The sequence below is a fragment of the Chenopodium album genome, chromosome 13 (assembly GCF_948465745.1).
Source record: "Chenopodium album chromosome 13, dcCheAlbu1.1, whole genome shotgun sequence".
In the NCBI taxonomy this organism is placed as follows: domain Eukaryota; kingdom Viridiplantae; phylum Streptophyta; class Magnoliopsida; order Caryophyllales; family Amaranthaceae; genus Chenopodium; species Chenopodium album.
The window spans coordinates 51,371,071-51,436,415 of NC_137846.1; the positions used below are offsets into that span (position 1 = coordinate 51,371,071).

The 65,345-nt window shown below is 35.0% G+C and overlaps 5 protein-coding genes and 1 pseudogene across 8 annotated transcripts; 1 reads left to right on the top strand and 5 right to left on the bottom strand.

Moving 5' to 3' along the window:
- Nucleotides 1–5,221: 5,221 nt before the first annotated feature.
- Nucleotides 5,222–6,593, bottom strand: LOC145575695 (B3 domain-containing protein Os04g0386900-like). The gene is made up of 4 exons (XM_081633518.1): nucleotides 6,574–6,593; nucleotides 6,331–6,445; nucleotides 5,983–6,214; nucleotides 5,222–5,307 (listed from the first exon to the last, which is right to left on the bottom strand). The coding sequence occupies exons 1-4, from the start codon at nucleotides 6,591–6,593 to the stop codon at nucleotides 5,222–5,224; spliced, it is 453 nt and encodes a 150-aa protein (XP_081489644.1).
- An 11,150-nt stretch (nucleotides 6,594–17,743) lies between these two features.
- LOC145575696 (B3 domain-containing protein Os04g0386900-like) lies at nucleotides 17,744–18,300 on the bottom strand. Its single transcript, XM_081633519.1, has 2 exons — nucleotides 18,190–18,300; nucleotides 17,744–18,085 (listed from the first exon to the last, which is right to left on the bottom strand). The coding sequence occupies exons 1-2, from the start codon at nucleotides 18,298–18,300 to the stop codon at nucleotides 17,744–17,746; spliced, it is 453 nt and encodes a 150-aa protein (XP_081489645.1).
- A 1,068-nt stretch (nucleotides 18,301–19,368) lies between these two features.
- LOC145575697 (F-box protein At5g03970-like) lies at nucleotides 19,369–20,568 on the bottom strand. The gene has a single exon (XM_081633520.1). The coding sequence runs from the start codon at nucleotides 20,566–20,568 to the stop codon at nucleotides 19,369–19,371; it is 1,200 nt and encodes a 399-aa protein (XP_081489646.1).
- A 10,521-nt stretch (nucleotides 20,569–31,089) lies between these two features.
- LOC145574920 (glutamyl-tRNA(Gln) amidotransferase subunit B, chloroplastic/mitochondrial-like) lies at nucleotides 31,090–46,573 on the bottom strand. 2 transcript variants are annotated; one of them, XM_081632807.1, is made up of 10 exons: nucleotides 46,310–46,573; nucleotides 43,047–43,726; nucleotides 36,581–36,790; nucleotides 34,987–35,127; nucleotides 34,678–34,881; nucleotides 33,779–33,976; nucleotides 32,906–32,974; nucleotides 31,921–32,037; nucleotides 31,695–31,790; nucleotides 31,090–31,560 (listed from the first exon to the last, which is right to left on the bottom strand). In XM_081632807.1, exons 2-9 carry the CDS (start codon nucleotides 43,674–43,676, stop codon nucleotides 31,710–31,712), a joined length of 1,650 nt encoding a protein of 549 aa, XP_081488933.1. In that variant the 5' UTR covers nucleotides 43,677–43,726; nucleotides 46,310–46,573; the 3' UTR covers nucleotides 31,090–31,560; nucleotides 31,695–31,709. The 2 variants fall into 2 exon arrangements, with proteins under 2 accessions (XP_081488933.1, XP_081488932.1); XM_081632806.1 differs by having other exon boundaries at nucleotides 31,094–31,566.
- A 1,287-nt stretch (nucleotides 46,574–47,860) lies between these two features.
- LOC145574921 (uncharacterized) lies at nucleotides 47,861–51,886 on the bottom strand (annotated as a pseudogene). Of its 2 annotated transcripts, none has more exons than XR_014098219.1 (2): nucleotides 51,694–51,886; nucleotides 47,861–49,161 (listed from the first exon to the last, which is right to left on the bottom strand). The product of XR_014098219.1 is annotated as an uncharacterized LOC145574921, transcript variant X2 (transcript). The 2 variants fall into 2 exon arrangements; XR_014098218.1 differs by having other exon boundaries at nucleotides 47,861–49,166.
- A 6,179-nt stretch (nucleotides 51,887–58,065) lies between these two features.
- LOC145576857 (F-box/LRR-repeat protein At4g14103-like) lies at nucleotides 58,066–59,734 on the top strand. Its single transcript, XM_081634562.1, has 3 exons — nucleotides 58,066–59,107; nucleotides 59,185–59,332; nucleotides 59,463–59,734. The coding sequence occupies exons 1-3, from the start codon at nucleotides 58,085–58,087 to the stop codon at nucleotides 59,732–59,734; spliced, it is 1,443 nt and encodes a 480-aa protein (XP_081490688.1). The 5' UTR covers nucleotides 58,066–58,084.
- Nucleotides 59,735–65,345: the final 5,611 nt, after the last annotated feature.

Genomic DNA, 65,345 nt, shown 5'->3' on the forward strand with positions numbered 1-65,345 from the left:
ATGTTCTAAAACCCATTGACAAGCTTGTGATTGATTCTTCATTAAGTTGGATTCTTTTTCTACCACAATTATGATACTTGGTTCTGCATTCATACCTTCCTGAGGTTGTTCTGTGTTGTTTTGCTTGCTTCCAAATACGACCGATTGTCTTCCTATTCAGATTGAATTCAGTTTCAGCAGCCTTGATTGATCCATGGGGTAGTATACCCCTAACTTTTTTGTCCAATAGCCAAGCAACAATACCTAGCTTGTCTTCAACGCTGAGCCTCCTTGCCTTATGATGGGTCACGTTTTGATCTACTTGTTGTGTGCCTTGTTGATGACCATTAGTTGACTCTTGGTGATGTTCCTCACTTATGGGTTCTGAAGTTTGTTGATATTCCAAATTCAAATCTGGAATTTCTGGTTCTTCTTCATCCTCATGCTGAGTGTCCCCTTCAAATTCAGCATTTTCAAGTGGATCTTCATCAAAGACTTCAACAATAATGCAGTCATCATCATCTTCTTTGTATGGAATATTCAAATCGAAATCTGAAGGCATTATATTTTGGATGCAATGATGCTGGCTTTTTTTTTTTTTCCTTTTTTTCCTTTTTTAAAGAAATGTTCTTGTTTTATTGTAAATTTCTAAGTATGATTTGCTTTCATTTTAAATAGGCATAGGGTACTGTTGTTTGGCGCTTAATTTTTCAGCTTCTGTAAAAAAACTGTAAAAAAACTCAAGTTTGGAGGGAAACAAAAATTCATTTAAATACTGTAATGAAAAAATTCGATCTAATAATGTCTAATCCCATTAGTGGATTGATGACATGGCGGTAATTAAACATTCTGATTGGTCATCAATCCTAGTAGTGGATTGATGACATGGCCTTTGATTGATATTCCTCACTTAAAACAAGCATTGTAATGGATGCTTTTCAAAGAAAAAAAAAATCAGAATATTTAATATGATAGCACTAATTAAAGCAGTTTTTGTACTAAAATGTAAGATTCCAAATATTATCCATTCTCTTATTTTTTGTGACTGATTCTATATGGGACTAACAAAGTGAAACGGAGGGAGTATCAAATATTATAAGATTAAAAAAAAAGGTAAAACTTAAATATATTACAAAATATATTAGAATATTGACAAGGGCCCCACACTTTTTGTCAAATGGGACTCAAAGTTTAGTACTCCCCCTGTCCTCTTTTGATAGTCCCTTATGGACAAATTTTAGTCCCAAAATGTTCACCCCATTTGCTTTTTCCAACAACCATTATATTAATTTTTTACCAAAATTCCCTCCAATTTGTAACAATATTTGTGCAAATTTAACTTTTTCATGTAAATTTTGTTTTCCCAGGTACTTTTATTACTTTCTCTTTCTACTTTTTTGCATACCCAATGTCAATTTACCTTTTCAATGTACTTTAACTATTCTTATTTGTGTTTATTAATTCCCGTGAAAAATGTCCATAAGGGACTATCAAAAGGGGACGGAGGGAGTATTAAACTTAGCAACTTTCTTTTAGAGTTGCTAAGTTTAATTACCAACTTATTGGTGTACATTGCAAAAAATACTCTCTTTCTCCTAAAAATACCCACTTAAGTCTCACCATTAAAGAGGGTCTAACAAAAGTAATACTCTACTATTTAAAGAATGAAAAAAAAACACTAAAAATAAATCCGTAAAATAAAAAAATAAAAAACTTAGAACGAAGGGAGTAGTATCAACTTTGCAATTCAAGTAATTGCAATATTAGTGTATACACACAGTTTTAGAATAGTACAATACTCCGTATACGAAGTATATTTTATAATACTTCATATAAATTTAATTGTCAAATTGGTAGGGTGTAAATGAGTCGAGCCAAGTCGAGTACTACCTTGTTCATGGTCAGTTCATTTAACTTAGGCGAGTCCGAGCATGATCCCGAGCTTTCAAGCGAGCTCAAAATCTGTTCAAGCTCGGCTTATTTAGTACAATATATGTTCATGAACGGTTCATGAACAGCTCGTTTATTAAACGAGTTGATAAATGAGTGATTCATGAACGAGCTTAATAATAAACAAGCTTTTATAATAAACGACCTTTGTACTTTTGACATTTGAAAATCTCAAAAGTAGCATAATAATTAAATCTTAATCACACCGTATAAACTTAAGAATTAAATTAACAAATTATGAATAAATCAATAATTCATGAACATAAATAAACGAGTAGTTCGTGAAAATAAATAAACGATTTGTTCATGAACATATCAGAACGAGCATATTTATGTTCGTGTCCAAGCTCATTCATTAAACGAGCTTCAAAATTTGTTCACACTCAGCTCATTTATTAAATAAACGAATATGAACGAGCTTCAACCGAGCTCGAACCCGAGTAGTTTATTCATCGGTTTGGTTCATTTACACGCCTACAGATTGGGTTGATGAGAGAGTAATAATAGAATAATAATATTTCCTTACCAAATAAAAAGTATTGCATTTATTATGAAAAAATAAATAAAATAAAAGCTTTGTGATTATTATAAAATGGAGGAAAAGCTTGAAAAATATATCAAAGCTAATCCGATAACAATATAACAGATATACGAAGTAATTTCAATAACATAGACAACCACCCAATAAGCTGTCACTTGAACTAGTGCGAGTAATTACATACAAAGTATCAAAGACGGGGTTACAAATGCTAACACAGTAAATGGCCCGGTATAATTTTGTTAATTGAGCCTAAAATCATTTTTTTAATGAAATATTTTATGAAATCATAAATTTTGTGATAAAATAAAATAATAGATGACTGATTAACAAGTTTTCAATTTACTTTGTATAAATAAATTTCAAAAACAAAGCCCTTCTATAGTAGTTTATTGGGCCTATTCTCTTTAGCTTAATTTCAGTTCAACTCCAATTAGTTCAGTTCAACTCCAATCAATTCAGTTCAGTAAATGAAAACAGGCTGTTAGAGACACTGTGCAACCGACCACCCTACACATGATTGAAACCACCTCTATGAAGTATGTTCCATCAATGGTCAATCTTGGACCAACATATAGAGGCCTAGAGGGGGTCAAGCTTATAACATTTGATTTAAAATAAAAAAAAAATGGAACACTTAGGTGAATTAGCTATACATTTTTTAGTATACATACTACGTAATTAATGTTAAATTTAAGCTCACTAGTCTTATTTAAAGATGGCACCAAGTTGACATTGTTAGCATATATGAAGTATAAATTAACATGACTTTGACAGTACATGAAATTTGACTTAGGCATACGACATACAGGGTATCGTAAGCAAATTATCCTATATTATTGGTATCAAGCTAAGTTTAGTTTAGTGGGAAAGATTACACCTTTTAACCTTGAGGTTGGGGGTTCAATCTCTTTTAATTAGAGGCACTTTATGGGTGGGATCCCTTACCCTTCCCTTAATCTCAAAGTGTCTGACTCGCAAATATCAGACCAAAAAACCTGTAATGGTTGAGGTTCGGCTAGGGTCCTTACCCTAACCATAAAAAAAAAAAAAATAAATAAATAAAAATAAACATTATCCTGCATTGTGCATGTTGGCATTCGAACCCCAAACTACTTACAATAAAATTGACTATTTAACCATCTAAGCTAATTATCAAACATGTTATAAATATGAAAAAGAAATATATATAAGTATAAAACACGTGGTTTAATTATTTTTTAAAAAAACACATATTCATTCAAAGAAAATTAAATCATAAATTACAATGCATATTAATGATCAGTGAGTTTCATGTAATAATTCGGGGCATTGTCCGGCCCAAAAACTAGTTAAAAATGTAAAGATTGATAAAATAAATACTTCCTCTATTTTTTTTTTTTTTATAGTTGTAACACTTTTCTTTTTTACGCTTGCTGATGCATGTTTTGAATCGGTAATATCTTTGATATCAATATGTAAAAATTATAAATTTTAGATATTAAAATTGTACAAATCGAGACGAATCTAACAAGATTCCACATGACTATATTTTTATTTATGTATAAATCGTCAAAGCTAATTAAAGTAAAACACATGAATATTGTAAAAGTCAAACTGTTGCAACTATAAAAAAAACGGAGGAAGTAGGAGATAGGTAAAGACCATATAAGAGTAAAGAAATGGACACACAATATTTAACGTGGAAAAAATCTTCAATAGAAAAAAAAAAAAAAAAAAAAAAAAAAAAAAAAAGACGACGAGCACCAAAAATAATCTGCTATATGAAAAATAAAATACTATAAGAACCTTTAAAAGGGTGATTATTACAAGAGAACTCTCAAAATTGAAACTCACAAAGGAAACTCTAAAAATAAGGAATAGTAGATTCGTAGAGAAGGTAAATGGGTAGAGAATTATAAGGAGGTGAGATAGGTAGAAAAGCTTGTGTATAGACTTGGCTTCTTGTGTGTATGTGTGATGATTGAATGCCCATGTCCTATATTTATAGTTGTAGATGGAGTTTGGAAAAAATAGTCGGAACATTCCAAAAATTCCTCCATCATTATTGTATCCATGATATTGTAGAAATTCCCGAACCATGTATTATATTCTAATTGCTTTCAATGTCAATAATGCTTTAGAACGTTCAAATAGGTTATTATTCTAGAGAAATCATGAACAAGTATGGACCTTAATTAACCATTCCAAAAGCTTTTTGAATATCCACAATACTCCACTAAATTAAAATGATGGGCCTAAAATTTGGGCCACAACAAGAAATTATGTTTTGGTTGTCATAAACCCAGTTACCGGTGAGTGGGTCCCACTTCCAAAACCCTGGAGCTCGATATACAGGCTGAGTTCTTTAGAGTTTATATCTAGGCTTGATAGTTCTTGTAATGGGGTTGCGGAGAAGTTTATAGTTGTGGCGTATCAGCCTATTGTTGGGAGTAATTCTGCTTGTTTGTTGTGTTTTTCTTCGGATACCGGCATATTGTCTATATATCCATTTTTGAGATTGGCTAGATGCATTGGACTTGTCAACTATTCCTAAACACAAACTTTGTGTAGCATTTGATGATGTGCTTTGAATAATTCATTGCAATGGGTTTCATTAATTACCTCAACTCAAGTGCTCTATAAGCTTTGTTACAGAGTATTTGTTTTGTCAAACTTGTGCACATTTTGTATCTTCTCCTGTCAAATATGAAGCTAAACCAGCTCTGATATTCTTCCACTTCCCTCCTTGCAGTTTGCTTTTATGACTTTCTTTCATTCCAATGTAATCACTTCTTCCCACCAAGACTTGTCATACTGGAGCTTCGCAGCCCCTAAGTTCATTCTATGACCTTTTTCCCCTTGAAGTTGTAGTTTCATAAATCAGAATTTTTGCATAATTCTAATCGCAATTCAAAACCTCCAACCTTTATTTTAAGTAGAAATCTATGATTGATAATATTTAAGTTTGACTCTGATAGAGTATAAAACATATTCTTGGACCTCAACCATTAACCGGGAGCTTCTCTCTTTTACGTGCATAGCTACTTTGAAGCAAGGTAATAGAGATCTAATTTCTAATGCTTCCTGATTAAATACTAAAACTGCTCTGTTATTAAAACTTGGAAAATGCAGTTTATTTGTTCTTATAAATGCATACTAACAAGGATTAATTGATATAATTACTTTATCTAATAATAATGTTACTACTATTTATAATAATCAACTAGCTCTAATAATAATAATAATAATAATAATAACATTGACCTGTTTTGAATGCAATAATCTCATCTTAATTCGAAATACATAGTACATACTTCAGTGCTCCCTAAAAACATCGAAATTATTCTACTAACTAAATTTAAAAGTAAACCTTATAAATTAATACTAGTTGAACCTATAATAGTTTTCTTACTCAACAACTATAGGATTATAGCTTGTATCTCCTTCTTCTTCTTCTTCTTCTTCTTCTTCTTCTTCTTCTTCTTCTTCTTCTTCTTCTTCGCCGCTTTTGAGTAGAGCAGCCGGAAAGTCACCTCGAAGAACTTGAACCTTCAACATCATTGGATCTTTCGACATGAGCTCGAAAGTACAAACATCTCCAACCTTAAGTTTGTTGTCAACAGCAAACTGTTTCCATCTCTTATCTAACCTTTTATGTACTACATTTTTACCAACGTAATTCATCGTCCAACTCTCAGTGCCACGAGTCAGGATCACCGGGGCTTCGATGTTAGGCAGGATTCGAGCACCTTCAGCCGGTATTGTCTAATATAGATGTAATCAAACAAACTTTTCAATAACGTAATAAAATGTATGTATCATATTTTTTTTTTATCTACCTATATTCTTATAAATTGAAAGAGATGAAAGAAAAAACATACCAAAAGATAGAGAGGAAAAACATTCGTCTTAGTAAGATTGACATGGAAGAATGGTGCTCCTGTCTTCAGTTCGATATCAATATCCTCACAACTATTCTCTCTTGGTTTCATCTCTCTAAGACATAATAACAATCCATCCAATATTATGATAAACATAAATTATAAGACTAATTAATTATTTAAAAACTCCGTATGTAATTATTAAAATTTAATACGGTGTAAAGTTGTAAACTTAAGACTTACAACATAGCTTGGTTCGACATAGTCACGGGTCACGAATGGAACAAGCCCGTAATATGTCTCACTACTCAAGGACTTGTATGAACTCGCATATGTTTGAGATAAAATGCACTATTTTATGTACTCGTGTTTATTTTGCCTACTACTAGTAACCTCTTTTATATAGGAGAGTGAGAGAGATTGCAAGTTTTGCTACAAAGTACTATTTGCCAGATATTTGGGAGCATAGGTTTCGAGTTATGATTGGTCACAAACTCACAATGAGGAGTGTACAAGATGCGCATGAAGTAAGAAACTAAGAAATGGAGTATTTATTATCATGTAACGTAAGAAAATGCATTAATACTTGACACATTAATGCAAAAGTAGTGGATCAATTACAACCTATAAGTCTATAACATGACATCTAGAATTGGAAAATGTTCAGGTCAGTTTTTGGATGCAATTGGCAATGGGGAATTGAAAAATACAAGAAAGGTTTGAGGGATGACAGAATGAGGGAACATTTGTTGTCTTGAACAAATTGTTCCATCTATTATCGAGCCTTTTATGCACTACACTATAACAACACATTATGTAGTGAGCTAGGGCTCAATAACAACATATTTTTCCTAAAAAAAATATAATTTTAGGACTTAATTTAACAAAATTGCACCGGGCCACTTTCGGTATTAGCAATTATAGCCCTGTCTCTAATTGATGTCATGGATAAAGCACAACACAAGCATGGGTAGGCCGTATACATGATACAACACATTATGTAGTGAGTAAAAAAACATTACCAACGCGACAGAGTAATGTAAAAGTAATTGAAATTTGACTTGGGTCCTGTTTACCTCACCTTAAAAAAAAAAATATTTAATAAAAATAATTTTAATTCTGTAAAAATAATTTTAATTCAGCAAAAATAATTTCACTTCAAAAAAAAAATAAGTTCAGTTCACTAAAAATAATTTCAGTTCAATAAAAATTAATAACTTTAAAGAAGAAATATAATAGGGAATCAGTAAAAATAATTTCAGTTAATATAATTAATTTCAATTCAGCAAAAATAATTTAAGTTCAGCAAAAATAATTTTAATTCGGCAAAAATAAGATGAAGTCAACCGAGCATTAGACCGCAAATTCTATGCTACTCCTGGAGTACCATGCAAGTACCGTGTGCATGGTACTCCAGGTTTATAAAATTTATGTTATTTTAATATGAACTTCTTGTTATTTTAATTTATATACATGTTATTTTTTAAATAATTAAGTATATGTTATTTTATATTTGCATGTTGTTTTTTTTTTTTCAACATTGATCCTTTCGCTGTACCATGGATTTATAAAATTCATGTTACTTTGATGTGAACCTCTTATTATTTTAATTTAAATATATGTTATTTTTTAAATAAGTACATGTTATTTTTATATACGCATGTCTTTTTTTTATTTTTATTTTTATTTTTATTTTTATTTTTTTATGCATGATGTTAAAGTAAATAAGTGAATAACATATTATTTTAGCAAAAAACACACAAGGTTTTAAACAAAATAACCTAAGACTTAGACCAAATAACTCAAGTATATTGGGTAGGGAGTACCATGATCCAAGAGTATATAATACTAATTGGCATTAGACACTCAAGCAAACTTAATGGCAATGTAAACTTAGGATGTGCCCTTTTAGATTAATTCCTAATGTCTACAACCCCCTCTAGCCAATGCTGCCTACTCCCCTTTCCCAAAATTACTAGACTAGCCCTAAACCCCACTAACTGCATCAGTTAGAACAGTTACCACAGTAACTTGCAACCACTACTAAAAATTGGCCAAATTGCGACCGGCGCAAACGGTCGCAAAAAATAGTGAAAATGGTCGCAAAACATAATTGCGACCGTCAACGGTCGCAACATGGCGGTCGTTATTATCATGGTCGCAAAAATAAAAAATTACGACTGTTTGACGGTCGCAAATTTTTAACGACCGTTTTAACTATTTTCAACGACCGTCATAAAAACGGTCGCAAATATTTAAAATTGCTACCGCCTTATGAATCGGTCGCAAATATCGAATTTAGCGACCGTCATAAGCCGTCGCTAAAAGTATTAAAAAAACAAAAAAAAAAGAAAAAGACCCACCCACCCTTAGCCCAGATCCATCCAAACCAGATCCCACCCAAACCACCACCACTGCTCACCCTAAACAACCACTAGCTGCCTCTGCCGCCCTCTACCCACCATCACCGTCGCCCACCGTCGCCCAGCACCACCCACCCATCCTTAACCCAGAAAAACAGTTAAAAAAATACCAAAAAAAGCAAACAAAAACGAAATAAAACATTATCAAACAATCAAACAATTTCGAACAAAAATCCAAAAAAGACATAATTCGAACAAATTTATCAAAACAATTTAACCCACAAATAAAATGCTCAAAAATTAAACCAAAAAAATCGCCCAAAAATTCAACCCATAATTATACCCAAAAAAATAAAACCACAACAATTAAACCCACAATTTCGAACAAAAAAATCGACAAAAAAATCAAACAAAAACGAAATAAAACCCTCATAAATCGAACCTAAATTCGAGAAGTTCAAGCTCAAAATCAAACCAAAAATCTATGAAATTTGAACAAACAAAGAACAAATTCGAACAGAATTAACAAAAACTCGAAATAAAACCAAAATCTAAGGAATTCGAACAGAAACGCAAACAAAAATCGATAACAAAATCGATCAAACAAACATGGAAATTCGAACGGAAAACGAATTCAACCACAAAATTCAAAAATAAACAAAATTTTCAGAAAATTAAACATACCTTTCATTATATATCTTCCTCTTTAGGTGAATATGGTCGAATTCGACCAAGAAAACTCCAGATCTGAAATTTTTGAGGTCGAATTTGACCATAAACACCAAAGTTCGTGTGTTGTTTTTAACGGTGGGCTTTGCTTGTAACGGTGGCTGCTCTATTTCGGGTTGGTGAAGAGAGGAGATGCGAGAGAAAGAGAAAAAGATGAGGAGAAGAGGATGAGTGAGAAGAGGGCCGTTCACTGGGAGGTGGAAAGAGGAAAGAGAAGAGAGAGACAGAAGAAGGGTGTGAGAAAAAGAGAGGAGAAGAGGATGTGTGAGGAGAGAGAAAGGATAGAGGATGCGTTAGGACTTAGGAGAAGAGGACGGCTGCTTCTAATATTAGGGTTTGGGTGATCTTGTTTTATACCCTTTTTTTTTTAATTTGAAAAAGCACTTTTGCGACCGTTATGGCGGTCATAATGTTGCGACCGTTTCTCAAACGGCCGTAATAAAAGCATTTTGCGACCGCTACTAACGGTCGTAACAGAATTAATTTAATTTTGAATAAATTTTCACATGAATTTTATTTTTAAAATATATTTAAGTACCTTTGCGACCGTTTTAAAGCCCAAAAACGGTCGCAAATTTGCGACCGCTATAAAAACGGTCTCAAATTTGCGACCGCTTTAAAAACGGTCGCAAATATCAATTTTTGCGACCGTTTTGATGACGGTCGTAGAAAAACGGTCGCAATTCGCCCGAATTTTAGTAGTGAACTAACCACGGTTAATTCCCCTACCCCACATATATATACAAAAAAAATGAAACAAAAAATAAAAAAGTCATCACTTTCTAGTTTCTACATTGTTCTTCACTGTCATTTTCTCTCTCCCTTTTTTCTCTCATCAAACCTTTTCAAATTGCACAATTCTGGAAAAAAATCTGCAAATTTATTACAATTTTAACAACAACGAGTGATATACAAGAAGAAATTGCACTAGCAAAAGAAAAATCTCCAAAACAAAATCAAAATTGTAAGTTAATTGTGCATTTTTTATGATTAAACCCTATTTTTTTTTAAAAAAATAAATAATCACGATTTTTGCTCATCATAACTAATTAAGTGCAAAATATTGTTCAAAATCTAGTAAACAAAGTAGTAATTACAATACATTGTTCAAAAACAAGTAAAGAAAGTAGTAATTTGTTTAATTTCTTTTATAGACCATAGAAGGAAGTTCTAGAAAGCAACAAAGAAGATCTGCAGTTTTGTAAGCATTATTTACTTAATGTGAAGTTGTTTATTTATCAATTTAGTTTAATTTTCAAAAATGAAAAAAAAAATTAAAATATGTAAAACGAGATGACGATATTCCTATTCAAAAACGACTAGATACATTACAAAAAAAAAAAAAAAAGCGCCAACCTAAATCTCCTGTGATTATTGATCCTCAACTTCTAAAAGATATAATAATGTTGAGTGGTCCTGTTGAACATGAAATGTCTCGAATTCCAAGGTATAATAATCATTTATAACTTACTAAATGTTCGTATGTACCTGTTTGTAGTTGTACATTTTTGTAGTGGTCTTGCTTATTTTTATTTTCAAAATATACATGTTTGTAGCTGTACATTTATCATAAGGACTTATAAAATTGTTTTCCATTAAAAATTGGGTATGGAGTATAATTGTGCTAATTTTTCTTAATTATTAGTTGAGTTTCGTACAATTACTCATATTTAAATTATTAGTTTATATTGAAAATGACTTTTCGGTAAATGTTCATTTTCATTTTGATAGATGTTCATTATGATATTAGTATATGATCATTTACATTCCTACCTTAGTTCTACTAGAGTTCAGTCTTGAGAAAATATTACCTTAGTTTTGTTTATGATCATTTACATATTAATGAATGTATACTGGTATTTAAACAAATGTTCATTTGGATTTAAATATCTATATGTTCATTCTCATATTGAAAATATCCACGTATATTATAATAATACATGTTTCACTTCATATTAAGTTAATATATGCTTATGAGTGTCATTTGAATATTATACTACATACATTTTAATTCTAATATTGATAGATGTTTATTCAAATTTGATATATAGATATTCATTTGAATATGTGTATATTCACACATATATATTAATGTATGTTCATTTATATGTTAAAAAATGTTCAAAAATAAATCACATATTGTTCATTCATCATTGACCTTTGATGATTCTTATTTAAAATGTAATATAATCTTATGGTATTTCATCCACATATTATATTAATACATATCAAGTTGTATTTTGACATATTGAATTATTATTAATGGTCATTTACATATTAATGGTCATTTATTTGGATTTTGATATATGTTTTTTTTCATATTAATAAATGTTCATTTAGAATTTAATACATGTTCATTTAGATTTTTTACGTTTTCATTCACATATTGAAAGACTTTTATATCTTTATAGTGTGTTCATACATGAATTCGTTATTGTTATTCATGTGTAAATGTTCAATTTTGAATTTTTAGATTTCACGTACTTTTGTTAATTAAGAATGTGTTGTTATTATTATTATTTTTGAAAAACTTTATCGATCTCTTATTGTACATGATAATCAAGTAAGAAAGCTGAAGGCGGCATATACATTGTGCTCGGATTATATTTTTCATGGAAAACACACAATTATATAATTAGAGGTGCAACAAGGAGGATATATATACACACACTTTATTATACTAAATGTAACAAAGAATGTTCATTTAACCAGACACATATGTACATTGGTTCACTTTCATGTTTATAAAACAATTACATGTAATAGAATAGTTGTATGGAAATGCGTTATTATTGTAATTAAATTGAATTATTTTATATTGGAAATTATTTTTTAACAACGTTTTAGTTATATTACAATTCTAAGACCTATGCATTTGCATTGTAAAACTTACACATTTGCATTTGAATGAACATCCAACGATACAAAAATGAACATCTGTTGAAACATGAATAAACAAAAAATGAACGTTAGATGATGCAATACTTCTTACAATTATAATAAAATGATTTGAACGCAAATCCTTATAAATAAATTTTCTCTCATTTTTAATTATAAAAAATTCTTAAAATTTAATTCACAAAATATATTAATTTGATGAACAAAAAGTCCGTGTTATAAAAATGAACATCTAATGATACATAAATTAACATTTACCAATACAGAAATGAACATCTTATAAAAATTTACAGGAAATTCATAAATAAAAAGGGACGGGGGCGGGACACGCGCCGAGGATGGAGAGGTGCAGGCAGTGTTCCCTGCCGTGGGGTGTAGGTAAAAATTTGTAATTTTAGATAATCATAATAATAACTAGTGAGCCTAGTTAGACAAAAGGGCCCAACCGCCTAGTGAACAATTGGACATCCCATATCAGTTATCAACCCAAGACAATTATTTTGGCGGGAAAAAATGTTCCAGAAAGAAGACACGTTTACATACATGACATCAGCAGTTTTTTTTTTTAAAATATTTACAGAAGACTCCATTAATATTCAAGCTTATCTCTTCTCATTCTGTGTTGTAAAAATACAGAAAAATCTGAAATTTAACCCGAAAAATAAAAAAAATGTCGGATCAAAAATTTCCCAATGAAATAATCAAATAATCACAGAAATCTTAACTCGATTACCCGCAAAATCCGTTTGTCGATTCAAATGTGTTTCCAAAACTTGGAATTCCTTAATCTGTAAACCCCATTTCGTCACTTCCTACATTGCTCACAACTCATCTTCATGGATTATCGTTGATCGATTTGTCACCGAGTCAAAAGAGAAGGTAACTCAGTTCAACCCAGCTCAAAACCCTAACATTTCATCACTTTCTGCAAATCATCATCGTTTAATTTACGAACCAGTTACCAGTGAGTGGAAACCTACCCAAAACCTACCTGTAATTTTAGCTTCTAGCAATGGGTTGCTTCTGTTTTCGTTTGATATCGAAAGAGATCCCTTTAAAGAGCATGAGAAAAACCCTAATCAATTTTCTCATCGCAAAACGGATTATGTTTTGGTTGTCATAAACCCAGTAACCGGTGAGTGGATCCCACTTCCGAAACCCAAGAACTCGATGAATAAGCTGAATTCTGTAGGGTTTATGTCTAGGCTTGATTGTTCTTGTTATGGGGTTGTGGAGAAGTTTATTGTTGTCGAGTATCAGCCTCTTATTGGGAGTGATTCTGGTTCTTTGTTGTGCTTTTCGTCGGATACCAGCAAATGGGTTTATAAACCTGCTACTTATATGCTTGGGATGCATTTTTGGAGGGCTGAAGGGGTGTTTGTGTTTGCTGGACGTTTCTTTTGGGTTGATTTAAGTTGTGGGGTGATTACTTGGGATGATGATGACCCTTTTCGCGGTGTTGAGGAGGAGGAGATGGCTCGATGTCGGTTTATTCCACTTCCTAAGGGGTGTAGGAAGCCCTTTAATACTCTGAAATTGGAGGATGAACGGGACATTTTCGGGGCTGGAGGGTATATTCACTATATGGAGGTGTTTAGAAAAGGAGATTATGTGTTGAAGTTGTGGAGGTTGAAAGATTTTGAATCTGGTGTGAATGAATGGAATTTGGTGTACAATTTGTCTCGTGTGGATGTTGAGAGTGTGCTGTGTTGTGGTGTGGGGAAGTCACTGCCCCGGCCTTGTTTCACCCATCCTTTTGATGTTGATATAGTCTTCTTTAGCACGAAAGACCGAATCTTTTCCTTTAATCTTCGAACTCAAAAGGTGGAGGCTAATGCTAGCTTCACCGGACATAAGTGTGTTATCCCATTTGTGCTCCCGTGTTGGCCAACTTCGCTTCCTCCCCGGTTGTGTAAGTGGCTCTTTCATTGTTTCATTATGCTCTAGCCAGTTCATAGAATAGTGTTGTGATATCTCTGTATTATACTTGCCGTATGTCTTTCCATTTTCAAGGTTTATTAGATGCTATATTGAACTTGTAAACTATTCTCTTATCACAAACTTTATGTTGCATTCAATGTTGTGCTTGAAGTAATTCATTGCGATAAGTACCTTGTATTCAGTTGGTGTTGTGTGGGAGCTTTCTTACAAATAACTAGTCTTGGGCAGAATTTAGGTCTTGTGATGACATTGATGTGTTATAATATGGCTGGACACTATGCTTCTAGGCTTGCCCTGTCATTACCCTAACTCAAGTGCTCGCTAATGCTCTAGTCCTCTAGCCAGTTTATAGAATAGTGTGATGATATATTGATATCTCTGTATTATACGTGCCATATGGTCTATCCATTTTTGAGGTTAGTTAGAGTCTACATTAAACTTGTCAACTATATGTTGCATTCGAATATTCGATGCTGTGCTTTGAGTAATCCATTACAATAAGTACTTAGTAATTAGTATTCAAGTGGTATTGTGTGGGAGCTTTCTATACAAAGTGACTAGTCTTGGGCCGGATGTTTTTGAATTGCAAGTTGCAACTGATGGTATAGCACCACGATGCACTATATGAGCTTGAATTTAGGTGTTGTGATGACATCATTGTTATATATTAATATATGGTTGAACACTATGCTTCTAGGCTTGCTTTATCATTACCTCAGCTCAAGTGTTTTTAAAATAATGGTTATTTGTTTTGTTGAACTTGTGCACCTTGTGTTTCTTCCAGAGCAATTTCTAGGAATTATCATTTGTTCTGTCTTACTTGCGCATTTTGTATCTTCTCCTGTCAAATGTGAAGCTAAGCCATCTCTGATATTGTTCCACTTCCCTCCTTGCGACTTACTTTTATATTTTTCAATTAGTAATCGCTTAATCCCACCAAGACTTAGCTTGTCTTACTGGATCTTCTGCAGTACCTAAGTTCCTTCTTTGACCTTTTGTTTACCTTGAAGTTGTAGTTTCATAAATCAAAATTCTGCATTATTCTCTTTAATCGCGACTCAAAACCTCCAATCTTTTTCTTAAGAGGAAATTTATGATTGATAATATCTAAGTTTGTCTTAGAAAGTTGAATGGGAACTCCTCTCTTTTATGTGCAATTGCTACTTTGCTTCAGTGATTGAGCAACCCTATCAGGAATTGGCACAAAGAAACTTTTGCCCCTTTGTTTTGTGCTTCTCTTAGTGCTGATTCTTTGTTGGTTATCTTGTAGCTATTTTCTTGCCTCATGAACATATTCTGTTGATTATCTATTTCTGTGTTGTGTTTTCTTTAGTTCCCTATCCGAGGATAGATTTTGGGAGTGGCATATTCAGAATGCTCTTGTTAGTTTACATGAACTTTTTATTTTTTTAATCCCGGGGAAGCATATTGTGCACTTAATGACAACCCTATGTGAAGCGATTGTGGTTTGTATGAATTCTTGTTTTGCCAGACCTAGGTATTTCACAAATGTTATGTCATTATAAGATTTGCTTTCCTCTACTCGACCTTCCCTCCTTATCTTGCCTAGTTATCTTACTGATATCCTTATGATTTGAAAACCTTGGTGGCTTTTTGCAGATGCTGCCTATGCGAAAGAGGAGGGCAATGCACTCTTCAAGAACAAGAAATTTGATGAAGCTATAAATTGCTATTCCAGAAGCATTGCACTGTCACCTACTGCATTCGCTTATGCAAACAGAGCATTGGCATACCTCAAGGTTTGCAGATTCCGGGAGGCCGAGGATGACTGTACTGAGTCCTTGAAATTGCACAGCGAGTATTTTAAAGTGTATGCACGCAGAGCAATTGCTAGGAAAGAACTTGGTAATCTTGAAGGATCTATGGAGGATATTGATTATGCCTTGAAGTTGGAGCCACATAACAAAGCAATGAAGGAGCAACATGCTGAAATCAAGATCTTGCTTGATGAGAAGGTATGGACTTTTCTAGACTCATCTGATCCCAAAGGGAATGATTATATATTGGCTTTGAGCAATCTGCTTATCTTCTGTAAATCATTAAATTAAATTTGTATTGAAAACCTTTTTGTCCGGCTTGATTTAGGAACAGGGGGAGGGGAAGAGTAGATTGTTGGTTGTCTCACCAAATGTTGAACCATATCTGATTAATCTTTTTGTGATGAAGTTTTGCAAGTCATGTATTATATATATGGATGGTGGCAAATATGGGGAAGAACTATTTCTTATGTGTTTAGTACTTACAATTTTGTTTACAGCGTTTCTCTTTATGTATTATGAATTATGCATCCAGTAACTGGCATTAAGCAAAGGCCTAATCTTACCCTCTTTCAACATCTTGTTGACTTATTTTCTTCATTGGTCATTACATATATATATATAATTCGAACTAAATATTTACTTTGTTTTTGTCTTTGTATCTTGGCCAGGCTTCCTATATGGGATCTGCTGCTCATTTGGAGGATTAACTGTGCACTTGTTGATTAGTGTGGTGAAAGAACTGCATATGTTGCGGCATTATATCAGAAGTACGCTGCTTCCATTCCACTAATGAGTAGAAACCTTGTCCAGCTTAATTCCTTAGCTTATCTAGTTGTCCCTCTACTTAATTAATTAAGAAGCTTTTTTAGCTGATATCAGACCTGTTAATATGTCTATCGTTGCAACTTAGATTAATGTAGAGATGACTTGTATCTATTGAGACTGCGAGTCTGCAGCACCTTTTCAGTTGAGATGGTTGTAGAACTTCGGCTGTATCTGTTGTTATCATTGGAACTCAATGAATCGTCGTACAAGTTGTCATACCATGGTTGGTATCTTGTTCTTACCCTCCATTACCACCCTTTGTTTCAGATATTGACTCAGTGACTTGATTGGTGTCATGGTGTGAAGCTAATTTTCATTACTAATTTTTATTCTGTTAGCCGGTAGTTGCTGATGTCTGCAGGCTGTAGCTGCCAAATTTGTTACCCAAGTGTTAGTTATATATACTCACAAAAGTTCGTAGATAATTATAACTTTGGTGTTACAAAGATCATTTGAAGGATGATTTTTCCAGAAAATTGTGATCAGTCTCGAAGGTGATAGAGATCTAATTGCATATGCTTCCTGATTAAGTACTCGAGCTCTTATCATCTAATTTAGCCACATCCAGAAACTGCATGCTCTGTTATTAAAACTTGGAGAATGGCAGTATATTATAATTGCATACTAACAATGATTCGTTAATTCGAGATAATCATCAGTATATTATTAATATCAGCACAATATAATTACTTTAGCTAATAATTATGTTACTAGTATTAATAATCAACTAGCCTATTAAGAACATTGCCTTATTTTAGGACTCAACAATTCGAAATACATACTTCAGGGCTCCCTAAAAACATTGAAATTATTCTACAAACTATATCTAAAATTAAACCTTATAAATTAATACTGGTTGAACCTATAATAGTTTTCTTACTCAACAACTATAGGATTATAGCTTGTTTCTCCTTTGTCTTCTTCTTCTTCTTTGACTTGTTTTTCTTCTTCTTCATCGTTATTGAGTAGAGCAGCTGGAAAGTCACCTCGAAGGACTTGAACCTTTAACCTCATTGGATCTTTCGACATGAGCTCGAAAGTACAAACATCTCCTTCCTTAAGTTTGTTGTCAACAGCAAATTGTTTCCATCTACCATCCAACCTTTTATGTACTATATTATTACCGATGTAGTTCATCTCCCAACTCTCAGTGCCACGAGTGAGGATCACTGGGACTTCGATGTTAGGAAGGATTCGAGCACCTTCAGCCGGTATTGTCTAATATAGATGTAATCAAAGAAACTTATCAATGACATAATAAAATGTATCATATTTTTTATCCATCTATTCTTATAATGAAAGAGATGAAAGAAAAAACATACCAATTGATATTGAGGAGAAACCTGCGTCTTAGTAAGCTTGATATGGAAGAATGGTGCTCCTGTCTTCGGTTCGATTTCAATATCCTCACAAGTATACACTCTTGGTTTCATTTCTCTAAAACACAATAACAATCCGTACAATATTATGATAAACATAAACTATAAGACTAACTAGTTAATTAAAATTTCCGTATTTAAATTATATATGGTGTAAAGTTGTAAACTTGACTTATATAGATAGATGGAAACATACGACATAGCTAGGTTCTCCAAGATCAAGGTGGAATGAGTCACGTCTCACGAATGTGCTGCCTTGGCCGCCTTAGATACCTCACTTGGCCGAGGAGCCAATCTCTGGAACCCGGCCCCTAATATGCCTCGCCGCTCAAGACAGCTAATAGCTTATTAGCTTGTATGTAGTATATGTTTGAGATAAAATGCACTATTTTTATGTACTCGTGTTTGTTTTGCCTACTAGTAACCCTTTTATAGAGGAGAGTGAGAGAGATTGCAAGTTGCAACCCCAAGTGCAAGCTAATTAAGCTTCTAGTAGAGCTACAAAGTACTTTTTTGCATAGGTTTCGAGTTATGATTGGTCACACTGAGGAATGTACAAGATGCATGAAGTAAGGAATGGAGTATTTATATCATGTAACGTAAGAAAATGCATTAATACTTGACACATTAATGCAAAAGTAGTGGATCAATTACAACCTATAAGTCTATAATATGACATCTAGAATTGGAAAATGTTCAAGTCAATCTTTTGATGCAATTGGCAATAATGAATTTGGGGAATTGAAAGATACAAGAGGATCATAGAATGAGACAAGAAAATAAGACAAGGGGAGATCGTAATTAATTAAGCTAGTGAGTGGTAATTAAAGTTGTTCTTTCTGTCTCTAAATGTTGTTCATAAATCATAGTAAGAACATCATATCATATAGAGATAGAGAGAATAATAATGAAACATAATATAATATGGATATTCTAGTATAAGCTTGGAATTAATCAAACAGCAAATGGATGAATATGTCTAGAAATTAATAAAATGAATACTACATTATTCTTTATTCAAGTGGAAACAATTCAGATCAAATGGAAACAAATGAACCTATAATATAGGCATACATTAAAACAATTAATCAAAAACTCCTTAAAAGTGAAGGCCGGGCTAACCTAAATCGGAGTTGGCCATGGGAGTTGGGAATAAGGAAATAAGTTCATGATCAAAGGAAATGGACTACTTAAACTTAAATCGACGATAGTATGTGCTGTTAAAGCTTTCATGTCTATTGCAAGAAATTGGCCCGATGTTAAAGCGTGTGCATAGACAATATCTCCGTTGAAAGGATCAAAACCTTTAACTTTCATACTATATTTCCTATAACAAGAGGAAACGGCGGCCATACTACCAAGATCAACACTACTAAGATTGAACTTTTTTACGTTCCAAGCATGATTATTATAATCCCAAAAGGTAAGTATTGCAATTGAATCTCTATCATAAACGCGTTTATTGTATATTCGTATGCACCCTTGTACATTGCTTAGGCGAAAGTTGTCACAGAAGAGTATAAAATCATCCTCATCATCAAATTCCTCTGGAAATTTGATGAAGTCGCATTGGTCAGGCTTGTCGAAAGGATCGTATACAACTACACTAAGCGTGCTGTAAGCCCAATGCAACTTTCCGTTACATATCACAGCAGGTTGATTTTTACGAGTAAAAGTTACTCGATTATAGTTTGAGGGGACCGGAACCACAAAGGTACTCCAACAGCCACTATCAGATGAGAAGATATCGAATTTGATTTGAATGTTTTCGACATCATCAAATCGACCAATAACCACTTTGTATATCGCTGGATCATCCTCGCTACAAAGGATGCCAATAAAAGAAGCTATTTCATCAAATTTCCATCGACGAGGAAGTTCCAATGATAACTGCTTTGTCGAGGGATTACATACCAAAAGATTAAGTTTCGTGTCATGGATTAAATACAAGTCTTTCGACACATTTAACAAATTAAATACCCCGACTTTCTTGCGTAAGAAATCGAATGAAATTGGAATCAAGTCTTTAAGAGTAGATTTCGAACTAGGAAAAACTTTTTGTATTTTAGTGATGAATTTTTCACCATACATGTCTTTCCTAGTTCCTGTAACAAGTACAAGCAAGTTATTATTAACCTTACCATTATTATTATGATGGCGAAAACGGTCCACAAAGTATGGATTCGATATCAATGACATCCAACGCTTAGAGACGCACATAAATCGACGGGTTGATTGCCATGGTAGTCGAATAAGGATTTCAATTAACATCTCATCGGTTAGATTTTCCAATAGTAATTCTATACCACTCTCGTTTGCCATGGCTAAAGCTAAATCTAAAATTTCAAGGGTTAAAGGCAATTGAAAATTTTATGTAAAATTTCAAGGATTTCTTTACATTCCTAGACTAGATAATATAAATCTAGAGGAAAAAAAGTCTAAAGATTAGAATTATGTGAGATCCCAATATTCGTCATATACTTATGTATGTATATAAATATTCATGATATTCTAATTTATGTTGTAGTAGGAGTTTGTGTTTATTACGGAGTAGAATTGGTTGTTAGAGTACATTTAAGATAACTTTGCAATTTCCCTTCTTATTGTAGCTTATTTAGTCTTTTTTAGTCTTTATTGGGCTTCAAATTAAGGGTTTTTTTATTTTATTTTGTACGCATACCATGGGCATACATTAAAAAATTCATAGCTTCCTATTAAATATTTTTTTTGGACCATAATAATTTTATTTTTAAAAAAACCATAGTAAATACTTGTTTATTTGATAGTGAGTAATATTTACAATTTTTTTGTTTCAAAAAAAAAAAGGTAATATTTAACATTAAAAGAAAAGTATTGTATAGAACGGACTCACGTGAGTCCAATCATACAAACCGGAAAAAAAATATAAAAATTTAATTGTCAGATTTTATATAATAATGGTCAGATATTAGATTACAAGTGTTAGAAATTAGATAATAATGGTCAGATATTAGATTTCTTTTATTTGATAAAGGTTATATTGGTCAGGTATATATTAGATTTCTTTTATTTTATAATAAATTATATTGGTCAGACATTAGATTTCTTTTGTTTGATAATATGTTAGTATGGTCAGGTATTAGATTTATTTTGTTTAATAATAGATTATATTGATCAGGTATTAGCTTTTTTTTGTTTGATAATAGACAATATTGGTCGGGTATTAGCCAAAATATCACAAATTTGAAAGATGTTAATGTAAATACATTTGTGTTAAGCATGTCATGGTATCTGATTGGAAATATCTAAGCTGTTAATCCATGAAAATCTTATGTTGTTTCTAGGGCTGTTTGTTAACAATGATCTATGTGTTTATATTGTGTTGGCCATGAAAGCTGCAGGTGGAAGTTGTAATGAATTGATTTTCAGGGGTTTATATTTCTTGATGGGTCCTTCTTCCACGGCGGCAAAAAGTGGTCATGGTTGAGAATTGGGGCGAAGATTGGAGGAGAGAGAGGATTGAAGTGGGTTTGTGGAGGAATGTGAGGGGGAGGGTCGTCGATCGCTGACAGGGGACAAGGCAGTGGCAGTGGGTGGGGAATGAATGTGTACATTATAAACTGGACTCACGTGAGTCCGTTCTACTCAAAACCTTCTTTAAAATCTTTATTTATTTTCTCTTTTACAAGATTTACCATATTTTTTTTTTCCTAATTTCTCTCAATTTATTTTTTTCCCTCTCTAAAATAGAGATTTAGAGAGGGGAAAAATATATGACATCTGACTTTATTTTAGTCATAGTGAATTCTTTGCTTATTATGGATATAGCTTAGTTGGTTAAAATTGGACTCAAGATTCTAGATCATTACCGTCTACATCATTTTGCCCTTTTTGCCCCTTGTGGCTTTCACTATTTCGGGCTTAATAAAAGCAGATGACATCCATTGATCCTTATTCAAACAATAACCAGCTTGTTTATGCGGACCTCCATTCTACTTGTATACAATACATAGCACTATAGCAGCTAATACAAAAACCACATTAATGGAGAGGTCATACGCTCATACCAAGCTAAGTCAAATAGCACAACTATTTCGTAAATAAGCTAGCAAAAGACCACTTACTAATAAATTAAACAACCTAGCTAATTAATCATACTAGAGAAAGAAGAATGACTAATTTTATTCAACAATTATGGGATTGTTGATGGTACCATCTTCCTTGTTTAGTAACATTGATGGAAAGTCACCTCGAAGGACCTGAACCTTGAACTGGAGCAAAGTATCACTTTGTTCCATGAGCTCGAAAACACAAACATCTCCAATCTTTAGATTATTGTCCTCAGCAAATGCTCTCCACCTAGAGTCGAACCTTTTATTAGATGGTGTTTTGTCACCTAAATAAGCTGTCTCCCAACTGTTTCCACCACGAGTTAAGATGACCGGGATTGTTTTGTTTGGAAGGGTTTGAGAAAATTTTATAGGTAATATCTGGTACCATCAATGAATTGAAAGTCATTAGTCATTCTTTTAAAGCACCTATAATATGTCATATGTATTATGTACTAGGAGTTGTGCTGTGGTAGTGTGGTGTAGTGTACAATATATGTATCATGTTATTTCGACACAAAGTTTCATGACATAATATGAGTGTAAATTAAAGCTTTCTGTTCCTACAAGTTTAACAGATGATCCATGAAAAGTTAATAAGAAAGCATACCACTTGATATTTATAAGCAACAAGGCCGATATGTGATTTCACAATGACTAGAGGAAAGTAAGGCTTTCCTGAAAGTGGCTCGATATCAATATCCTCGCAGGAATCTGTAGCCACAGGTTCAACTTCAGGTTCTGGTACAGGATCAACTTTGGGTTCATGGTCAGGTTCAAGTTCAACTCCATGATCAGACTCTGGTTCAGCTACTAATTGCTCATTATTTTGTAGTGGTTCTAATTCATCACTCATTTCTGTAACAGCAAACTTAAAGGCTCATTATATCAACAATCAAAAAACCATTGTTTGAAAATTTCAATGTAAAGATAAAGATTATACATGAACAGAAAGTAATGAACTAGCTAGCTGGCTTCAAATTTGTTCAGCAATAATATAGTTAATCGCGAGCTAAACATAGAACAATATTAATCAAGCAGGGCAATTATTTTTACTTAGGCTAGAATAAACTAGAAGGTTTAAGAATTTACTCCCCTATACACACCAAATGTGTCATTTAGGCCGATTAAGAATGAAAACATGTCACATTTCCTAAGGTCTATAGCTGATCCGCCCCAATTAGGAATCTAACTTCTTTTGCTCAAATAATATTCATATCAAACTTTATTTATATTGGAGGTAGAATTTGATGTGATTTGTTTTCTTGAAACAAACTCATGTCTCATGGTTATGTAACATCAATTTGGAATGCGTAGAGTAGTAGATTAATTTTTATTTCGGGCAAAATTAACTTTATACCCCCACTTTTTACGTTCCCTCACACTAAAATCTCTTAAATACCCTTCAAAGTTGGTGTCCATATTTAATAATTGCACAAACCAACAAAGTGCATTTTTATTCTTATATGACTCCACTAGAAAACAAAATTGTGGTACATTTTGTGACTATTCCCAACGTACTTCACATATAAGTTTACACTCTTCATCTATTTTCTTAATTTCCGTGCAAAATAAGAAACGACCACAACAAGTTGAGACCAAGGGACTAAAATAGAGGCCTAGAGGGAGTACAAAGCCCATTGCACAAGACATCCATTAAAATCAAAACAAGATGTAAAAAAAAAATGACAACAAATTCAAAAGAAAAGTTAGAAACAGACAGCAAAAGGCCCGTCAAAAAAAAATATTGGATCAAGGAGGATTATCAAACATTGCAACACATAATACATACAGTAAGTAAATAATCTGAAAAATGTCAGATCAAAAACAAAAATACAAGTATGAAGAAAACAGAAGATACCCCCATCAAAGAAAAGCTGAAATTAAAAACCCCAAATAAAGAAGTTGCTTAGAAGTAAGCTAATAAAGATACAATCTTGCAAAAAAATGGTAAGATGTAAAAAAATTGAACCAAAAAAAGTACCTGAAAGCAAGCTATAGATTGCAAAAATGGAAAGATTTTGATGACTTTCTCTTTCACCTCTATTGCTCAAAGTCAGAGCAAAAGATTGCCTCAGCTAGCCTGCTACTAGCTTTCAATTTAGTTTCTGACTTGCTTCAACTATTTTTCAGAGAGGTATTTATTTCTTGCATTTTATTTATTTATTTATTTTTATTACCTGCCTTGCCCCTAGGAAATTGATCCGGACCTAAAGTTATAATTGGCTCCTAATTCAATAGTGTAATTAAATATGGTTCAGGGAAAATGGGCGAATGGGGTTTATAGATCATACACTACCTCTATTTTTTCAATATTTTTTCGGCAAATATAAGTTTATCTATCAAATAAACGAATTTTTGTTAATTTGATGACATATCTGTAAATAGATTGAAAAAAACGTGGTTATTTATTTAGTACTTTGGTGAGATGTTCAATTACTGTTTGATAAGGAAATTACACATGTACCCCTGAACTAGTACATGAAAAAACGCATATACCCCTCCACTAGTACTTGAAAAGACTATCATATCCCTAGGTAAACAAAAAAAATTTATTTGGAGAATTAACTAGGTAGACCTCTTTTTTTTTTTTTTTTTTTTTTTATATGTACTCAACTACTCATTTACAAACGAGAGTTGTAAGAAAATTGAGTTATATTGTACGGGGTAGTGAATAAATTAAATACTCTCTCCGTTTAAAGCTATACTTGCTATTTTTGTGGACAACCGATTTTTTGACGTCGCTCCATATATCCAGTTACGGCGTTAGGTACTGCGTGGGTTACTTGATGGTAAAGCTAGATATGAACTCTCTGAATTTATTGTAGGTAGTTGGTGGTTTAAAGACCATCCAAAAGTAATTAAGTTGTTCAAAATTTCTTAGCTTAGGTACTTACGCACTGCCCGCTGCTACATATTTTTACACAATTTCATTTACAATACTAGTAGTTCTTTCAAGGCCAATTATCTCTTTAAAAATATAGCAAAATATAATTTCACAAAAATTTGAGCAACTTGAGTTTAAAAACTCTATCAATTAAATCTATAGACAAGATTTGGCAATTGTACCAGTGAATTTGAGAAATAGAAAATTAGGTGTAATTTTGTGTAAGAAATTAAGTAAAATAAAGATTAGTCAATAGAAAGAGAGTGAAGCAAAGACATGTTAAAAAAAAAAAAAAAAAAAAAAAAAAACATGCATACAAAGCAAGTTCTTTTATATTTAAGGGTCTTGATGACATGATTGATATCTATGTAACACGGTTCCAAAAATTAGACTTACCATTACGTAAATGGTGCTCTCACAACTCTTGCTGAACAAGATATATTGATCCCTATCTCGCTCCCCTTTGATCTATTACCTATGGCAAGGTCACTATAAAGCCATGACATTCAAACACAGGCTCTGTAAAACTCACACCACGATTTCATAGTTCACAATACCAGGTCTTAATTGTTACATTGAAATGGAAGTACGATATTAAGTTGTATGATAAAAAGTGCATAAATACTTCTACATGTTAACCAAAGTGTTTCATTATAAATCAACTGGTTGCTGAATTTTCCAACACACCAACAGCGTTGGTGGATTCTTCATTGGATAGGGGGGTGGTAGTATCCTCATATACTTGCTTCGTACCCCATCGTAAAGCAAATAAGTCCGTACGTCTACGCCTACCTCTAGTTCCACCGACAAGAAACTCAGAAACATCCTACATAGCACATACATAGCATTTCAATTAGTATAAACATATTGATAGTGATGAAGCTCATCAATAATTCTAGTCATAACAATACTCACATTATACATTGGAGATTCCAGGGGTCCAAATGTGTCCCTAGCTACCTTAGGGTGTCTTTCGCCATATGCAACATCTATCAACTTCAAAATTATTATGAAAATAGGTATCAGGATAACACAATATTGGCAAACTGAGATATTAAAAACATGGTAATTTACTATATTTACCCCGATTTTTCCCTAGTCACCAGATATAGTTCGGTCTAACTTCCCTGCATACCCAATTCGCTCCATTCTCCATGCCTAAACTGGAGGATATATATCCCATTCATTAGGACTCCAATCAAGGCGGTCCAAAGAGAATATCTGCAACGAAGGGCAATAATGTTGTTATGTATAGGAAAGATAAAAAAAAGTGTATTCACAACAATTTTGAAGATATCATATTCACCACCTAAGACACTAAATGCATAAATTAGATACTCATTACAGAAAATATTGCACATCCACCGCATCCACCGGCAAACCCATTTGCATAAAAACGTCGTGCAAAACTTGACACATTCTCTATGAATTTTGACAAAACTAGTTCACACCAATCATAGTTTGTGCAATCCATAGAGCAACTCAATGCCGGTAACAAGTCAGATGCTAATCTAGTTGACTGTGTTGGGCTTAATATCATTTGAAGAGCAATGATTAGGAATAACGTTTTGAATTCTTCCTCATGCGCCTCAAAATGTCCCTCCAATCTATCCATCAATTGTACTGTAACAGGAATGCCAACTGAAGTGTATGACCGACCACATTGTTGGTTTGGTGTCGTCTCCCATGCCCTTCCATATTTTAATAATATTGTTTGCACCTTCGAACGAACTTCCCCGGACAATTGCTTGTTTGTAGGTACTTTTTTTTCCCCCAATGGGAATTCCTAAAATCCAATGCACTTGGTTCTTAGAAAACTGAAACGACCGATCATTTGTACCAATTAAGCGCCTATTAATTGGATCAATACGCGTCATTATCCAGTAAGCTAACTGTCAGGGAAGGTGCATATGGGAAGCCAAATGTAGTAGTCCACCAAATCCCATCTCACACACCCATCTCATCCTCTTTTCATCAAATTTCTGGCATATTCTTCCAAATGACTCAACTCGACAATTCATATTTGGGGGCTGCCATTGATTAAAGACATAAAAAGTGGATACATTAGGGTACATTTACATGCACAAACAAAAAAAAAAATAAACTCTATCTAAATATTTACACTCAATGCATGAAACTTACTCTGCGCATTGCAACAGAATATTGATTAATCACTTGCCCTCTTGCTTTCACATAACCACCCACACTTAGCGAGTTATCCTACAATTCATCAACTACGTCGGCTTGTTTTGTAACACAACTATCCAAAATACAGTGCATTCGAATACCAAAAACATATAGCATTATCGTAAATAGTCCAGGATGTAAATCAATTGTGTTGTGAACAGTTCTATTTCCACTTGGTCCAATCTGCAATTACATATAGCCGTAATTTGAACTATCACAATTTTTTTTTATACATATTCAAACAAATACCATTCGAAATTACATTTCACAATTATAACTTCCAATTTCTCATTCAACATTTAATTTTTGGTACCTTTAATGTAATTTAAAATTCTTGATAAATTTTTAATTAAACTTTTACAACTTACAATTTCTTGTTCCACGTCACCTTCGCTCTGTTCATGCATGGGACGCTTCCTTTTACCCAACTCTATTTGTTCCATTCTGAATTCCAAAGTGCTGACAATAATGTGTACAAAATTTAGTAACAGTTCACAATGAATATCAAAACATCAGTAAATTTTACCAAATTGAGTAAATATGAAGAAAACAGAAGATACCCCATCAAAGAAAAAGGTGCAATTAAACAACCCCAGATAAAGAAGTTGCTTGGAATTGAAGTAAGCTATAAAGATATAAATCATATAATCTTTGCAAAAAAATTGGTAAGATTTAAATAAAATTGGACCAAAAAAAGTACCTGAAAGTAAGCTATAGATTGCAAAAATGGTAAGATTTTGATGAATTTCTCTTTCAACTCTATTGGTCAAAGTCAGAGCAAAAGAAAGCCTCAGCTGGGCTGCTTTTAAAGAAAAATTGGTGTAGTACTCCGTAGAGCTGTCAAAAGCTATCCGATCCGAAATATCGACCCGAACCCGATTATTAACCGATCCATCTAAACCCGAAAAACTGGTGACCCGAACTTGGCCTAACTCGACCTGAAACCAACCCTAGACCCGAGTATTTGAGACCCGAACCCGAACATGAACTGACCCGATCCGAATGTAATCCGTAAATTATTGACTTGAACCGAACCCGACCCGAACCGAAATTGACCCAAACTCGTTTTAACCCGTCAAAACCCGAATTTAACCCGTCCTGTTACTAACTCGACCCGTTCCTAAACCGACCCTAATTTAACCTGACTTGTTACAAACCCGACCCGAAATCAACCCGACTTGTTATTGACCCGACCCAAATTCAACCCGACTTGTTATTGATCGGACCCGAATTTTACCCAACCTGTTACTAACCCGACCCGAAATCAACACAACTTTTTATTGACCCAACCTAAGTTCAACTCAAATTGTTCCTGACCCGATTTCAAATCATCTTAATTTCAACTTAGACCACCTTATTATTGTTGATCAAAGCATTTTGTCTAGGGAGACCAAGTCGGTCCAGGCCAGCAAAAAAAAGAAGCATCATCCCCAAATTTAAGAGTTAAATATAGTATATATTTGTTGTATGGTCAAAAGAGATAATTATCTTCCTAAAAAAACGTGAACTCGGATAAGAACTCATAAAAAATAAACAAGTTTAGATAATTTAAATAAAATAAGTTTAGAAAAAAAAAAAAAAAAGTTATTGTATTTTAAACTTATCTAAACCAAACCTATTTTAACCGAATTTATATCTAAACTTATTTGAACATGTCATCTCAAATATAAACTTAACTGAAATAATGAGTGGAATCAAAGTGAATAGATTAGAATAGGGTTGAACTTAATTATCTTTTAAAATTCTAAACTAAACCCATCTTCCTAGAATTAATATGCATTTATTATGTAGATCTTATCTAAACTTATTAGAACTTATTAGCTCGAATTTAAACTTATCTGAAATTATTTCTCTTACAATAGATGAAGTAATGGATAATGATTAACCCGCAAATTATTGACTTGAAGTAATTGCCCGAACCCGAACATGACCCGACTTCGCAAATTATTGACTTGAACCAAACCTGACTTGAACCCAAACATGACCCGACTTGGAAATGACCCGACTTGATTGTAACTCGCAAATTATTGACTTGAACAGAACCCGACTTGAACCAGAGAATGACCCGACTTGGAAATAACCCGACCTGATTATAACCCACAAATTATTAATTTGAATCGAACTCGACTTGAACCTGAGAATGACCTGACTTGGAAATGACCCGACTTGATTGTAACCCGCAAATTATTGACTTGAACCGAACCCGACTCGAACCCAAGAATTACCCTAACCCGTGAAAACCCGAATTAAACTCGACCTATTATTCACCCGACCCGAATGTAACCCGACCTGTTATTAACCCGACTTAAACCCGACCCAAACCCGATAAGATGTATGACCCGATATGACCCGACTCAAGCATGACCCAACACGAACCCGACCCGAATAGGTTACGGCATTAACCCAAATTGACCCGACCCACTCTTACCTGACCCAAACCCGACCCGTTTACCCGAATTGATAGCTCTAGGAGGGAGTATTTATTTCTTGCATTTTTTTTTGTGTAAAAAGAAATTATTTTTCTTAGGGAGAGGATGGAGGGGTTCATTTATTGTAAGAAATTACTGTGATAAATTCCCTGCCTTGCTAGTGGTAATTGAAGTTGATCACCTAGGGTTTTAATAGGCTCCTATTTCAAATTTCAATAGCGTAAATAAATCTGTTTCAGGAGGAATGGGGTTTATAAAACATACACTCTTTAATGGTTGTAAGAAAAATCTGTAATCAGATAATTATAGTACAAGTAAAAAGATAAGATGAATATAATACGGAGTAATAGTGATTAAAATAAAATAAAATAATGATTAAATAAAAACAAGTGTATCGTGAAAAAGTGTGTATTATTGTTTAGTATGATATTGTTTAGTATGATCAATTACTATGAAAACATATACTTCCTCCGTTTTTTAATACTTGCAACAGTTCTCTAAAATGGAAATGTCATAATACTTGCAACATACTATAAATGAAAAGTTTTTTTAGGGAAAAAATGTACTATTTTCCTTATTTAAAGTACATGGCCCACTAAATTACACTCCTTACAACCACTCACCTTATTTTAAAGTGTATTATATCATTTGAACCCCATATTTCTTAAATATCGTGAAAAAGTGTGTGTTACAACTATTAGAAAATGGAGGAAGTATAATTTAGAAAATTTTGTCAATAATCACGTTTTAAATCTTTGTTAATAATAATAAAAATAAAAATAAATAAAAATAAAATAAAAATAAAATAAAAAAATAAAAATAAAAATAACCTTTTAAATCCTTGTTGTGATTTTATTTTTTTTTCTTCAGAAAGGTGGTTTTTTACCACAAGAATTTTAAAAATGGTGGTTTTTTACAATTAATTTTTAAAAGGTGATTTTTGACAAAATTTTCAATAATTTATGATAATTGGGTGAGATATAGTAGGGAATGTGATCGTTCTATTTTATTGCATTGCTTGATTTACTTTATATCAATTTAAGACTAGCATCAAATAAGCAAGCATGATTGTATCATGGACATCTTAGAATGAAAAAGTTTATTCCAGTTAAGAAGCTAAATTTATCCTTCTTTTTCTTAACATTTTGCAAGCCAGTTAATAACAAAAGTAATTTTTAAAGCAACTATGAAATGAGCTCAAAACTTCTGGTGTAAAAAGTTGCGTAGTATCTAAGTTTGTGAAGGACTGTCAAATGTAGCATTTTATCAAGCTATTATGGAGTATCATATAATTACACCATTTATCATAACCGATTTTGAGCTTATAAAACCTGATAACAATCCATAATTCTCCTAATATAACAGTGACTAAAACACTCAAATGAAGATCTAGCGTGTCATCAACTGAATCTAGTGTAGTTAGAAACTACGATACCTCAAGTTTGCCGGAGCAAAAGTGAAATTTCTTCAATATATATTTGTTTTAATATAACACTATTAAATGGACTTATTGTTGAATTTTACAAGAGCCAAAATCTAAAAAGGTAACAATAAACTTTCAAGGTAAAAGATACTTTGAGAGTTTTGCACTAGAAGAGGCTGCGGTAATGCCTTGAACCCACGATAGTTCTTTGCTGAGCCATAATTAACCAAGGCTGTCACCCATTGATTGTCATTACTGTGTGTATTCATCTTCAGAATTGGTTTTAGTGAGAGAATACGCCTAGCACTAACAGAGTTAAAATCATAGTAAATCTCAAATGGGAACTGCGATTCAAAAGCAATTACAAGGAGCAAAAAGTGGAGAGTATTGTGTAATTTTGGAAACAAAAAGTAATAAAATGGCCTGACTTATACCTGTGTATACAAACATCAGCTCTTGGCATTAAGTTTCTCCAGGAGTATCTTGTTCAAAACACCTGGGTTTGCCTTGCCTTTCGATTCTTTCATCACCTACACATCCAGAACTTCTAGTTTTTACAAAACCCAAGTTTATAATGTACGTAGTACCATCCAATGATTAAAAATACATCCAAGGAAAAAAACAAGATAAAGATTTCATCAAATTCACAAGATGATATACCTGGCCAGCAAAGAAACCTTGCAGCTTTGTTTTGCCTCCACGATATTGTTCAACTTGCTTTGGATTTTCTGCAAGCACTTTATCAATTATTTGCTCTATCTCAGCTGGATTTGTAATCTGCAAGTTCATCAAGGCAAGAAGTAAACATGGTGGCAATCATAGCAAATTATTTTGTTAAGTTTATGACATACAGAATTGTAGAGACTAGCATTCTAGTCAGTATTCTTGGACCTAACTCTTAATATAACAGAGCACTGAATTAGTGAATCTAACAGCAGTACCAGAGACTCGTCTCTTGGATGTTTTCCCCCTTTTCTGAGAGTGTTGGGCAGATCATAAAAGCAATATGATACAATTGGTGTATACACTGGTTGACATATAAAGATGCTATTTACTTAGGGACCTAATTACTATCAGAGTATAATAGATGGGGTGGCTTTTACTCAAGTCACAGGATAATATTCACTTGGCTAGTTGGCTATGATACTTTTGATTCATCTTAATACAATATATCAGTCTTATCCTAGAACTTGACAACTTGTGAAACTTTTCATACAAATTGATCAACTCAAGGACATAACATGTAAAGGCAAATCAAGCCAAAATCTCAAAAGATCAACTTTCCAGCAGCTTGACTAACCACATCAACCATATATATGGTCATATTCATAACCTACAATTTCAGAATTCCAATTTCTAGTGGCACAATATATGCAAAGAGTAATAAGATCAGATATTGCACTTGAGTATGCAATCAAAATGGCAAGCAAAGTTCTCAATTTCTCATGCCAATAGGGTAAGATTTGAATAAAAATTCTTGGAAACATAAATTATACCAAGAAACCAGATTAATGTTTCATATCACAGAAATGAACAATCTGACAATGCAATTTATAATCTCCAATATCTTTTCCCCACCCTCCCAAGGGTCAAGAGAAAAAATATATTTCAAAATAAAATTATACAAATAAGCAAAACTGTTTACCTGGACCAAATTCTTTTCCTTGATGAGACCCTTGACAGTTCCTCCCTTGGCTATAAGCTCAAATAATATCTACAGTACAATAATTGGCCAAAGTGTAACGGCATACAAAGAAAATGAGAGTAACATCAAATATAACCAAAAAAGCAACACTAAATGAGGCTAATATTCAGTCTTTTCCTTATCAAAAAGGAACAGTTAATCTCTCCTTGCCACAGAAAGGGCACAATAACAGGAAATATATACACGAAGTATTACTTTCCAACATCATACCTTAATAGACAAAATTAAGAACTTTGAGAATCAATATGCTTAAAGTAAGAGTAAAGCCTTAACAAAGGCAACTAATACAACTCCTGGTAAGATTCGATTAGAATTCAACATGATTTCCCTCTCTCTAATCAAATTCCTAAGAGATTAGCAAAACACTCATCAACATTCAACATGATTCCACTCTCAAATCTTCTCTGTTTATAAATCCTTAACTAAGTCGCCAAGCTACCCATAGCTAGCTTGTAAAGGTAAAGCCTAAACCTTTGTTCCCCCATACATCAGTTCATTGCATTTTAGTAGGTCATTGTTCTATTAAGGTGGGTTCACTTCCATGCTTCTACGACAATATCATTGAAATTTACATTTTTTTTTGGATATTAGAGGACAAGTGACAAGTTAATACAGAAGAAGATAAGAAAGTGGGGATTTTTTCTTGGCATAATCACTGAGAAAAGTATGACAATAACAACCAAGTTAGCAGAATTGATAGCATTTTGTTGAGAAAGCTGCAACTCTGCAAGAAATGCTATATAAAGTCTTTCACAGAGATGAAAAAAGCCTGTCAAACCCCAACAGGTACACTAACAACATAACAAAACGCACCTCTTTGCCAATTTTGCCACTGATAGTCCCAGTTTTGATAGAATCAATCAATTCAGCCAACTCATCAGGAGTAAGCTTAATTTCATTTATGGACACCTTTTCATTCTTCATGTATGCTGCAACATCACCCATAATCCAGTTAGCAGCTAGCTTCATGTCGGCGCCTTTAGATAGGGTTGCATCAAAAAATTCTGCAATCTGAGAGCCCATTCAGATATAAGAATTACGGCCGTTAGAGCAATGGGCAAGATACTGAAAAATATATACATTTTAGGTAGCAGAAAATTAATCAAAGGAAAGTTAATGCTTTAGACATACTGTACACAACATTTACATGCTTCAAACTTTTGGCTAAATTACAGAGAAAAGCGTGATAAGAAGGAAAAAAAAATGGAGCCTTTTAGTACACCAGATGAATAAGGAATGTAGATTAATAAACATTGCAAAACTGTACATGTCATGTCCTTGTGATTCCAGTGAAGATATATACTCCAGCAAATCAAAACAGTCTTGAAGATTGTGAGATTTTAATGAAGATATATTCTGTGATTTTCTTATTAGAGAGTTTGCCCACTCCTATTATACCTTCAATGTTTTACAGAAATGGATGTGTAGCCTACATCTTTCAGGAATTTGAGTTATAGCCATTGCACTTCTTTTTTATTATTAAACTTCGATTGTAACCCCACTTCTAGAAAGGAAAATTGAAAATTGATCCAAAAATTACATGCTTCAGTGGTTGTTGTGCGCTTATCTATGTTGATAATCTTGATACATAAGCAATTTGAGTAATCAAGAACCAGTGGATGTAGCTAGATTTGGTGTAAACCATTGATTATGACTCACAAAAGTAATGACAAACAGCTCAATAGTGAAAATTATTGGATCATCATACTTACATTTACATCATTGGCGAGAAAAAGCACATCCTGCATGCTTAATCCCATTTGTTCATACCGCCGTCTCTTCAACTCTGGAATTTCTGGCAAAGAACCACGAATATTCTCGATATATTCCTTTGTCAAAGTTACTTCTGGAAGGTCTGGCTCTGGGAAATACCGATAGTCAGCTAGCCCTTCCTTCTTTCTCATAGTTACTGTTTTCTAGCAGGGAGACATGATGTAGGAATTGATTAGAAAAAGAGCACAGGTCAATAACATTCTTACTTCTATTCAATAACTAAAAGGGGAGCAACATCTGGCAATAACCTGAGCACCATCCTCCCAAAGACGAGTCTCTTGTACAATTTGGTCACCTAGTCCTTGGTTATGAAGTTGCACTTGTCTTGTGATCTCATAATCAATTGCCCTACTTATAGCTGAAAATGAGTTCAAATTTTTTATTTCAACCTGCCAGTAAAAATTGGAAAATAATTCAGTCTATGATTAAAAAAATATGCTCATCACTAAAGCCCCAAGCTATGTCATGAAGAGTGTAATCTTGTTAGCAATGGAATGGAATAACATAATCAGAATACAGTTTATACAAAGTAGCATATTTTGACCAAAGAAATAAACTTCTAAAAAAGACAGCTAGGATACAAATTTAAAGGCAAACAGCAAAGTTTCTGGCAGCAAAGAAGAAAATCCATTCTTATAGCACAAGTGTAGTCCCTTAACATTTCCGAGGTATCCAGATTTCCACCACGTTTCATAATTTTCCAGGCAAAATCATGTTAAAAAATTCCCAACTATGCTCAGAACATCAAGATCTCTGTCCTCAAGCTATTTGTAATCATGTTAAATGGTCCTTTTTTGAACTGTCTAGTACTGGATATGCAGTACAAAAATAATAATAGGAAAGAAAGGAAACACACACAAAAATTTAGATAGTATTTGTAGATTAGCACCAATGCCAATCTAACATATGAATATCTACATATCAGAAGTTTAACCACCACTTAAAGTGTCAAATTAGGAGTTTTACGCCAGTATCATGTATTGTCAGGCCATATGCTGTACATTTTAAATGTCTTCATCTCAGCTATGATGAATGCCAAGGAAATGGCAGTTCAACAATCTACATAGCTTGTCTAATTTCATACTCTTAACACCCAAAAAAACATATTTGAAAATGTACCTATCAAACATTTGATCAGACAATGTCCAATTTGTTTAATCAGGATTCAGGTGTCAGAACCAAGTCAATCAACAGGCCATCAAATTCCCAAAGTACATATCATTATGTGATTATTCCATCAATTCCAAACCACGCCACCCCCCCCCCCCCCCCCCCAAAAAAAAAAAAAAAAAAAAAAAAATGATGAATATCTTACTCTCCATTTCAGTTGACAGTTATAATGCACAAAGTTATCACAGTATTCATAATACAGGACAATCTATCTTCCATGTAAGGAGAACAAATATGTGAATTGAGGATCACATATCCTAGTGGAATGTAAATCAATTGGTCTAATTATAAGCTACTAACAGCAATAAAATAATAAAATTGATTAGGAAAACCATGTTTTATTATCCAGACCTACAAGTAAAGATGTTTCAAAACTACAAAAAAAAAAAAGAATATTCTCTCTTTTTCTTGTGAAACCATTAATTGCTCTCTATCCCTTCCAAGAACTATTGTGATTCGCAAATTTGGTCAACAGATTTGATTGGGCATTTTGTATGTTAATGAACAAATTCTGAAACCTTGGGCCAAGCAGCTTGATGATATGAAATATGAATATCACCTACTAATTGCAATATTGTGCTTCCAATGCTTAAATTCAATATCACGTACACAGAGAATATCAGGCACCTAAGAATCTCACGTAGAGTGAGGAAAAGAGTCCAATCTACTTACCTTTGTACCAAACTCAACTTGCCCTCTTGGACGGACTGATATATTAACATCACAGCGCAGTGAACCTTCTTGCATGTTACCATTGCTCACACCCAAGTACCTAACTAATCTCTGCAATTCTGCACCATATTCTGCAGCTTCTATACCACTTCTCATATCAGGTTCAGAGACAATCTCGAGTAAAGGTACTCCAGCCCTATTTAAATCAACCTGCAGATGGCAAATAGCATTAAATCCCAGCAACCTATAGATAAAAAAGAGCTTCATAACTCACGACTGAATTCAGTTTCAATCTGAACATGGCTTGATATCAAATGGTTTAGTACCAAAAACCTTGTAAAAACTATATGTACATGACCCCCAAATTGCTCATCAATAATTTTCACATTCCATGATGCTGGTAAAATTTTGGAATAGTCTACAATGACATCAACAGTTCCAATGTGTCACGGTCCGGATGTTTTGACACCGGGTCGTGCGGCGCGCCCTCGTCTATTGAGGACAAGGACGTAAGCCTCGAATGAAAGAGGTTCGTGAGCACACAGCAACACGGACCAAGGGTATCTCAAGGGAGCACTCGTTAACCACGGGTGCGGGGTCGGGGCTTGTGACGGCCGATGCTTCGAAGCGGGCACAAGCGGATCCGACGAGAATAGGCGTCTCTTGAATGTTTCTTAGTTTGGTGGGGGATTCTTCAAGACAAGGCAAGCACAATATCTATAAAGGCTTAAACAACAACACAAGTCTTAAAGCAAGGCAAAGGGGTAGGGAGCTTAGATTCAATAACCATTCGCTCCCTATAGAGCTTTATATAGTATTACTGAAGAATTACAAGTGAACGTTGGAATGACAGTAACACAATAATTCTCCCTAGAGCCTAAAAAAGAGAAAAGAAAGACTTAAAAGACAATACATGAAGGAAAATACAATAAAAAGGGAAGGGGATACATAGAGAGAGAGGTGGATTCTAACATCCTCCCCCACTTAAGCTGTCGACGACCTCGTCGACTTACAAAACATTACAGATTAGTCTTCTGTTGCTGGTGTAGACCTCACTCTTGTTCTGATGTTGGCACGGTTGCTGGTGTTGCGGTTGCTGTCTTCTTGATCTGGATGATAGGGCTTGAGACGACTGACGTGGAACACTGGGTGTATCTTCATCCATGTTGGTGGCTCAACCTTGTAAGCATTCTTCCCAATCCGTTTAACAATGCGGATGGGGCCTTCATATCTCCTGATTAGCCTACGATCTCTCCCTCTGAGGAACTTCAATTGCTCCGGTAGAATCTTCACCATTACCATGTCCCCAACATCGAATTCTTGTGGCCTCCTATTCTGATCAGCCCATTTCTTCATTCTTCTTGCTGCCCGCTCCAGGTAAGCGCGAGCAACTTCCATATTTTGTTGCCACTCTTCCTTGAATTCCCGGGCTTCACGGCTTCTCCCTTCTTCAGACGCTGTAATGGTGTGAGGTAAAAGGGGTTGTTGTCCCATCACCAATTCAAACGGACTTCTATTTGAAGCGGAACTCTTCTGTGCGTTGAAACAGAGTTGGGCGACGTCAAGGAGTTTCACCCAGTCTTTCTGATTGGCGCTGACGAAGTGTCTCAAGTATTCCTCTAAGAGCCCGTTGAATCTTTCTGTTTGTCCGTCGGATTGAGGGTGGTGACTTGAAGACATGTTTAAGTTCGACCCCATTAGCTTGAACAACTCTTTCCAAAATATGCTCGTGAACCTGGTATCTCTGTCGCTGACGATGCTTTGCGGCAGCCCCCAATACTTCACAATGTGTTTGAAAAATAGCTCTGCTGTCTCCTCCGCACCGCACGCCTTCTGTATAGGAACGAACGTAGCATACTTTGAAAACCTGTCGATCACCACCATCACAACTGAATATTGATCCACCTTAGGTAGACCACTGATGAAGTCCATAGACACGCTCTCCCACGGACGCGCCGGAACGGGAAGAGGATCTAACAGGCCTCCAGGCTTCTGACGATCGACTTTGTCTTGTTGACAAACTAAGCAAGTTCTGGTGTAGTTGATAACGTCCTCCTTCATCGCTGGCCAGTAATAGCCCATGGACAGCAAGCTCAAAGTCCTCTGCCAACCAGGATGTCCAGCCCATAGGGTATCATGACATTCTTTCAAAAGCATCCTCCTCAGGCCTCCCGCCTTTGGAATGAATAGTTTGTTGCCTTTGGTGTAGATGAGTCCATCATCCATCCAAAAGCGTCTTGTCTCCCCTTTCTCAATCAATCCCTTGAGGGTGCTCGTCATAGGGTCTCCGTCTAGGTTTTGCTTGACTTGATCTTTGACCGAGGTGGAAACATTACTGGCCGCTAACGGGGACAACATCTGCATTGTCGCTAAGTCAGCTCGTCGACTCAAGGCATCCGCTACCCGATTACTGGCTCCTGTCCTATAGGTGAACTCCACATCAAAATCAGCAAGCACTTCCTGCCATCTCGCCTGCTTCCCTGTCAGCTTTGGTTGAGTGAGAAAGTGGCTCGCTGCGGTATTGTCAGTACGGACGAGGAACTTGGACCCCAGCAGATAGTGTCTCCACCCTCTCAGACAGTGGACGATGGCCAGAAGTTCCTTTTCTTGAGCAGCATATCTTTTCTCGGCTCCACTCAGCTTCCGGCTTTCATAAGCAACTGGGTGGCCATCTTGAAGGAGGACTCCACCTAGTGCAAAGTCCGAAGCATCAGTCTCCACTTCAAATGGTTTGTTGGTGTTTGGAAGGGTTAGGACAGGCTCTTTCGTCACCGCTTCCTTAAGCTTAAGAAACGCTTCATGTTGCTCCTCTGCCCAATTCCACTTTCGATCCTTCTTCGACAAGTCCGTGAGGGGGCTTGCAATTGCTGAATATCCCTGAATGAAACGGCGGTAGTAGTTAGCTAGCCCCAAGAATGATCTTAACTCTGAAACATTCTTCGGGGCTTGCCAGTCGTTGATGGCTTTAATCTTCTTTGAATCCATTCTGATGCGACCCCCTCCTACAAAATGACCGAGGAAGCCTACTTCTTTCTGAGCGAAAGCACATTTCTCCCGCTTCACAAACAAATGATGCTCTCTCAATTTCAAAAACACTTTCCTCAGATGCTCCAGGTGGTCCTCAAAGGTGCGGCTGAAGATCACGATGTCGTCCAAGTATACCACAACAAACTTGTCAAGGTATTCGTGGAAGACTTGGTTCATCAGCGTGCAGAATGTTGCTGGAGCATTTGTTAACCCAAACGGCATAACTAACCATTCGAAAGCCCCATATCTGGTGACGCAGGCCGTCTTCGGTTCGTCTCCTTGGGCAATTCTGACTTGGTGATAGCCTGACCGGAGGTCAAGTTTAGTGAAGTACACAGCATCACCCAATTGGTCGAACAAGTCAGCTACTAAGGGTATAGGATAATGATTCCTCACGGTCAGCTTGTTTAAGGCCCGATAATCGATGCACAATCTCAAACTACCATCTTGTTTCTTTTGGAAGAGAACTGGTGCCCCGTACGGTGCCTTTGAAGGTCGGATGAACCCAGATTGAAGTAACTCATCAAGTTGTCTCCGTAATTCAGCCAACTCGGGAGGTGCCATTCGATACGGACTCCGCGCGGGAGGTCTAGCTCCAGGCACCAACTCAATGGTGTGGTCGATGGCTCTTCGCGGAGGGAGTGTTTTTGGCAGCTCCTTCGGAAGAAGGTCCGCAAATTCTTCTAGCAATCCCTTCATAGCAGGTGGGAGGTCAGTTTGTATCTCATCCTCTTTCAGCGAGAGGGTAGCAAGGAATGTTGGTTCGTTTCTCTTCATTCCCTTTTTCAGTTGCATTGCGGACAAGTGGGATCCCTTCTTACTTCTCCCCGCTTCTCCTGGTGAGCATGTTCGTAAGAGGCAAGGATGGTTGTCGGCAACAAGAAGGGAACCCAAGTGGGGCATTGGGACAGCTTTGCTGACACGGAGGAAATCCATTCCCAATACCATCTTGAAATCATCCATCGGTGCCACTGTGAAATTGAGGGTGCCACTCCAATCTCCAATCTTGGCTTTAACATTCCTGGTGATACCGTGGATAGGTTGAGCTTCTGCGTTGACAGACTTAATGCGGCCTCCGCCTTGTATCACTTTCAGCCCCAAATGGCTAGCAATCTCCTTGGTGACAAAGTTGTGGGTGGCTCCGGTGTCAACCATAGCTTTGACCATCTTCCCATTAACCAATACTTCAACGTACATCAATTCTGACGCATCTGTTCCCATGGAGTACATGAATCGTATTGAACTCAGTCTTGAGGTTTCCTCTTCGTCATTCTCCACCTCCTCCCTGGTTTCTGTTTTCTCAGGTTCAAGTGATATCGAGGAGAGTTTCTTCTGAAGGTTGTCAATTTCTCCTTTGTGACGACACTCGAACCACTTGTGAGGCCCGCGGCAAAGGATACATGAAAGGGGTCTATTCCAGGTGGTGGAGCTTGAAGCTGCACTTTTGTTCGTCGACGCAGACGATCCGTTCCTTCGGGGCTCGTCTCCCCCGCTTTTGTACCTACTCCCCATGTTGTTGGAGCTAACATGGGAGTTCCCAGTGGTGCCTTTTGGGGTACTAGATGCTGACCCACCAACACCTTTCTTCTGATTCAATCCCTTGTCTGACGAGTAGTCCATCAACCTTTCGGCTGCGGCTATGGCCCCCGACAAGGTATCTATCTTCTGGCGCCAAATCTCTCTTTGGGCCCAATCCTTCAAGCCTCGTACAAAATTGAACAGGCGATCCTTCTCAGTCATATCATGGATCTCCAGCATGCACGCAGAATATTCCTTGACATACTCCCGAATAGAGGTTTTGTGTTGTAAGGTGGCCAACTTTGTACGAGCCACGAACTCGGTGTTCTCTGGGTAGAATTGTGCCATCAGTTCCTTCTTTAAATCCTCCCAAGTATCTATCGACGTTCTCTTTGCTTGAATGTCGGCGTACTTAGTTCGCCACCAGAGCTTCGCGTCGTCGATTAAATACATGGTGGCCGTGTCGACCTTAAGATCATCCTCCAACTGGCATATCCGGAAGTATTGCTCCATATCGAAGATGAAGTTATCAACTTCTTTTGAGTCTCTTGTGCCATTAAAAGTTCGAGGTTTGGGGGGTTTTATCTTACTCCCACCTCCCCCGAGTCCTCTTTGGGCACGCGCCAAGGCGGCACATTTATCCTGTGTTTCATCCGCAACTCCTTGAACAAAATTCAGCTGTTCCGTCAACCCATCAACTATTGACTCCAGCTTTTCTATTTGATCGGCTTGTTTTATCACGATATCCTCGAGTCTGGGCAACCTTTCTTCGAGCATCGCCCAATGTTCGGACTTGCCTTCAAGCCAAGCAAGTCGTTCCTCAATTGTGTATTCTTGCATCTCTCCTTCTCCTGCCATATCTGCGGCAAACCCTGCTCTGATACCAACTGTCACGGTCCGGATGTTTTGACACCGGGTCGTGCGGCGCGCCCTCGTCTATTGAGGACAAGGACGTAAGCCTCGAATGAAAGAGGTTCGTGAGCACACAGCAACACGGACCAAGGGTATCTCAAGGGAGCACTCGTTAACCACGGGTGCGGGGTCGGGGCTTGTGACGGCCGATGCTTCGAAGCGGGCACAAGCGGATCCGACGAGAATAGGCGTCTCTTGAATGTTTCTTAGTTTGGTGGGGGATTCTTCAAGACAAGGCAAGCACAATATCTATAAAGGCTTAAACAACAACACAAGTCTTAAAGCAAGGCAAAGGGGTAGGGAGCTTAGATTCAATAACCATTCGCTCCCTATAGAGCTTTATATAGTATTACTGAAGAATTACAAGTGAACGTTGGAATGACAGTAACACAATAATTCTCCCTAGAGCCTAAAAAAGAGAAAAGAAAGACTTAAAAGACAATACATGAAGGAAAATACAATAAAAAGGGAAGGGGATACATAGAGAGAGAGGTGGATTCTAACACAATGAGACAATGAAAATTTCTTTGGAAAGAGCCAGAAACAGGAGTCTTCAAAAACAGAATGCCTAAATATTATAATATATTCTCTTAACTCATTCTAGGATGGAACAGGACCTTTAATCTATTGGTAAAAAGTGAATTTAAGGCTGAGCAGCTATAGAGACAATGAAAAACCAGTGAAGAGTGAGCATATATGTGTTCCAACTTAATTGCAATGAATTCTGCAACCCCCTCCCCCCCATAGAGGGAGAAGATGAAATTCAATTATACATACTTAAATCATAATCAGAAAACCGCTGGATCTATCAAGTCCTCATTCCAAGCGTTGAATGCTTGAAACTAATACATAATTGATTGAAAAGTTTAAGAGCAGAAATACCTTAAGTTATTACCTATACCAAGGGACTTCTCATACTACTTTCAAACATGGAATTGTCTAAATAAGAGATCTTTACTTGTAATAAGCTAACAAATATGCGATTGCCAAAAAATGATGAAGCGAGTACCTGAGAATGACTTCCACCATCTGTATGGAGTAGTTTCCCTGCATCCTCTTCCATATGGACTCGAGTTATTCCAAATTTCCTATGTCCACCACCATACTCAAGTGGGAGATCCAAGTCAATATACCCACTAGTCGCTATGGGAATATCGAACTGAGAGATCTGGTACCCCTTTGGCAAATCAGGATAAAAATATTGCTTCCTGTCAAACTTTGAATTTAAGGACAGCTGACAATTGAGTGCAAGGCCAAGTTTCACTGCACACTCAATCACTTTGGAATTCAAAACCGGTAAGGCACCAGGCAAGCCCATGCAAACAGGGCAAATATTGGTGTTTGGTTCTGAACCATAATTGTATTCACATCCGCAAAAGGCCTTGGTAACAGTGGAGAGCTGCACATGGGTTTCTATACCAATGATTGCTTCATAGTCTTTCAAAAATTTGTCAAGTGTTTTGTCGTGGTTTCGAGCTACAACTTTAGACGATGACTTAGGTTTATCTTGTGTTGTTACACTTTGGGTATGTAAGTTATTAGATGTACAGTAAAAAACACCCGCTTTTTTAGTCAACAGAGAAAATGGATAAATGCAAAGAGGACGAATTTGCAACCCTCTAAACAATACAGATGCCATCTTACTGATCGATTACATCAACTTCAACATCAATTGAACAAAATTTGAGTCTGAAATAGAAGCAAAAAAATACTTGCATTAGTAACAGTACTAGTTGATAATTGGGTATAAAATTGCAACAAAACTACGTATGTTATCATTGATTTTCTTCAAAAAAAGTATGTTATCATTGACAGCAGAAGGAGACCTGCATCAATCATGAAATACCCTGAAAGAACAATTTGAACATGAACAATAAAAACTGAAGGCCCTAAATTATACATCATTCCAATGATTCTCCTCCTCATACAGCAACAGAGCAATCTTATTCAGGACTGGAGTTTAAATTTATATATCTGCAAGAAAATATGAGGACTGCTCTGATATGGAAAATTTTCCAATTCCTGTTAAATCAGATATGATAAACTGTAGCAGAGATGACTGCAGCAAACTGTACAAGTGTGCAGTTCTTCTAAACCTAATTCCACATCTATATATTACCAAGATCTGACACTAGAGGTGCTTCTCAAGTTCTCAAGTCAACTACTAAGAATTTAAGCTTGACTGTGTAAGCCATCTTTTGATTTTACGGACAAAATGATTGTGACCAGTTATACAGACAGAATAGGTCAGTAATGTGCCTAAATTTTTCATCACATTCACAGCAGACACTACAGCAGCTGCTATCTATAAGACTATAATATACCTAAACACCCACCTAAATCTGCTTCCAGTCAGAAACTGTAATTTAAACACATACAACATCATAAGCCTACATTTAAAAAGGAAAGAATCCCAAATAAGCCTAAAGGACTTCCAACTTACATGTCGATTCTAAAATAGCTTGTAGCTGAGCGAATGGTGCAAAAACCTCCCTTGGATAAAAACTAAAAAATCCTTTACAGTATTAGTCTTAAGGTTAACATGTGCTTCAAAATTGCGATAATATAAGGCAAGGTGCAAATTTTCAATTTTCCCTTGGATAAAAACTAAAAAATCCTTTACAGTATTAGTCTTAAGGTTAACATGTGCTTCAAAATTGCGATAATATAAGGCAAGGTGCAAATTTTCAATTTTTAAACCCCCAATTCTCTTAGTACAGATTTTTTTTTCATTTTAACCAACAATATGTGTTACTTTCTTGTTGGCAAAAGACACCCATGAGAAGTTCCTATGCATGCTCTCCACCCTCTTCGCAACTATTACAAAATTATACTTCCCCTGCTTATATTAATTTCTACGTGGGGGAAAGGCACACAAATTAAGGAGTCCATGTGAAAAAGAGATAAAAATAAAAAATAAAAAAAAGACGGAATCATGTGGTGAAGAAAGAGATAAAGAGAATTACTGGAAAAGATTATGAGCAACTAAACTTTCAGATTAGGGAAATGCATCCAAAATGGAGAAAGTGACTTTTTGGGAAGCTTCTAACCCTTTTGACAATTTTATCCAAAGATACAAGGTACATCTTGTTCCCCTCCTAGCAAAGAAAGAACAGCAATATACAATATACTAATATGAAAAGAGCTTGATCAAATACTAATAAACAATCCTCCATCACAAAGAGGAAAATAAGGGCAGAGTCGTAGAGACTGGTTCACCCAATCTAAAGAATCTCCTCCCATAAGATAACTATACACTGTAATTAAAATCAAAATAATGTTTTCTTTCAAAAAAAAAAATAAAAAAAAATAAAAAAAAAAAAAACAAAATAATTTCTTTCAAAATATCCCATCATAGGGCATCAAATAACTTTCTTAGGCATATATATAATTTTTAAACACTGAATGGAAACATTTTACCTTCTATACTTCCTCAAAGTCTTAATCTATGCTAATAAAAAATGGGTATGAATGTCGGGTACATAAAAATGATACAATTCACATCAAAGCTCAAAACTTCAGAGATGTGTGAGCAAGTTCTTGACTTTTACATGTGCTTTGCAAGTTACAAATATACATACAAACATTTTAGGTTGACGGTTCCTTTTAATTTTATGATCCCAAACCCATTTTAAGCATCTAACAAAACTTTCTGATCCCCTTCCATCTCCATTTCATCATGTTTCAGTAAAGATAGGTGGTTCAAAATGATGGAAATGTCAGGATAATGTAATTAAACTGCCTAGTGCCTAGTAACAAATCCATACCCTTGACCGAGTGTCGGGTATCTGAAAACTGGTACATAGAACAAAATGAAGAGTTGAAGTTACTTAAGTCTATATCTCCTCAATTGAGAGTATTTCTTACTTAAACTCACTAGAAGTGAAGTATACACTTATACATTCGAATTTCGCTACGACATAAACAAAATTATAATCAGCATTCCTCCTATTCTGCTTTCCCTATACAATCATATCCTAAATTCAATATGACAAACTGCTGAATAATGTCAACCTAATAAATTAAATTTTCTCACCCACTATCTTCTCACTTAAAAATTTGAACATAAATTGCAAACAACAATATACTGGCAACAAATTCGCTCGTTAAAAGCTCAAATACTTCAGCAATTACAACCAATAGTCCAATATTCCACCTTAGAAGAACCCTAAATTGACTATACTGACAATTGAATTAACAATAACATGAAATTAAAACCCACATTATAGAAATTCTTTTCGCTGATTAAATAAAAATGGAAAATCATCTTACTTCAGAAGCAGCTTCAATGAGAATGAAAAGGCTCAGGAGGCACTTCAATGGAGAACTCAGAGTAGCAATAATGGAGGAGAGAGAGAGGTGCAGCATAAAAGTGAAAAGCACCAAAGTAGAAGTTGAAAATGAGGGAAAGAAAGCTCGGAAGCAGCTTTAATGGAGAAGTAGAGCACGCTTCAATGGAGGAGATAGAGAGGTGCAGCTTCACTGGAGAATGAAGGTGTTTAAAGACCCGCACATATTGTCAACCGTCAAATCTAGATAACATCAATGGTCAATTGGTCATAGGCTTGGAGCTCATTCAATATATAGGCTTGCTAAGAGATAGAAATGGGTCGGGCCGGTTAGACACAGTGTGAAAACGGGCTGCCTCGACACAAACCTGTCATAAGCTTGGCACCGCACACGCGGAGTTGTGGTTATGCATGAGCTTCATTTTTTAAATTTGGCACAAGCATGACATTCTAACCATGACACTACACAACACGCGGGTCGGATTATGCATGGGCTCCATTTATGAAAGATCAGCATGAGCCCAACTCAGCACGATTATTTTTTGGCCCGTTATAGGCATGGTCCGCTTGAACATGAGGCACACTAGCACGACACGTGAGCCTTGGCACACCTCTACTCATACCCATCTTTAGTTTTGACTCTTGAGGCTTCTTTTAAAGCACTTTCACTTATGGGCGAAAATATGCCCATGAAGAGTTTTGGTGGGGAGAAAAAAAAAAATTACACTCAAGTATGGTATTGGCCATACTTAAGGCCTGTTCACTTCAACTTAATTTCAGTTCAGTTCAGTTTAGCTCATAATTTCTTTTTCTCATAAAATATTCAGTTCAGTTTCAATCAATTCAGTTCAGCTCAATAAATGTGAACAGACCCTTATATGAATTCCCAACAATTGATTCTCAATCCTCACTCACCTTGGATCCTTAAAATTGCTATTCAAACATTACAAACGCCCTTTTATCCTAGCAACCAAGTTGTTTTAAAACATGGTATACGAGAGAACCTAAACTTGTTTTTTTGAAGAAAGAAACTAAACTTGTATTAAATGCTTAAATTGGCTTGAAAAATAAACAAATTTGTACGTCATTTTTACAAGTAGTAGTCACTCTTGTGTGTATTCCAAACAATGACTTTGAAATAGCCCATTTTTCGCATGACTTCACTTTTGAGATAAAATAAATGCATAATTCAGTTCAAATTGGTTCCCTGCTTTCCAATTCGGCTACTTACATTTTCAATTTGGATAATACAAATTTTCAAAAACTCAACCCTAAACCTAATTACCTATACCTGAAATTACAGTTTGATTATCACATTTTCAGTTTGATCATTTTAGGTTCGATGAGTCAATGGTATTGAGTATACAAATTCAACCTATCATCCATTACATCACCCTAATCCATCCATATTGACAATTACTTTCTTTCACAAGTTGACTAAATTTTCATCAGATATCAACATCTGAAGTAATAATAACTTACCCTAACTTCTGGAAAATACAGAAGTCATTGCATACATATTCCAATCCAAGAGTAGGACAGGAAAAAAGCAGGATTCCCAATTCAACTTAATCTGAAGCATCACAGATTCACAGAATTTTCTCTACAAAAGCATCAAATTTCTTGCTTATGTAAAACTGGCTAGACTAGACCTGTCTCCTGTGAATACATGAATGAACCTAAAAGATGAAATCAGTTACACCGTTCTGCGACATTAATGTTGAATGTGTAGACATAAGAAAGAAACACCAGTTTACAGCTCCCCAAGGTAGATCTGTTTGTCACTACTGCATGATCCAACAATAGGCTCTCTTGGGTGGAAAACAGATTCATTCACAGAGCCAGTATGGCCAGGGAGCTTGTACAAGATACGCCGAGTAGTTGTATCCCAAATATAAACCATCCGGTCTGCACTTCCAGCAGTGACTTTGCTACCATCAGGAGACCAAGCACATTTCAACAAATTCTTCTCAAAATTATGTTGATGACCTTCCAGAACTTTAACACAACGGTTTTGAGGAGCATAGGGACGCATATCCCAAATGCAAAGCTTACAGTCCATACCATTGGTGAGAAGATAAGATCCATCAGCACTCAAAGACATCCCAGTGATCATATCCTGGTGGCCTTGGAGGGTCATAGTAACTTCATTTTTGCGAACATCCCACACTTTGACATCATTGTCAATCCCACCAGTGTAGATTTTATCAGATGCATCAGAGAAGCAAACAGCAGTTATTTGGTATTTGTCTGGGAATGTCTGAATAGCACCCCTGTGACGCATATCCCAAAGCTTTGCAGTTCCATCATCTGACCCACTCACAACAAGAGGTGGTCCCCTCCGAGCAGGACAGCATGAGTTAACAAATGAGGAATGTTCAGCCATCTTTTTGATCTGCTTCCCAGTTTCGGCATCCCACGCTCTTACTGTCTTATCAGGACTAGCTGAAACTAGCTGGGTTCCATCAGTGGTCCAATGAAGATCAAGAACAGCATTCTTGTGACCCTTCAAAACCATAAAATTTTTGCAGTCACCATGCACATTCCACAAGAAAATTTCTCTATCGTGTGAGCCTGATGCAATGACTGTTCCTTCGGGGTTGAACTTCATGGTATATACTGCACTTTGGTGACCAGTCAACAGCATAATTGGTGATTCCAAACTTGATGTGCGCTGTCTCCCATTTGGCCCAGGGGCCTGAGGAGCATTGTATGGCACAGTGGACCACTCCATTGGCCTAGGGCCAGCCACAGATAAGGCACTTTCATTGTTATTTGTAGTGGCCAGCATCTTGCTTTTAGCTTCACTGAGTGACACTGAAGAACTGTCTGCACCTGCCCTGGAAATGAAGAAAATATGCTCACACTACCAGAATGTCCAAAACAAATAAACAACAAACGAAGCAGGAAAATTCATCAAAAATCCATAAAAAAGATATCAATCTATAAATTAGTGGAGTTGTGTAACCAAGGGACAGCTTGATTCATCGAAGGGGAAACAGAAAGGGGAAAGAAATCAAGAAACAGAATTTAAATTTCTGTTTGGTTAATTTCCTTTTATATAGTTTGGTTTCTCAAACAAAATAAAGCAAATTGGAAAACTTGAGTCCACTACTTTATTCTCCTCCTATAAACCTGCTTCCCTCAATATCAACTGCTCCTGCTCATATCACTTAATCCAGCACTCTCAACTCAACCAACCTCAGCAGCTATTTTCCTAACCAACCTGGACCCAGCTGCTACTATTGATTGTTGCATCACAGTGTTGTGTTTCTACTATTACCTTGCCATATGCCTAACTGGAACTCGACTTTTGGTAGTTGAATTAGGCCAACTGGAAGCAATTCAACCACCAAAAGTCAAGATTAAGGCCGTATTCAAAATTCACTCAAAAATTTTGTCTTGATATGTTACCATCTTACCGGTAAGTTTTTTTTGCTTTTAGATCAACTTTTACCCCCATCTCCTTTACTGGTGGTCTTTTGGTAGCTCAGTCCACAAAGCTCTGTACAGTCATTTTTCAAATGATTTTGACTCGGTAAGATAGTGTCCTAGGTTAGGGGAAGGTTGGACAATGGTGGCAACAGGGGCTGATGTTTGCCGATGGTGACAGAAGTGACTGCAGCAACAGCGGTGAGGGTAGATAGATAGATTGTCAATACTGATGAGATGGGTAAATTATAAATGGTGTCAACACCGGCAGAACCCACAGGAGTGAGTCTAGCAGTACGTGGTGGTGTTGGTCGTCGGTCTCTAACAGGCTAACAGCCATAACGTTCAATGTGGGTCTCTGGCAGTGGCCTGGTTTAAGGGATATTTAGTGAAGGTAGATACCCTTGACCCTTCTAATTCTTAATTATGTTTACCAACACAATTCCTTGGATAGCGGTGGGGAATCATAACATTGTACAACCAAGCAGCAAGAATGTAGGTGCCAATTTCCTTTTTCCTAATCCTTTGAAACCAAACAGCCACTAATATTTAGAGACGGCCGAAGCAATCATCTTTAATTCTTTAGCTCGGAAGATGATATATAAAGTAATAGAAGAATGGAGGCATATTGTACTTGACTACTTGCCTAAAAACCACTAAAGAAGTTAACAATGACACCTTGGCTAACTAAAAAAAAAATGGACAAGTGGTGGCTACAACAAGAAAGATACCTCCATTTTGCAATCCAACCCAATAATCATATCTCACGTTACTAAGAACCTATTATTATACTATGAGAACCTCTTAATTGAACTAGAGGTCACAAGTAAAATACCTCAACCATGATTGAAGTTCATGCAAAATCCACAAATAAAAGGAAGCAAAACAGTGACACTAATAATCTACTTTGGTATAATAGGCCTATAATAATTCACCCCTGATCACTATTATAATTCCATAAGTTAACTTGATGAGTAAGGATAATTCAGAATTTTCACAAGAAAAGAAGAAAAAAGTCCTATAAATCTTTCCCACAATCATATTGGGGCAAGATAATATTTCAGCAATCTCTATCTTTCTCCCTCCTCCCTTTTCTCTCTCTCTCTCTCTCCACACATTCTTTGCAAACCAGGTGACTCTGCTCTGAGGAGCCTTGTCTGAATTCCAGAACCACAAAGTCATCCCCCTTTATCTCCAGGTCCAAAGGTCAAGAAAGTTTCGAAATTGACATCACTTTTCAGCAAGCAACTACTAATCCCAATTATGCAAATGTAATACCCTGATTTCACATGAATATTTCATGGCTTCACCTCTGCTAACTCTTCAAACATGTCTTACTCGCAATTGTCCAACCAATCTAACCTAGCTCGGATATTACCAGCTAAAAGTTAACCCCAATCCCTCACTTACAATCTTACTTCACCGACTTCAACCCTAAGCTTCAATCATTCTCACTAGCTAGCCAAACCAAACAAACTATTGTTTGTGAGAAGGAATTATCGAATCGTCTACCAATATCAATGATCTCATTATAACATCTTTCATCACTAAAACCTTTTACGCAGTATTATTTTTTTTTCGGGTTAGTCCGGTCCCGAGCAAGGGCAGAAGGGGTGGCCGGAGAAAAGGTTCGTTTTCATGGTTTTGTTCTGACACCAACGTGTTATGCAAACAAAGCTCCGCAACACACTAGCAGTAAAATATCACTCAATTATCAAAATTAGGTTCCAATAATCGCATCAATTTCTTCTCGCTTAAGAATATCAACAAAATGGCTCACTATAATATTTCATAACTTCAATAAACATACCAACAGTTCAATAATCCACTTAGAAAAACCCTAAATTGACTATACTGACAATTAAATCACGATAAACCCTAGAATATGAAATTAATTGATACTCAACGAATTCTAATAAATAATAAACACCTTACCTCAGAAGATGCTTCAGTGGAGGATAGAAAGCTCGGAAGCTGCTTCAATGGAAAATTCAGAGTACGCTTCAATGGAGGAGAGAGAGGGGTCGGAACCAGGCAGCGTAAAAAAGCTAGGTTTGGTTTAATTGATTGTGGCCTGAGTTTGAATAGAGCTTTTTCGAGAAAGCTTTTAGCTTAATGAGGCCTACTTCGTATTAGAGGTTTGAACATCCTAAAAAAAACTTATTTGGGAGTTTAATAAAGGAAAATTTGTGTTTATCATCCTCAAAACATTATATTTCAAACTAGTCACTCATTTTAATTTTAATTTGAAAATACTATTAGAAAAAAAAAATAATAATAAAAAAGATTTCACCACCAATTTACACTTTCCCTTAAAAAAAAAATCATTAAAGGTTTGTTTAGCATCATTTTTGTTTTTCACTTTCTTGTTTTTTTTTTAAAAAAAAACCAAAAACAGAAAACAAGAAAAATGTGTTTTCACTTTTCTGTTGTCAGTTTTCAAAATTATCATGATTTTAATAAGTTTATATAATTTTTTATTCATTATGGGACATATATCATATACTTTTAAAAAACAAAAAAGCATAACAATGACAAACGGACCCTAAGTTATTGATTTTCGTATCAAAATTTGTTTTTTTAAATTTTGGGGGCCATTTTGCTCTAATAGAGTTTGACTTGAGATCAAAATTGACAAAAATATCTTGTTTTGTGTGCATAACTGTATGCAAATCGAGGTCTTTTCATTATGAAAAACGTAGCGTTTTTATTTTTTTTTACCAATTTTTGACCTCAGATCGGATCTTTTAGGCCCAAAATGACCCTTAAAATATCTAATGAACAAGTATTTGGCCTACAAATCGAACAAATTTTCTAATAACATTAGCTTTCACGATTTTTTATATGAAAAATGTCAAGTGGTGGTAAAATTAAATATTTTTTGTTTTTTTAGTGGTATTTTAAATTAACAAATTAAAAATAATGGTTAGCTCAGAATATGGGCTATTTGGGTGGTAAAATAAAAATAATATTTTGATTAAAGAGCTTTTGGGCTCATAAAAACTCGTTTTGACCTTGATATTACCATGACAATCCAAATTGTATGTTTTATTGTGGATAGATGACTAATGAAAACTTTTCTGGTCTACTTTGCTTTTTTTTCGTCTAACATAATGAATGAGTTGACATGTTAGAATCGGGCCTAACTACGTAAGAATGACTTGAAAAATGGAACTGTCAACTCATTGATTAAACATGTCAAATTAGTCTTTGTCACTTGTAAGCGAAAGTTTTTAATACGAATTTTTCAACATATACCACTGAGTTAAAGCTTAATTCACCATATACCATAGAAAACTTTCTAATTTACCATATACCATCCAGTTTAACAAAAATGCCACAACATTCCATTAATGACTAATGGACGTTAACACCGTTAGTCATTAAGGCTAATAAGGCCACGTGGCAACATATAATTGGTTCCCTTTTGAATTATTTAATTTTAAAATAATTATATAATTAATCATAAAAAAAATAAAAAAAGAAAAAAAAAACCCTGCCACCCATGTCCGTCCAGCCACCACCGGTCAGCGCAAAACTCGACCATAACCCTCGCACCGACGCGGAATCCGACCATAACCCCGCACTGGCTTGAAATTCGACGAGAAAACCCCCGTCGGACTGCCGGCGCTACTCCCTTTCTCTTGAACCACTAGCGAAATCCTACAAGAACAATTGAACCATCGGTCGCGAAACAACCCATTTCCCTCGAAAAACCCTCCCCTAACCACCGGTCGGCGCCTAAACCACCCTTCCCCGCGCCGACGAATCAATTTCGCTTGTCTCAATGCCATTTCCACCCCAACTAAACCACCACGTACGTCGAAACCCTAAAACCAAAATCTAGGGTTTCGATTTTGGTGTTTTAGGGTTTCGGGGTGGTGGTTTTGGCAAGTTGAGCAGCGGCGACGTGTAGGAGAGGATTTGGGCTACCACGCGAAGGTGGTGGCTGGAGATTTCGGGAGGGAGAGGGGAATTCGTGGGTGGTGCTGGGGAATTCAGGAGGGAGAAGGGAATTCACAGGTGGTGGCTGGGAATTTGCAGGGGGAGAGGTGGATGGGGTCGGGAATTTTACTGGCGGGGAGTGGGGACGGTCGCCGGCCAACTGGGGGTGGGGTCAACGCTAGGATGGTGGCGGTGGTAGCTAAGGTGGAGGTGATTTTTTTTTTTTAATTTTTAAAATAATTTCTCTAAAGTTAGTTAATTAAATAAATAATATTAATAAGAACCAATTATAAGCTGCCATGTGGCACAATTAATGTTAATGACTAACTGAGTTAACGGAAAGGGCATGTTGTGACATTTTCGTAAAATTGAAAGTTATATGGTGAATTAAAAAGTTTTCTATGGTATATGGTGAATTAAGCTTTAATTCAGTGGTATATGGTGAAAAATCCGTTTTTAATAAGTACTCGTAATTGATTTGCTTGATATATTTTTTCACATGATAAAGTAATATAACCCTTTCAAATTAAAGTGATTAACATGGATATACAACCTGATTAGCTCATGATTTCCTCATTACCTCTTTTCTACTATTGAGTGATTCATTTCATAATTTACATCTATCAACTCCAAAAAAAAAAACGAAAAATAAAAAAATCAAACACGAAATGGTTATGATCGAATTAATGAACTCAAGACATTCAATAAAGGAAAAGATAGGGTAAAAGAGCTTGTAGATAAAGGAATATGTTAGCCCACTTGAGGTTTATTTAAAAGATTATAGTAAGTGACTACGTTTTTAAAAAATAAAAATGTATCGATCATTGACTTTGCTTGGTGAAAGTATTGATCAAACTACTGAGATTGTCAAGGAAATCATATTGGCATAAAAAATAAACAAATAAAAATCCTTTTGCGTGAGATCAGACTCACCGTATGTAAGTCCAATATATTTGACAATAATATTCTAATATGAGTATTCTAATATTTGACATTAATATTCTCATCTATGACATTAATAATCTAATATATGCCATTAATAATATAATAATCTAATTCTAATATTTAATAATAATATTCTAATCTATGACATTATTAATGTAAGATATTAGAATATTAATGTCATATATCGGTTCTCATTTACTGAAATGCCTGGGCTGAACTGAACTAAATTAAACTGAGATAAACTGAACTAAATTGTTTATGAGAGAAGGAAATTAGAAATTGAGCTGAACTGAACTAAAATTAAGCTGAAGAGAACAGACCTTAGAATACTATTGTCAAATATATTGGACTCATAGTGAGTCCAACTCACCCAATTTTCTTCGTTAAAAAAAAATGGAGATTTTTTCAAGTTATAAATCATAGGATTAAAATTGAATAGTTCAAAAAGATAATTGATCGAAATCAAATATTCATGAACAAGATACTGGGACAAAGGTATTGTTTGGTACTTTGGTTGCCCTTGATTTCCATAGGCAATCAAATTCCCCATGAATTTAGTTTGTGAATTGCTATTTGCCACAATAAAATTACTCAAGCTATAGGATTAAATAACGTTCATGCCCCTTTTAATTTTGAAAATTACATACTTATTCAACTACCACTAACTTTGACCCACTACACTAACCTTGACCCTCCAAGCTATGGCTCCACCTTGACCATCAACTCCACCACAAGTATCGCCACTAACCCTAACCATCCACCACGATGGGTTGACCTTAACAACTAGCTTGACCACCAACATTGTAGATTCACGACAGTTGACCACCAACATTGTACTTTCCGACCACTAAAATGAGTCGACACCGGTCCGCGTTCATAACAGAGGCATTTGGTGGGGATGACGAACCTTCGACGCCGTCGAGTCAAATATATGTCGAACTTTTTTTTTTACATTTTCCAATTTACACGATCGCATGTAATACGCGACTGTACCATGGTACAATCGCTTGTAATATGCGACTGTACCATGGTGTAGTCGCATATTACATGCGGTCGTGTACCGTTTAAATTTTTAAAATATTTTTTAATAATAATTAAAAATAACAAATACATTTAATTAGTAAATTTATGATTTTTTTTTAATTTTATTTTTTTCACATGAATTTAATTTAATATACTCATAGTTATTTTTTTTTGAGGAAAAAATTTAATTTTAATTTTTAATATATCATGTAATATTTATAAGTAAAAAAATAAATAAATAAATAAAAAATTGGAGGGGACATGGATGGTGAGAAAATTGGTTGGGGTCAAATATTAAATTAATAAGGGTAGAAAGGTCATTTAATACTGCGGCATAAGTAATTCCATTGTGGCATTTAGTAACCCCCTTTAGTTTTGGCCATGTTGTTTGGTTGGCATTATAAAGTAAAATGGAATAAAATCTCAATTCATGGGAATTTTCATTTTCCACAAAATACAAGAATTTTTTACCCACCCCACCTTTGGTCATTCATATATGATTTATAAATTTTCACATGACAACCAAACATAATTATCTAATTCCTAGGAATTTCCCATGGTAATTTATTTCCGGTGCCAACCAAACAAGGCCTAAGGCCAACTAAACTTGTTTAGTCGTTGTTATTATATGGGTATTTATAAATTATGGGAATTTTGAGTTATCAAGAGAGATTGGTTATTAAATTCCCATGTTTTGTAGGAATTACAAATTCTCATTCACATGATTTTACACTTTTCACATTCTCACTTTTTTGGTTTACTAAACAAGCCCCTTATTTCCAAATTTATGAGAATTTTGAATTTCTCTACTTTTTATGTGCAACAATTGTGTTTGACCAAAAGTGGATGGGTAAATAAATTCTCATATTTTATGAAAAAATTGTAATTTCCATAAATTTGACGTACTACATAATTTTCTTTATTTTTGCTTTTATTAAGGACCCGTTCACATTTACTGAACTGAGCTGAATTGATTGGAGCTGAACTGAACTAATCTGATTGGAGCTGAACTGAACTGAACTGATTAGAGCTGAATTGAATTGAACTGAGCTGAAATGAATATTTTATGAGAGAGGGAAATTAGGAGATGAACTGAATTGATTGGAGCTGAGTTGAATTGAACTGAAATTAAGTTTATGTGAACAGACCCTAAATATCAATCAAATAATACTACCTTTGTTTTTTTTTTTTTTTTTTTTTTTTTTATTTGCATCACTTTGGATTGCATAAAGTTTTAGAAGAGTAATATTATATTGTGAGTGGGTGAATAAATTATTATAGTAAAAGTAAGATGGGGACCATAAAAGAGAAAGGATGTGAGAGAGGATAGATATTTTTATTATTTTAGTGGGGACCATGAAAAAGAGAGAAATAATAAAATAAGTTAAGTGTGGTTTAAAGTAAGAGAGAGAAATGATAAAATATAATATAAAGTTATCAAATATAAAAGTGATGCATTTAAAAAAAAAATACCCAAAAAAGAAAAGTAATGCAAATAAAAAAAAACGGAGAGAGTATAATCAAAAGAAAATTCACAAAATTTTTGAATGCCTAGCAATTCTTAATCGATCCTACAAAAAACAAACATTTGAAAGAAGTAAAAGATACGGGATAAATGGGTTAATGCCACGGAGACCAAGGCCTGTAATTTTCATCATTTGGCCTACTGTCCTACCTTTTATAGGGTGGCATTTGACTGTGCAAATTTCTTCTTTTTAACTTTTCTTAAACTACCAATAAAAAAACAGAGAAAATTTACTCAAAACTGAAAAAATGTCTTAAACATCACTTCACTACTTGTCCCTTCACTAAGGCTAAGCTAAGTTCATAAATATTGACAAACTTATAGTCTTCCCATCTTCAACATTTTAAAATCCAACCGGTTGTCAAAAAAAAAAAAAAAAAAAACAAAACAAAACAAAAAAATCCAACCAAGAAAAATGATTTCTTTCCAAAAACATTAGCCTAAAATTTGTCATATGATATGGAAAAATGGAAAATGATATGAAGAATCATAGTGATTATTCGGTAAGTTTTTTTTATTTGATTGTCTCTTTCTTTTCTGTTTATTTTGGTTTAATGCTTTCTTTGACGCCCATTATTCTCTTCAATCTTACATGCATTCTTAGCATGTGGTCCAAGTTTTTTATTCCTTTATTTTTTTTAGTATACAAAGTTTAATTTGATAATTTTAGTTAAAACCCTTTAATCTAATGCACTAATTTGCCAATTATATAGCCAAATTGCTTGATTTGTTTAGCGTTACTTTATGGTGTTTGGTGTACTCGTAATCTCGTATATCTTTACAACATTTACTTAAACTTTACTTTATGAAGTAACATGTATATTAATTAATATACATTAGTCGTTCTATGTCAGGATTTAGCATTGATGAATATTGCCTAAAGAAGTCATGGGTGTTAATCAAAGAAATCGTAAAACACCTAAAAAAACGACCGAATTATTATCCGAAAGAGAAGACAGGATTAGTAGTTTACCAGACGAAGTATTATGTAGAATTCTATGTTTACTTCCTACAAAACATGCTGTTGCTACTACTATCCTTTCATCAAGGTGGAAGAACCTTTATAAGCTTATTAGTACTCTTGATTTTGATGATTCGATTACTTTTAGTTCTCGAGATGATTCGGGAAATAAGCGAAAGAAGGCTAGTTTCAAGAGATTTGTGAATGAGATGTTGTCGCGGTGTAAGATGTCTTGTATTACCAAGTTTCGGCTTAAATGTGGGTGCTACCAATACAAGAACTCTTTGTTGTGTGATTGGATTAATGCTGCTTCTTTTCATAAGGTTGCTGAACTGGAAGTATCGATCGATATGGCATTCACTTATAGAGTGCCTTGTGTACTTAATCTTACTCAATTGACTTGTGAGAGTTTGGTGGTTCTGAAGTTGGATTGCGGATTCGTATTGTGTGTTTCGAAATCATTTACATTTCCCAAGCTGAAAGTCCTTTTTCTTGAAGGAATTATGTTCCAAGAAAATGGCTTAAGTCGGACTAACTATTGTGAACCTTGTTTGGATGATCATCATGGTCTTAATGGGATTCTGTTTGGTTGTCCACTGCTCGAAGAATTGGTGATAAACGGGTGTGATTGGAATGGCGGCAATCTTTACTTTTCTAACCCTTTGCTTCGAAGGTTGACACTTGATTCTGGAATGACTGGACCTCTAGACCAACACAATAGCTCTATGATCTATTTTAACTTGCCGAGTTTGGTTTACTTTAACTACTCTGATGGCCTAGCAGAGCGATATGAATTCAGAAATCTGAGTAATATCATTGAGGCTCGTATTGAGATTTGTTTTGATGATGATGAATTTGATGATCAACAAGATCTTTGCGATACTATTCTCGATCTTATCACCGGGGTTAATAGATGTCGGTCCTTGAACTTGTCCCAGCAATGTTTGGAGGTACATTTACAATTGCTTGACTTGGTTTTGTAGCGTTTGCATTTTCTGAAATTTTACCTTGTTTTGATTGTTTGAAGGCTCTTACTAGTGGTGAATTCGAACTGCCTATCTTTTGTAATTTGACTTGTTTGGACCTCGCTCTTGGACATGAGGTTAGCTGGAATGATGTGCTGCTAGACTTTCTCAATAGCTCTCCTTGTTTGCAGTCTCTTACCTTGGAGCAGGTTGTGCTATATATGTTTCGATTATTTATTAGATTACTTGTCGTAGATTCAATTCTAATATACAGCCTTTTTCGGTACTCAGGGGTTCCTGAGATGCACCTACATTCTACAAGAAGGAGGAGACTTTTTGCTAGATGGTGAAGTAGATGATGACTTCTTGCTAATGGATGAAGTAGTGCCGCCTTGTGTTCATTCTCGGTTGAAGTTTATCAACATCAAGGAATTCAGAGGATTCACAGGGGAGATGCAAATGATCATGTATTTCCTTGCGAATGCTCATCTTTTGGAGGAGATGGTCATACACTGGGATCAAAGAATCAGAAAAAGGGACTCAGTTGCTAAAGAAAAGGAAATATTGGAGTTGCCAAAGTCCTCTACATCCTGCTTAATCGCATTTAAGTGATGCAATATACTTGTCCATCTGGAATTAGTTGTCACATTCAAAGTGTATCTTAAACAAGTAATGTGACAACTAAATCCCGATAGAGCTACTATGTCTTTTGGTACTTACTTTTTGGAGGCCTGTCTGTCATTTTCTTCCTATATTTTGTGCACTGCGATCTATATTGCTCGGTGAAGTGGTTACCGTGTTTTGTCTCATGATTTGTGCATAAACATTGTAACAACTTTCCATGATGCTGTGATCTTAGAGCTTCCCCTTGGAGGTTCAATTGTGACTAATTTCGTGCATATGTAAGTGATTTTAGGTCCTGCTTGCTTCCCCTTGGAGGTTCATTCAGACTAATTTTGTGTGTGTTTGTGATTTCGGGGCCTATTAGTTAATTTCTGCTGTGATATTTTGATGTATGCACCATTTGAATGCTCTGTAAATATGTGTCACATCTTTGAAATTATGCTGGCATTAATTTTGTCTAGGAAAGCTACCTACTGAATTACAGTTCACAGTGGCTGATTTTTTTCCATCTTTTCTCTAGTAAAGTGGCTATTTCTGGAATCCTCAGGTGCATACTGCACAGACAGAACCGTAGAAAGGTGTTAACTGCACTTTTATAAATGTGATTAGTCTTGATTCTTGAATGCCATACAACACAACCTACTACGAGTAAGATAGGATAGTTTAAGTTTTAAGGATATTTTTTGTTCACTTATTTGAAATCATCTAATCTTATTAAAACTTATTGCAATGTTGAATTTACCATCTAATCTTTCATCTATAATGATAGATGATCTGGTTGTAAAATCATAATAGCCGAAAATGAAGTTATTTCAAACTTAAATTATCTTATTTTCTTAGAGTTAACGTATTTAATCTTATTTTACTTTGAGTTTGATGACCATAAGCATACTCATTACTGATAATATCTATCCCAGAGTAGGAAGAATACTTGCAAAGAGAGTAGAAGTTTGTTTAAACTGTGAAAGGTGACACCAAACTTGAAGAAGGTGCACCCGCCAAACAAGTTGCATTATTGTCATTTTTTATGGTTAATAACTTAATTTTAACAGGTAGTTCCTTCTGTTCTCATTCAATTCTAGTGTTGAATGTTTCACGCATCTCAATGTATATTATCTAACAAGATTTCACAAGATATTTCTAATATGTGTAAAAATTAACATGATAAAGTCAATGATATCATTAATGAATCAATTTATTACTCGTAACATATATTATAGGCCTCGTTCGAATGCAACGAGAATTAACTTCCTATGGTAATTATAATTCTTGATAAATTAGTTTCTATTATAAAATAAGAGGAAAGGGAGAATATTAGAGACAGATGTAGATAGGTAATTGTGTTGTCTCTTTTCATCCATTTCATGGGCTATCTATATATATATACATGATGTGAACAATGGAACCTATATGGACAATGAAGAGTGCATTCATGAAGAGTTACAATGTGAACTAAAGGCATATGGAGGTTACAAAGGAAGTTACAAAGACACTTAAGATAGTCATATTAAAGAGATAGTTACAAGCTATAATGGACATACATTATTATTTGTAACACTCCCCCTTGGATGCCTATTATCTAAGAGAGTTTTAATGCGCTTATATGCTGCTTCATTAAAAACCTTTCCAGGAAAAACCCTGTGGGAAAAAACCATGGATAAGGGAAAAAGAGTGCAACGCACAATTACTCCCCCTCATTATTATATCACTGAAGATATTTGAGACGACACAATCCAATACAATAAACTAACTTTTTAAATGTTGCGGTCGGAAGAGCCTTAGTGAATAAGTCTGTTAAATTCTCACTTGAACGAATCTGCAATACATTTATATCTCCATTCTTCTGAAGATCATGAATGAAGAAAAATTTGGATAAGATGTGCTTTGTTCTGTCACCTTTGATGTATCCTTCCTTAAGTTGGGCAATACAAGCTGCATTATCCTCATATAGAGTTGTCGGTGCCTCTTTCCCAGATGATAAACCACAAACTTCTTTTATATGTTGAATTACCGACCTTAACCATACACATTCAAGACTAGCCTCGTGAATTGCTAAAATCTCATAATGATTGGAAGAAGTAGCTGCAATGGTTTGTTTCATAGAACGCCAAGAAATGGCAGTACCACCATATGTGAAATCATATCCAGTTTGTGACCGACCATTATGAGGATCAGATAAATAACCTGTATCTGCAAAACCAATCAAATTTCTTTGGACAAGTTTGGGAAAAATAAACTCATATCCTTCGTACCTTGAAGATAACGAAGTAAATGTTTAATTCCATTCCAATGCCTTCGGGTTGGACATGAACTAAATCTTGCTAATAAATTAACTGAAATTGATATGTCGGGTCGTGTATGACTTGCAAGGTATATTAGTGCTCCAATTACACTAAGATATGGTACTTCAAGACCAAGAATTTCTTCATCATTTTCCCAAGGTCGGAACGGATCTTGCTCTACATCAAGTGATCTTACAACCATAGGGCTGCTCAATGGATGTGTTGTATCCATAGAAAATCTTTTAAGAACTTTTTCTATATATGTTGATTGATACACAAGGATTCCATTATCTAGGTGCTCTATTTGTAAGCCCAAGAAAAATTTTGTCTTTCCAAGATCTTTCATTTCAAACTCTTTCTTTAAATAATTGACAGTCATTGAAATCTCTTCAGGAGTTCCAATGATATTCAAATCATCAACATACACCACAATTATAACAAATCCTGATCCAAATTTCTTTATAAAATACATGGGCTAATAGGATCATTCTTATAACCTTCTTTTAACAAATACTCGCTTAGAAGGTTATACCACATATGCTCAGATTGTTTCAATCCATAAAGAGATTTGTTCAATTTAATACAGAAATGTTCTCAAGAACCAGACTTTGCTGCTTCTGGCAGCTTAATTCATTCTGGGAGTTTTATATAAATATCATTATCTAGTGGGCCATATAAATAATTGTGACTACATCCATCAAGCGTAAGTCAAGTCCTTCTCTTATTGCCAGACTAATCAAAAATCTAAAAGTAGTTGCATCCACTACAGGAGAATATGTCTCCTCATAATCAATGCCGGGTCTTTGTGAGAATCCTTGCGCAACTAATCGTGCCTTATATCTTACAACTTCACCCTTTTCATTTCTCTTTCGCACAAAGACCCATTTATATCCCACTGGCTTTACACCTTCAGGTGTACGGACTATAGGTCCGAATACTTCTCTTTTTTCAAAAGATTTTAATTCTGCTTCAATTGCTTCTTTCCATTTTGGCCAATCATCGACGTTGATTTGATTTCGGTTCCATGTAATTCTAGACATGATATAATTTGTTGAAATTTCTTCATTATCAGGTACCTGAATTTCTTCTTGTATCATGTCTAAATTCTTTTCTGGAGATCCTTCGAAAATTGGTTCTTCAATTTGACCATCATCAATCAATGCTCCTTTTCTTTTCCGAGAATTCTTATCTTTGGAACCTATTGGTCTTCCAAGTTTCTGACGTGGTTTAGACTCATTAGCAAATTTATTTTGTCCTTCCGAGACATCTATTTTAAATGGAGCATTTACAGTTGGAATATGTGACTTGGTCACTCTTTTTGGATCAGCAAACGAGTTTGGCAATTGATTCGCTAAACTTTGTAAATGAATTATCTTTTGAACTTCCAGTTCACATTGTTTAGTTCGAGGATCAAGATAAGATAATGATAATTCATTCCATTTAATTTCCTTTTTCAGCTCTCTTTTTTCTCCCCTAATGTTGGGAAAAGTGACTCGTTAAAATGACTATCTACAGAACGAGCCGTAAATAAATTCCCTGTTGTAGGCTCAAGATATTTAATTATTGACGGGGATTCAAACCCAACACACATCCCAATCTCCTTTGAGGACCCATCTTAGAGCGTTGTGGTGGAGCTATTGGAATATAAACCGCACATCCAAAAATTCTTAGATGGGAAATATTTGGTTTCTGACCATAAACCAATTGTAATGGGGAGAACTTATGATAACTTGTTGGCCTGATGCAAATTAGTGCTGCTGCATGTAATATAGCATGTCCCCAAGCAGAAATTGGGAGATTGGATTTCATAAGAAATGGTCTAGAAATTAACTGAAGACGTTTAATTAATGACTCTGCTAGACCATTTTGTGTATGAACATGTGCTACAGGATGTTTAACATTTATCCCAATGGACATGCAATAATTATTGAAAGCTTGAGATGTAAATTCACCAGCATTATCAAGCCGAATAGTCTTAATAGAAGTATCTGAAAAATGTGCCCGTAACTTAATCAATTGGGCAAGTAATCTCGCAAATGTCAGGTTACGAGTTGATAACAAGGACACATGTGACCATCTAGTTGATGAATCAATTAAAACCATAAAATATCTAAATGGTCCACATGGAGGGTGTATGGGCCCACAAACATCTCCTTGCCCACAAACATCTCCTTGTATGCGTTCCAGAAAACTAATTGATTCAAAATTAATTTTAGTTGGTGATGGGCGAATTATCAACTTGCCTTCTGAGCAAGCAGCACATGAAAAATTATTATGAAGAATCTGCTGGCTCTTCAAAGAATGTCCACATGAATTCGTAATTATTTTTCGCATCATTATTGAACCGGGATGGCCTAACTGGTTATGCCAAACAACAAAATTATCAGTAAACTTCTGGTTTACTATAGCATGAGTTTCAATAGTATTGATTTTTGTGTAGTACAAACCACTAGAGAATGTAGGGAGTTTCTCCAAAACATGTTTTGTGCCTTGAGTTATATTCGTGATTTGAAGGAATTCGTTATTTTCTTCATTGATTGTCTCAATATGATAACCATTGTTTCGAATATCCTTAAAACTTAATAAATTTCTTTGAGACAATGGGGAGTATAAAGCACCAATTATTTTAATTTCAGTTCCCCAAGACAATTTTATGTTGGCTCTTCCGGAGCCTTCAATGTTATTTGTACTACCTGATATGGTACTCACATTAATCCTTTTCATTTTTAGTATTGTATGAGTAGTTGCACTGTCAGCAAGACATAATTCTTCATTATTCATAGCAAATTGAACTTGAGTAATATCCATGTTTTTCATGAAATAAAATATATGTCAAAATATTAAGCATAAAAAAAAACAAATAATGATGATAAAATAATAAATCAATAAAAACACCCAAATAGTTCATAAATTCATAAAGCAAAAGTCCTTATTACAACCATAGAAAATAACTTAAGTAAATCACTAGAATAAGCAAACATAAGTCTAATACTTAAAACTAACACTAAACAATATAATTTTAATTATTCCCTTCTGGGACAGTGAAGAAATCATCAACTTCTAAATGAGTTGTACTGCCAAAATCAAAATTATTCCCTTCCGGAGAAGTAAGGAAATCAGCAACATTGAATTGATTTGCATTGCCAAAATCAAAATCACCTTTACCATCTTCAAGAACAAGGTTTGCCTCAATTTTCTTTCCTTTCTTCAATGATTCTTGGTAAAGTTCAACAAGAAGCTTTGGAGTTCTACAAACCCGAGACCAATGGCCTTTTCCTCCACAATGGTAACATATATTGGTCTCACTTTTCTCTTTT

Bases quoted from the DNA above. Each gene is read 5' to 3' on its own strand.
- LOC145575695 (XM_081633518.1), bottom strand. From the start codon at position 6,593: ATGTCGAACCAAGCTATGTT. The intron at 6,446-6,573 runs GTAAGTCTTAAG...ATTATGTCTTAG, and splicing joins ATGTCGAACCAAGCTATGTT to AGAGATGAAACCAAGAGAGA. The intron at 6,215-6,330 runs GTATGTTTTTTC...CATCTATATTAG, and splicing joins TTTTTCCTCTCTATCTTTTG to ACAATACCGGCTGAAGGTGC.
- LOC145575696 (XM_081633519.1), bottom strand. From the start codon at position 18,300: ATGAAACCAAGAGTGTATACTTGTGAGGATATTGAAATCGAACCGAAG. The intron at 18,086-18,189 runs GTATGTTTTTTC...CATCTATATTAG, and splicing joins TTTCTCCTCAATATCAATTG to ACAATACCGGCTGAAGGTGC.
- LOC145575697 (XM_081633520.1), bottom strand. From the start codon at position 20,568: ATGGCAAACGAGAGTGGTATAGAATTACTATTGGAAAATCTAACCGAT.
- LOC145574920 (XM_081632807.1), bottom strand. From the start codon at position 43,676: ATGGCATCTGTATTGTTTAGAGGGTTGCAAATTCGTCCTCTTTGCATT. The intron at 34,882-34,986 runs GTTATTGCCAGA...TCTCCCTGCTAG, and splicing joins TTTGGGAGGATGGTGCTCAG to AAAACAGTAACTATGAGAAA. The intron at 33,977-34,677 runs GTAAGTATGATG...ATGGGCTCTCAG, and splicing joins TTCTCGCCAATGATGTAAAT to ATTGCAGAATTTTTTGATGC.
- LOC145576857 (XM_081634562.1), top strand. From the start codon at position 58,085: ATGGGTGTTAATCAAAGAAATCGTAAAACACCTAAAAAAACGACCGAA. The intron at 59,108-59,184 runs GTACATTTACAA...GATTGTTTGAAG, and splicing joins TGTCCCAGCAATGTTTGGAG to GCTCTTACTAGTGGTGAATT. The intron at 59,333-59,462 runs TTGTGCTATATA...GAGACTTTTTGC, and splicing joins GTCTCTTACCTTGGAGCAGG to TAGATGGTGAAGTAGATGAT.